Genomic DNA, 72,089 nt, shown 5'->3' with positions numbered 1-72,089 from the left:
AATTCTGGATCATGTCAACTGCTCCACTGAGCATCTGCGCTGAATGTCAACTGCTACACTGGCTACCTGCATTGAATGTCAACTCCAACACTAGCTACCTGCGTTGAGCAATTTTGGACATCTGGCAGAGTCATTCCTCAAGGTGTCAATGCCCAGGAAGCTTCCAAAATGACACTTGCATCAAGGAATTCGACTGGTTATGAGTAAGAGGTTCCAAATCTCCAAGTGGAAGCAATAACCTCCAAGTGGACTCAAGAACTGAGAGAGGGAGAGGACACTAGTCAGATCTCAAGCTGACTCATCCTCTCTCCAAACATCTATATATGGATCTCTCCTCCATGGGATCTAAAGGCTGGAATTTGGTAATTGCAAAGAATTGTTGTTGGTTTGTGGCTGGAAACATTGGGTGTGTAATGCTTTGAAGGGAGCTGAAGAAGGAATTCTATTCTGCTGGGAAGGAGATGCTGGATTGGAGCCCTATGGGTTGTATCTCTTCCTGAACCCTGTTACTTATCAATAAAGCTATCTTGATTCTTTCCTATATGCTGGTGTATTTTGTATGATTGCATTAGTATATTTGATTTACTTCTAATCCTGAATCATTTATGAATATGTATATTTGCCTTTGTATTGTGTTCTTCTCTTTTCGCAAGTAGCTGTTCTCTTGTCACAGGTAGCTGTTCTCTTGTGATCTCGTGGGATTCAAGTAGCTGTTCTCTTGATCAAGCGAGGAGACAAGTAGCTGTGGAAACACAAAGAGAAGAGGATCTAGATCGAGGGACAACCGGAAGACAACGATAAGTCTGCCGATCTCCCCTCTTTCACATTTCATAAAGGAAGAAATCATAATAGCTGTATTCGTTTGTTGCTAAGGCGCTGTCACACCTTAGGTGGATAGGATCGTCCTGCATAGGCATTTTTCCCCACAACAAATTGGCGACTCCACTGGGGAAGAACTTGTTTATTCATTTCATTTGTGTTTCCATCATTTGCTTACTTCATAGACTTGAAAACAACTATTGAACTGCATCTTTCCCGGATGCAAAGTAGAAAGTTGCTGCTTTGATCCAGTTGTTGGACTTGTCTATGATCTAAACTAGATCCACAAATGATTTGATGATCCTTGTGATAGTCTTTAGTACCCTATCAAAGCATCCCTCTGTTTATACCTTGCTTGTGTTTCTGATTTGGCCTGAAATAGTTGATTTTTTAGCATTTTGTGACCCAGAAACCAAGAGAAACGAGAGTTTCTCTTTCAGCGCAGGCACTGTGAAGGCAGTCTGCATTTCAATGCAGGTCCCGAAGGGGCTACCTGCACTGAATGTCAAACTGACAGTGTTAGACCTGCGCTGAACCAGTGTGGCCTTGTGCAGCTGGGGTTCTTTGTCCTCTGTTGCCCTGTTTTAATCTCTGTTTTTGCAGCCTTTAACCAGCATAGGTGCCAGTCAGATAAACCCTTTTCTTTGCTTGAATTCCGCCTCATTTTTGTAAAAAAAGATTGTGAATGTTTTTATGTGTTTGTGGCGTCATTTACGGTCTTCCTTTGCATGAGTAAAGTAGTCATCCTGTAGCCTTTGATTCAGATCTGATTGATAGTGATCTTAGAAGAAAGTTCATTGGCTGTTTTTCAGATTGATTATAGTTTTACTTTTGCTTATTGGTTTGAATTTGTGTCTTTTAAGTGTCAAAACAAGTCTTTATTTCGAAAGTAGCAAAGTGATTGTAATCTCTTCTACCCTTGTTGATTTCGAAGAAAGTGAACTTGTTTGTATTGATCATTTTAAAAGCAAATTCAAAGTTGTGCAAAAAGCTTTCTTTGTAGGCATTTATACTAAGAAAGTGGAAAACAAACACCTGCATTGTGCATTTTGCATTTGATAGTTGCATGTTGGATTTAGGGAAAGTGCATTAGAGTGTGCCGATTGCTCTTTGAGAAAAGATAGTGTTATTCTTTTCCCTTAGTAGCTAGGATTTTCAAAGTTGAAAGATTGTAAAGCTTGCTTATCATCTTAGACTGCATTTAGGAAGTTGTATCATACATCTCGTGGTGAACCTTGAAAGGAAAACTTTAAAAAGATCAACCTAAAATAAACTGAATGAACCTAAAAACGCTTTGTAACATAACGCACAACATAGAGGTCTAGGTTAGAGACGTGTTCCGGCATCGTTAAGCCTAGTGACTGTCGATCTCGAAGAAGGTGGGTGATTCCTCCTGAGAGACGGTAGCGCTAGTACAGATTTGTGCTCCCACGTACCGTCATGTATATATTGGGAGACCCCTATAGGAATATATCTTTTATCCTTAGGAAGCCGTGTCAGTCGCCCTACTGATCGCAATGCAGTGAACACAGCATTCACGAAGATCGACCACCTGTACCGTAAAAAGTATTCTGTGGTTTTGCGAAAAGTTTGGCACACCCTCTGCCTAGATCTCCAGAGAAGTTTCTTTTGGCCTTTTTCAGACTCTATAATAGAAAAAGTCCATCTGAGCATTTGTCACTTCGGGCTCGTTAAAACATCGAAGGAGACTAGAGTCATCTTTAGCTTTTTCTCGACTCTTTAAAACTGAAAAAGCAAGTTGTGTCTAAAGCGTCATTAACAATTTATTTTAAACGGAACAATCACCCTTTAATCCTGCGTTGATCTTTAGGTTGAAAAGATGGAGCACACCAACCAAGGAGTTCCCTTGGGTGGAAATCCTAGTCCCTTCCCCTCTTGGGGAGATGTTGGTGCGCCCCACATGGCCACATTGTCGCTTCCAGGACTGACAATTGGCCTACCAGTTTGGCTCTTTTCAACCAATGTCGTTCAGAATACCACCATTCCTGAACAGTCGAGTCAACAGTTAGATCAGACAAGAGTTGCCTCCCAGCCTTTAACTTCATCTTCCTCCCCTCCTTCCTCTTCGCTTGACAGAACTGGTCGAATTAAAAACCAGGTTCCTAAGGAGAAGAAGGAGAAGAACAAGAAAGAGAAGAAGAAGAAGGAGCCTAAGGCGACTGGAGGCAAACAAGTGTCATCTAACAAAAATCCACACACCGCACTCGTAAGGCCTAAATCGCCATGCGTCATATGCAGGGGAGACCACTTCCATAGAGATTGTCCCTGTATCCCGCGGATACTAAGAGACTGGTCCCCTCGTTTGCACAATTCGGTAGCGTCGACCTCTGATAGCCATGTCGACTACTCACCGTCAACTAGTGGGAGTGAAGCTCCAGGATAGAGCGGGAGAGCTAAATTTCCCTGTAGACTGTGTGAAGGTGATCGCGCCATCCACCGTTTTCCCTTCTTAGACAAGGCAAAAAGAGTTTTGGAAGATCGCCCGATTTTACGAGCGCATCTCCCTCCTAGATATCAAAGACTCCTGCCAAGTCCCTCACTAGTTGAGAATCCGGCTGAGCCACCCAGGTGGTCAGCCGAGGCACCTGTCATTGAAGAAGAACCATCTGGATCCATGCCTGACGAAAGTCAAAAGGTTGATACGGCAGTTGACCCGGTTTTGCCTTCAGAGGCTCCATCTTCGAATTACACCATCACAAAGGAGAATAAAGACGACACCGTCCAGATTCTCTTCATCAGCACTGACTCTGATGATCAAGGGGGCAATGCCACCATTCCTTTGTCGCAGGAAGGAAGTTCATCAGAGCGCTATCCGGCCGTATATTCGGTCCCACCACCAAGCAACCTGGTTGTGTCCTTTGATTGGAACCAACTAGGCAGACCCCGGTTGCCAGCCAGTATACCATTCAGAATTATTTGTCAAATATACAGAATGGTAATGGGTAGCACTATCATTGATGAGGGGTCTTCTGTGAGTATCCTTTCCTCTATTTCTTGGAAAGCGCTTGGTTTTCCAGCGCTTTTACCTGAGATGAGAAATCTATCAGGTTTTGATAAAGGAACCAGTCGACCTTTAGGGATCCTCCCCAATGTGCCTATAACATTGAAAGGGAAGATTATTCAAATGAACGTGACGGTCGTTCAAGGACCCTTGGATTATAACCTACTCCTTGTACGAGACTATATATATTGCATGGGAGCTGTAGTCTCCTCACTCTTTAGAGTAATGTGTTTTCCGCATGAAGGAAGAATGGTCAAGCTCGTAGACCAACTTTCGTTTCCCGGATCACGCATCGCAAATAGTCATGTGCCATCCCTAAATGGTCTATTCATGCAAGAAGTGTCTCAACCCACGGTCCGTCCTCCTGATGAGTGCGAGTAATCCGGGAGGATATGACCGGAACCCAGGGGGCATGCATCCTGGCCTGCTTCGGCAGGGAAACTCTGGGTATAGGGTAGGTTTCCGCGGGAGAATATGACTAGTCCGTACCCCGTCCGTGGATGGAAGAGGGGTTGTTCTAGAATAAGATTCTTTTGTCAAAGTTACGTGTTTGGCACCAGTCATTCACCCTTGTCTATTTCGGTAGACATTGCCGAGGAAGTGTTTTGTTTGAAAGAGTAACGAGACAATCTTTGGGTAACCTGAAAGAGGTAAGCCTCTCTCGATTAAAACAAATGTTTTGGCGGAGGGTAAGTAGAGGTAACCTTGAAACTCTGTTTTATACCTGGGGGCATGCAAACCTTTTGGAGTGCAAGCAAGGGGCGACTATTTATTTTTTAAATTTTTAGGTCCTCCCTTTAAACCTGTAGGTCTAACCCTTTAAACTCGTAGGATTAGTCGTTTCCTAACTTGCATAAAGAAAGGAGAGGGAGCATAGCTTTGGTAAGGCACAAGCTCTATAAAAAATGGGATCTTTCATGAGACACTCTTATCTTATGACTGGGTAATCGAGCAGTTTTAGCATAAAGTTCATGCTCGTTAAAAAATAAACGCAAGATCCGAGCAGTTTTAACGCGGTCTTCATGCTCGTTAAAAAATAAATATAAGCAATGAGCAGAGTTTCCTCCAGTGTTTAAGCTCATTTTTAACTAAAAAATGAACCTATCCCGGTAAATAACCACTGTGAATGTAATTTATCAGTCGTTAAAGCCTTGGTCGTGTTTGCACCTGCCACCTCCACTTTTCATTTGGCCGATCGTTCACCTCCATATGATTGTTTACCCATTTTGAGGAACAGCTGTGAAGAGTGATTTCACCTAGCCATCCTTGTGACACTACCGTGATTGGAAAATTCCAACCTGTACCTGGAATCAGTTGCTATCCCTGTTTATCACTCGTTCCTCAAAAGAAGAGTCTTCTTTAAGCTCTTTTCAATTGACTCGTAAAATATGAAAAGATTGCCGAGTTTTGGCCTTCCAGCTCGTTAAAGGATAGGAAGAGCTATCCCTCCTCTAGATTTTAATCTTTTTGGACCTGAGGGATTATTGCACAAAAAGGTCGAGCGCTTGTTTTATTCGGCTCGTTAAAATTATTGAAAACTCATCCCTTCTGTATTGTTTTATACTTTTTCGGACTCAAGGGATTAGATGACGAAAAAGGAATTTTGGAGTTAACTTTATGTACCTTTTCAGACTCTCTAAAAATGAAAAGGACCGAGTTATCCTTGTCGTTAGACTCGTTAAAATTATTAAATAGTGACAAACTTGTCTTTAGACGAGAACGAGTTTCACTATCGCTAAGCTCGTTAAAACATAGCGATGGGCTTGCCCGAAGGGCAGGTTATAGAACAAGCATATGTTATCCTCCTCAAGCTTGACAAAAATAAAGAGGTACTGGTCAGCAATGACTGGGGAAAAATTGGGAAAAATCAAGAAAACTTTGATGGTAGCAGGTCGCTCTTGAACATGACACTTTTCTTCTGTATCACAATTGGGTTGGGTTGTTTCATTCACCGGTCACATCACCATGGTCTTGCCATACCATCCATATTTGGGGTAATGCTACCGATCCATCGCATCAGTGTCGCCATATGTTCAAGAGAAGTCGTTCAAAAAGAGTTAACCGGGTCCCATCCACTGCCATACATTATCCTTCATCCATTCATGGCCGCCACCCTGAATCATGTGTCACAGATCGTTTTCACCTCCATTAAAATCATTAGCTCCGTTCCGTGTCACTGATGTGGGATTCATCAAGGCCCTCCTTTGATGGATCGCTTCTTGTCGACATCAGCTCATTATCCAAGGAGTTGATCTAGGAACAAACCCCTTCAGTACTTTGAAGCTTGCATGCCTCAATGGCAAGTTTCTCACTTCCGGTGACAGGTATACATCAATGACCTTCGACCAGAAGATTTTGCGTGGTGTTCGACGCCAAGTACTTTATTCACACCACGTGAATTGTACTGCAGTACCTTGAGGGTCATCATCATTATCGGTGATTCCTCTCGTGCTTGTTAACGGTTTACATCATTGACCGGTAATCAAGCGATGTCTTTCCATGTTCGACTTCAGCGCAATTCTCACATGGATCGACTTGTACTTAGAGTGAAGATCGAACGAGTTTGAAGACCCCAGATCTAGTTTCATCCATCCGGGCTGCGATATATATTCAGGAAAGATAAAGACATTTGACATGTACATCATTGCAGCAGATGATCATCCTACTCAAAGGATGATAATTTCGCCAAAATTATCAGTCTACCATCAGACGATCGTTTGTTCTATGTACAAAAATGAATTTATAAAGCTGAGCATGGGAATGCCCGCCTCAGCTAGATCATGAAAGCAGTATGAATCATAATGTATTGTATTGTATTTTATTACAGGTCTCCTCCCAGCAGATGGATGAACTTTGGACCCTCCTGGATAAAGCATTTCACCCGATAAACGGCCTCATACTTTAGGGGGAAACTGCTATAGACATTTCTGTGCCTTACAGCCTCGAGCATGAAATGTCCATAATCTAAGGGATCCAAAGTCCCTAAACATGTTGTTCCTACCCCTAGAGGAACAAGGCAAACCAACCACAACAATTCACAGAAGTTCTCCACCTGAAAACACTCAAAAACAAGCCAACTTTGGATCATGTCAACTGCTCCACTGAGCATCTGCGCTGAATGTCAACTGCTACACTGGCTACCTGCGTTGAATGTCAACTCCAACACTAGCTACCTGCGCAGAGCGAGTTTGGACATGTGGCAGAGTCATTCCTCAAGGTGTCAATGCCCAGGAAGCTTCCAAAATGACACTTGCATCAAGGAATTCGACTGGTGATGAGTAAGAGGTTCCAAATCTCCAAGTGGAAGCAAGAACCTCCAATTGGACTCAAGAACTGAGAGAGGGAGAGGACACTAGTTAGATCTCAAGCTGACTCATCCTCTCTCCAAACATCTATATATGGATCTCTCCTCCATGGGATCTAAAGGCTGGAATTTGGTAATTGCAAAGAATTGTTGTTGGTTTGTGGCTGGAAACATTGGGTGTGTAATGCTTTGAAGGGAGCTGAAGAAGGAATTCTATTCTGCTGGGAAGGAGATACTGGATTGGAGCCCTATGGGTTGTATCTCTTCCTGAACCCTGTTACTTATCAATAAAGCTATCTTGATTCTTTCCTATATGCTGGTGTATTTTGTATGATTGCATTAGTATATTTGATTTACTTCTAATCCTGAATCATTTATGAATATGTATATTTTCCTTTGTATTGTGTTCTTCTCTTGTCGCAAGTAGCTGTTCTCTTGTCACAGGTAGCTGTTCTCTTATGATATCGTGGGATTCAAGTAGCTGTTCTCTTGATCAAGCGAGGAGACAAGTAGCTGTGGACACACAAATAGAAGAGGATCTAGATCGAGGGACAACCGGAAGACAACGGTAAGTCTGCCGATCTCCCCTCTTTCACATTTCATAAAGGAAGAAATCATAAGAGTTGTATTCGTTTGTTGCTAAGGCATTGTCACACCTTAGGTGGATAGGATCATCCTGCATAGGCATTTTTCCCCACAACACATATCCTTTATGATCAAAGGCCACAAGATTGGAATCCATTCGGTCAATCCCACCTATTGCTGATAATAAATCTTGCTCTTGGGAGAAGCAATTTTGCAGTACCTCAAGTGTCGACATAGCGGATGGCGATTGGGTTAGGTCCTCTATCTGTGCTATTTTCGCACAAGGATTAAATGTCGATTTGTGAAACTGCTCTCTTTTGCAACTTTATCATTGGCTCAGGAACGATGGGTGGCACAACTTCGGTCAAAGTTGTTGTTGAACTACTAGGTTGTTCATTAGCCTTGTTGTTCGACAGCTTTGGATTCCTGTAATCTTTATTCCTCGTCAAAGCATCATTTTGTTGCTTTGATACAGACAACATAAGCACTTGGGATCGGGAAGCATTTTGATTAGCAACCAGTTCGGTTCCCGGGCTTGGAAACGGAGCAGTCAACACAGCTGAGGTTTTCGAACTCTTAAAGAATCTTTTAAGCTCAGCTTTGTATGGACAATCTGCTGTCCAATGATCCTCATCGCATATATGACACCCCGTAGGGGGTTTCCTTTTTCTCCCTTTCTTTTTCTTCTTGCCCCCTAGTTGCTTCAGTTGTTTGCACTTGTCGTCCGACATGACACTTACTTCCGAGGCAAGAAGTTCCTCATTTGCATTTTGACCGGAAATCTTACGGGCCTTTTTAGATATAGCCTTTGTCGATTTCATGTCTGTTGCGCCAATCACGCCATTGTCGGCATGAGAGTCATTTTTTGATTTAGGAGGAGGAGGAATTGAGAATTCCGGTCTAGGGGCGTCAGGTATTTTGTCGTAGAGCGTGCCAGACTGAGTATAAACTAAGTCTAGATATTGTGCATGAGCAATAACTTGCTCCTCTGTTACGACTCCCCCCTTTGCCACATCTTCTGTTATAGCAGGAAGTAACGACTTTATAAACCATTCAGCTAACAGCTGATCGGGAACATATGTTTTCACCATCCTACGACGACGACGCCACTCATGTATATGATAAGATATGTGAGTGGCCGTTGTCTGTTTGAAGTTGGTTAGCAGTTCCGTTCCCATTTCATACCTTATGGGTAATTGAAAATGGGTTAAGAAAGTCGTGGCTAGGGTACTGAAGTTGTCGAATGAAGCTCTAGGCAATTCGATATACCATTTTGCTGCTGGACACGTTAACGTCCTCCGAAAAAGGTGAAGTCTTATCGAATCATCATTCAGGGTGTTTGATGAACACCACAGATGAAATGTCATCACATGATTCGACGGATCTTCACCCGGATTTCCATTAAATTTAGGAATATCTGACAGAAGTTTATGCGGAATCGCTGGCCACCAAGGGGCATAATCAATTGGATCATTCGTCAGCCGGTTTAGATCTGGTAATTCTAGAGTTGCTACAAAGGGAAACTGTTGATTCAGGTTAGGCGAAGCATACCCAGGATAAGATGGAATCGCCTGAGCAGTGGGTCTTTGCATACCAGCATAAGGTATTTGATGCTGGCAACTTTGACAAGGTTGATGGGCATAACCATTATAATATGGTTGTTGGTGACCGCTTTGTAAATGCGATTGCCCATTACTTACAAAGACTTGTTGCTCAAGTCCTCGATATGATTGCTGGAATGGGGGTTGTTGAGTTTGAACCAACTCTGGTTGTTGGACCATTTGTTGTTGTCCAATACTGGATGATTGACCAAGATGAGGAGTCATAGTACTTGTTTGAGCCCGAGTCGCTCCAGATAAGGAGGCACTAACCGGAGGTTGTGATTGGGTTGTCGAGACAAGAGGCTGTTGTATGGAAACCTGAGAAACTTGGGGTTGACATGCAACAGGTAGCGCTTGTATTTGCGACGCAATCACCATACCAGGTATAGTGGCAATATTCGACACAGGGTGGACTGGTTGCATTGAATATGCAACCCTTGGTTGCTGAGGCAATATCGATACCCATCCACTGGATGTAATTCCAGTTTGACCTGAACTTTGTTGTAAACTCACATATGGTTGTTCTCCGGGGGGAACAATGAAAAGGCATACTGCCCTCCATATGGTGGCAATCCAGTACTTAAAGGGTAGATTGGCCTTTGAAGACACATTGGATCAATTTGTTGTGTTTCAACATAAGAAATACCAGATGATAATCCGGATGAAGAAATAGGAACTAACCATGTCGTCGAAACAGTCTCTGATTGGACCCCAGCTTGTTGTTGACAATTTGCCGGGACAGATGGTATACCAGCGAACATCGTTGGAGTAGCGGCAAGAGGCTCTGCCGCTGCTGTGTCGGATGACACAGTCCTAGATGTCGACGGTTGTTCAGACATATTTAGTCTATCCAAAAGATTTTCTAGTGATTCTACAAGAACTTTGTGATGAAGGTAGACTAACTTCGAAGATCAACGAGGGAAAGGTGATGATTATTCCGTTTAAAATAAATTTTAACGACGCTTGGACACAACTTGCTTTTTCAATTTTAAAGAGTCGAGAAAAAGCTAAAGATGACTCTAGTCTCCTTCGATGTTTTAACGAGCCCGAAGTGACAAATGCTCGGATGGACTTTTTCTGTTATAGAGTCTGAAAAAGGCCAAAAGGAACTGCTCTAGATTTCTAGGCAGAGGGTGTGCCAAACTTTTCGCAAAACCCCAGAATACTTTTTAGGGTACGGGTGGTCGATCTTCCTGAATGCTGTGTTGAGTGCATTGTGATCAGTAGGGCGGCCGACACGGCTTCCTAAGGATAAAGGTTTTATGCCTATAGGGGTCTCCCAATATATATGTGACGGTACGTGGGAGCGCAATCCGTACTGGTGCTATCGTCCCTCAAGAGGAATCACCCACCATCCACGAGATCGACAGTCACCAGGCTTAACGACGCCGAAACACGTCTCTAGCCTAGACCTCTATGTTGTGCGTTATGTTACAAAGCGTTGTTAAGTTCATTCAATTTATTTTAGGTTGATCTTTTTAAAGGTTGCCTTTCAAGGTTCACCACGAGATGTATGATACAAATTCCTAAATGCAGTCTAAAGATGATAAGCAAGCTTTATATCTTTTCAACTTTGAAAATCCTAGCTACTAAGGGAAAAGAAAGACACCATCTTTTCTCAAAGAGCAATCAACACACTCTAATGCACTTTTCCTAAATCCAACATACAAACTATCAAATGCAAAATGCACAATGCAGGTGTTTGTTTTCCGCTTTCTTAGTATTGATGCCTACAAAGAAAGCTTTTTGTACAACTTTGAATTTGCTTTTAAATGATCAATACAAACAAGTTTACTTTTTCGAAATCAGAGAGGGTAGAAGAGATTACAACACTTAACGATTTTCGAAATAAAGACTTGTTTCGAAACTTAAAAGAGACAAATTCAAACCAATAAGCAAAAGTAAATGTATAATCAATCTGCAAACGACCAATGAACTCTCTTCTAAGATCACACTCAACAGATCTGAATCAAGGGCTACAGGATGACTATTTCACTCATGCAAAGGAAAACTGTAAATGACGCCACAAACACATAAAAACACTCACAGTCTTTTTGTACAAAAGGAGGTGGAATTTAAGCAGAGAAAAGGAGTTATCAGACTGGTACCTATGCTGGTTACAGGCTGCAAAAAACAGAGATCAAAACAGGGCAACAGAGAGCAGAGAACCCCAGCTGCACAAGGCCACACTGGTTCAGCGCAACCTCAACACTGTGGTTTTGACATTCAGCGCAGGTAGCCTTCACGGGACCTGCGTTGAAATGCAGAATGCCTTCACAGTGGTCGCGTTGAAGGAGAAACTCTCGTTTCTCACTGGGTTCTGGGTCACAGATTGCTCAATAATCAACGTTTTCAGGCCAAATCAGAAACACAAGAAAGGTACAATCAAAGGGATGCTTTGAGGGGCTACTAAGATCTATCACAAGGATCATCAAATCATTTGTGAATCCATTGTTAAGATCATAGACAATTCCAGCAATTGGATCAAAGCAGCAACTGTCTACTTTGCATCCGGGAAAGATGCAGTTCGATTGTTGCTGTCAAGTCTGTGAAATAAACAATGATAGAAACACAAATAAAATGACTAAACAAATCTCCCCAGCGGAGTCGCCAATTTGTTGTGGGGAAAAATGCCTATGCAGGACGATCCTATCCACCTAAGGTGTGACAGTGCCTTAGCAACAAACGAGTACAGCTATACTGGTTTCTTCCTTTATGAAATGTGAAAGAATAGAGATCAATAGACTTACCGGTGTCTTCCGTTTGTCCCTCGATCCAATCTCCCTTCTCTTTGGGTGTTCACAGCTACTTGCCTTCTTGCTTATCCAGCTACAACTTCCTGCAAGATCACAAGAGAACAACTACTTGCGACAAGAGAAAAGCTACTTGAGACAAGAGAAGAACACTACACAAAGATAGATATTCACATTCATAACTGATTTAGGATTAGAAATAAACCAAATACACTAATACATTCATATATCAAAATACATCAGCATATAGGAGAAACCAAGATAGCTTTATTGATGAATAACAAGGTTCAGGAAGAGATACAACCTAGAGGGCTCCAATCCAGCATCTCCTTCCCAGCAAATGGAATTCCTATCTTCAGCCCCTTCAAAGCATTAAGCACCCAATGATTCCAATCTCAAACCAACAGCAATTCTTTGCAATAACAAAATTCCAGCCTCTAGATCTCATGGAGGAGAGATCCATATATAGATGTTTGGAGAGAGGATGAGTCAGCTTGAGATCTGACTAGTGTCCTCTCCCTCTGTCAGTTCTTGAGTCCACTTGGAGGTTCTTGCTTCCACTTGGAGATTTGGAACCTCTTACTCATCACCAGTCGAATTCCCTGAGGCAAGTGTCATTTTGGAAGCTTCCTGGGTTTTGACACCTTGAGAAATGAGCCTGCCACTTGTCCACTCTCGTTCAGCGTAGGTAGCCTTTGTTCCAGTTGACATTCAATGCAGGTAGCCAGTGTTGGCTTTGACATTCAGCGCAGACAGCTAGTGTAGCCACTGAAATGATCCTGAATTGACTTGTTTCTGAGCAGTTTCAGGTGGAGAACTTTTGTGAATTGTTGTGGTTTGTTAGCCTTGTTTCTCTAGGGGTAGGAACAACATGTTTAGGGACTTTGGATCCCTTAGATTATGGACATTTCATGCTCAATGCTGTAAGGCACAAAAATGTCTATAACAAAAAGGGCAGGCCTGCAACTCGGCAAATGAAGTAGGTTCCTCTCTTATATGTTTACCACCCTTGTGAGGTCTCCTTGGTGCATGAATTTCGGTAGGAGAGTCACTGTGTGTCTCTTCATCTCAGTCATAAGAAGGATCAGACTCCATGTTTGAAAAATGCCTGTGTTGTCTTAGATGAGTATGAAGAGATTTTAAGTGTCTTTGATCTTTTGCTGCCAAGTGTATGAAAATGTATGAGGGACTATGAAGGGAGAGGGTAAGAGTGATTTTGGGAATGTTGCTAACTAGAATTTGGGGAATTGAAGGGTTTTAGGGACAATTTTTAGGCTTTTGGGATAGCAATTAGGGTTTGGGAATTTTGTAGCGAGGGTTTGGGATAATGGGAATTGGGGATAGGGGTGAATGAATTTAAGGATATGGGGGATATTAAAATGGGTTAATGAAACTAGAAAAGAAGTGAGGGAATAAAAAGGTGATGGAGTGATGGCAACAAAAATAAATTTACAAAACCTAAGCAATCATGTTTTAAGAAAAAATCGCATGGAAGTAGGGTTTGAAATTTTTTTTTACTAAATAATCATAAACATGTTAAGACAGGAAACCAAGAAAATTGAGAATTTGGACGAATTTGTGGTGAAAACGGCTTGCAGCTCTATGTGTCACACCACAAACCCAACGCGCCGCGCCTCCTGTATCCATCGTTCCAGTATAGTTTTTATACTATGGAAGGTGGCCCAATGCACCGCGCCAGCCCTATGGGCCGCGCCAGTGACCCAATGCGCCGTGCCCATGAAATTGTAACTGTTTGCTGCGATTTTCCTACCACGAGCTTGCTCTAAATCTCTCTTGCTCTTTTGGATGCAAATGAGTCTTTTAAACACAAGAAATAACTTATATACAAAAGACTTTAATTTTTCACTTCGTAAAACCCACTTTTGTAATGTTTACATTTGACACTTTCTTTTCAAACTCTGTTTTAGGCAGTTTTGCTTTATTTTGCCTCTGATTAACTGAATGACTTGATTTTTTGTTTGCCTTGTAGTGGATGGAGCTGCTAAAGCTTGGCAAGGTGACCAGGGTTTCCACTGAAACTGTTACATATAAAAAATTGGGATTACACCAAATTATATACATGAAAAGATAAAATACTATGTTTTTCCTTAAAACATAGTTTTGAGGAAAAATTCATTTCTGGGCATATGATGATGGAATTTATTTGATACTAGAACTTTATTCAACCTCCTAATGCACCTGCTAACCGTTATTAAACCCTTTGAAGACCTTTTTGACGAAACCCTAGACCTAATGGGACAAAAAACCCTAAAAATGAATTTTGCAGATTTAAAAACAAAAAATGATTGCGGATGATCTAGATGAATGGAAATAGACCAACAAGTTAAGGACATGAGGGAAAATTTACAATGAGCCACTATCGTCAGATTATCCATGATCATAATGGAATGCAGCTGACTGAGCGAGACACCTAACATGCAACGCAACAAGAGAATTTGATCACTGACGGAGGGATGAAGATACCGACACTAACACACCGAGTTTGGGCTAGGTCCACCCCGAACAGCCAGCCCTTCCTTTTTATTATCCAGCAAAATGAAGAGACACAACCTACAATATATATGTTGTAATATCCTATGTTTTCTCTCACAGTCTCACCTACCTGTTTCTCGCTCTGAGAATACACATCTATATCATAGCCTTAATACAATACCCTCATACAAAGAGAGGGGTTGCCTTCTAGGGAAAAAAACCCTAAACTAAACAGAAATTCTACCGTCAGATCATCTGCCTAATGAACGACCCAGATTGACTAGAAATTACTATACTTTTACAAGGCAATTTTACATCTGTTTTTAGCTTTGGTGGCACTTCCAAGTCCCCCCCGCACCCCCCATGTTGAGGGGTGTACACCTTCCTGGGGTATACATCTGGCTGAAACAAAGACCTCTAAATTAGGATGATAATCATGCTCCACACCCAACATCTTTTGCAACACCTTGTAACGACCGGAGTACTTAGGTGATAATGTATTATCCTTCTTAGCTTTCTTGAGAGAAATTTGTCTGTATGGTTGTAGCCATAAAAATACCCAGTCACCTACATCAAAAATTCTTTCACAGCGATGTTGATATGCCTGTTGTTTCATTTGATTTTGTGCCATAGTGAGGTTATCCTTTAAGAGTTGGAGAACTTATTTTTTTATGCTTAATGTGATCTTCAACTACTTGAACCTTGGAATTTTCTCTTAAAGATGATGTGATGGATGGTGGATGATATCCATAAAGGGCCATAAATGGGATCAATTTTTTTTTAGGATGGAAGGAAGTGTTATACTACCATTCAGCTAGAGGTAACCACTTGACCCATTATGTTTGTTTATCAGATATAAGGCAATGAAGATATCCTTCCAAACATTTGTTCACTATCTCATTTTACCCATCAAATTCTGGATGGTAATATGAGTTATGAGTTAATTGATTAGCAAGACAAGAAAATAAATTCATCCAAAAATTTCCAGTGAAAATGGGATCTTTGTCACTTACTATAACTTTTGGGTTTCCACAAGCTTTTGAATTGTTTCCATAAATCTAGTAGCAGTTACACTGGTTTTAAAAGGATGATATAATGCACAAAAGTGTGCATACTTGGTAAGTCTATCAACAACCACCATGATGACAGTCTTTCCTCTAGTCTTGGGTAAACTTGTGATAAAATGCATTCAGACCTCCTCGCAACGCTAACTTAGAATGGCTAAAGGTTGTAACAGACCCAAGATCTTAACTGTCTCAACTTTATTTTGTTGGAAAACCAAACATTCTTCCACAAACTTCTGAATATCATATTTAAGGCCATCCAAAAGAAATTCCTTCATCACCCTATGGTAAGTTTTTAAAAACACTAAGTGCCCTCCTAAGGGAGATGTGTGCAATTCGAAAAGAATCTTTTGTTTGAGTTAGGAATTCTTACAAATATATAAGCGATATTTGTACCATAATGAATCATTTTTCTAGGTAAACGTATCAGATGTACTGGGACCATGTTGCAACTTTTGAATAAGTGACCACACCTCTTCCCCATTCTTCCGTTCATCCCTTGCTTCGATTATCCACTCATGTTGGATAATATAAATGAAAAAAAGAAATGCTTCCACATCCTCATCCTTTCTTGAGAGTGCATTTGTGACAACATTTTTCTTCCCTTTTTTTAGATGATTTCAAAGTCATAACCCAACATCTTTGTCACCCATTTTTTCTTCTCTTCTGAAGATAATATTTGTTCCAAAAAGTATTTATTACTATCGTGATCTCCTTTTACCTTTAAGTGTATTCCCATAGGTAATGTCGCCATTGCTTTAGTGCACGTAATATTACCAACATTTCCTTCTCATAAATAGGTTTTTTTAAGTACTTTTCTTTGATTGCACGAATTTCAAAAGAAACGGGTCTTCCTTCTTGCATTAAAACAACACCAATTCCATTTCATGATGCATCACATTCCATAATAAAAGTTTTAATGAAGTCTGGCGTAGCTAAGACCGATGCCTAGCACATTTCCTCTTTCATATGTTCAAAGGACTTTGTTGCTTTTGGAGTCCAAGGAAATGCATATTTCTTTAGTAGTGATGTTATAGGTTCCACTATTCTCTAAAAAACTTGTGATAAGACCCTGTCAACCTGAGAAATCATCGAATATTCTTTATGGTTATGGGGATTTTCCATTCCTCAATGGATTTGATTTTGTTAGGGTCTACCTTAACACCCTCATCAAATATAATATGACCCAAATATTCCACCTCTTGTACTCCAAAGAAACATTTGGAGGTTTTTCATATAATTTTGTTCCCTTCCAATAGTTTGAACACCCTATCAACATGTTGAACGTGATCCTTCCAAGACTTGTTGCAGATTAGTATATCATAAAAAAATACTAACACGAATTTTCTAAGGAATGGTTTCAAAATGGAATTCATCAAACCTTGAAATGTGTAAGGTGCATTAGTAAGGCCAAAAGGCATGAACAAAAATTTAGAATGACCCTCATGAGTTTTGAATGTTTTTTTCGGAATATCTTCAATCTTCATTGTAATTTGATGATATCCTGAATGAAGATCTAGTTTGGTGAAGTAAATTGCTCCATGTAATTCATCAGTGATAGGAATGAGAAATTTATCTTTAATAGTAAGCTTGTTGATCTCCCAATAATCGGGACACATATACCATGATCCATCCTTCTTGTGCACCAATACTATTGGATCAGAGAAAGAAATTTGACTAGGTTGAATTTTATCAATCTCTAACATTTCTGCAACTATATGTTCAATTTCACTTTTTTGAGCATAAGGATATCTGTAAGGCCTAATTTTTGGAGGAACACTTATTTTAATTAAATTAATAGCATGATCATGATCATGAATAGGTGGGAGGCCTTTGGGGGTCTCAAATACCTTGGAATGATTGTCCAAGGCTTTTTGGAGATTCGGAGAAATAGATGATTTCAATGTTTGAACCTCTAGTGAGCATAATTGTGAAATTACACCTTGCTGTTATTTATTCATAATAGTTTCCATGCCATTAGAGTTTATTATCTTTCCTGCTTTCCTTGCGATAACCCTTAATTCAACTTCCTTTCCTTCCCAAAAAAAAATCAAGAAAATTTCTTGAAAATTGAAAGTTATCATCCCCAAAGATTGTAACCACTTGACTCCTGGTACAACATCAGCACTACCCATTGGAATGGAAAGAATTGGATTATTCAATACATATTACCCCATGGTCATATTGATATTATGGCACTTTATAGAGAAATTTATAGTTCCCCCATTTGAAACCATCTCTTGACACTATGGTGTTGGATATAGGAAGCAATTCAAGTCTTTGGATATCTTACAATGAATAAAATTATGGGTACTACCCAAATCAATCAACAATATTACCTTTTTCTTCTTCATTTATCCTTTTATCTTGAGAGTTTGAGGAGTGGTAATTCTTTATAATGCATTACAATATATGGTCATATTCATTTCTTCTTTCTCTGGGTTGGTTCCTAGTGCATATCCTCCTCTTTTGATGTTTCTTGTTCCTTTTCTTCCTCCTCTTCACAATCTATGTAGAATAATTTATTCTCAGCACACTTATAACATTTAGGGTATTTTCTATCACAACTGTAACAAATCCCTTTTGCTATTTTTTCCTCTAATTTTTGTGGTGTCAACCTTGTAGGTTGTGAATACCAGGAGTAGAAACACTTCCGTCTTTATATTCCTGAGTGGTAGACTTCCCTGTTGTTGCTTTCAATTTTTCTTGCCACCCTAAATTCCTTATCCAATGAATCAAGTTCCCAAAGGTGAACCTCATGATGGATGTTATATTTTAAAGTCCCTATGAAGACATCAATCCTATGCTCCTCTAGAATATCGATTACCCTAAGATTAAATTTTTGGAAGTATTCAATGTGCTCCACCATTGATCCCTTTTGTTTGATATTTATCAATTCGCTAAAGAAGTTGTTTCTCTTTGTATCTTCATAATGTGCTATCATTTCCTCCATAAAAATTGACCAGGTGACAAGTGGTTTACAAGAAAAAGGACATATATACCATACAAACTGATTGCGTTCTAAATATAGAGATGCAATACATATCTTTTGTGAGGGTTGCACATCCTGTAGATCAAAATATCGCTCCATCTAAGTGGATTCTAGGGTTTCATTGTCATAAATAGGTCATTGTGGAATTTTCACTATACCTTTTTTTTCTACAAAGATTCAGAAGATGAAATTGTGACCATGTGGATCCAAAATCTTGATGAACTTTGTGCAAGAATTTCAAATCATTTTTTTTCCCACTGGAAAAATCGTAATCTTTCATTATCTTTGAAAAATTACATATTGTAGATGCATTTTGCATATGCTATAAGTTCTTCTGCCACATATGGGTATATCTATATATCTAATCTGTTCAAAAAGCAAAAATCATCACGCAGGATGTTCAGTGTTGTTCTGTTATATATATACATATTGCCACGCAGGGCTGCAAGTAGTTTGTATTATCAGCTATGTACAATAAGTTCCAAAAAGTATCATTTTCAGATCTGCATCTCATGGGCTGGCTGCCCTGTGATAGTGTGTATCTATATACGGACGATGATAGTATTGGTATGCATTTGATCCACGCTGCTCCTGGATCATCCACTCTCCTCTGGGTAGTGTCGTGGCCTCCTTGGATAGTTGGTCGGCACTGCTGTTGTATTCCCTGTAGATATGTTGACAAGAGATATCAGTGAATTGTGCCTTTAGAATGTTGATATCATCCAATATGTAGCTGAGAGTGTGTGTGTGGCATACAGTAGTATTGTTGAACCAATCAATGACTATCTTCGAATCTCCAAATATATGTATATGCATGCAGTTGTGTCCTAATGCAAAATGCAGAAGGTGTCGGAGAGTGATCAATTCAGCGAAGTTATTTGTGCCAGATCCCAAACCCAGTTTCGCTTTGTAAAAGTGCTGTTCATTGATGTATAATAGAAAGCCGCCCCCACAGCCCTGTTGTTGGGCTGCGCCATCGAAATAAGCCCATGGAGTGTTGTGATCAATTCTCGGGGGGTCGTGCGGAATTCTAGCTCTAGGCTGAGGCGGCTCAGGCAGCTCGTTATAGGCCGAAGTGATGAGGGCAGTAAGATGCGGCCAGTTTACCGGTTTATCATCGAAAATCGATCGATTTCGGGCAAGCCATAGATACCAGCAAATGACTACAGGCAGACTTTGTAGTTTGGAGTTTTTGTGGTTGTAGTACTAAGATTCCCAAGTTCGAATTATGTCTTCTCCCTCCCATTTTCCAGAGTGTTGTATAGAGGATGATAGTGTTTGCCATAATGTCTTTAATGAAGAGCAGTTTATAAACAGGTGAGCACTCGTTTCTGAGGTGAGTTTGCATAGGGTGCACCAGGTCGGTCCGTGGACTGCACGATGCATGAGATATTCCCCAGTGGGGACAACTCCTTTTAATATGCACCAGAAGAAAAGTTTTTGCCTGGGGGAGCTGTGAGTTTCCAAACAGATTTCCACCAAAATGAGATAGTGTCTGGAACCTTGTGTGATATCAAAGTGAGGTAGCCAGACTTTGGAGTGTAGATGTCGTTTTCCGAGTGATACCATATGAGTTCATCCTGCCCTTGTTTGATCCTGATATGCGAATCTGTTAATGCGCTGATATATGAAGACCAGTCCTAGTGCCAGAGGGGTGGGATATTAATCTGGACTCCTAATTTCCAGCACTGGTCGAATATGGAAGAGTTTTGTGGATCTGCAATGTCATCCAATACTTTAATGTTATGTGAGTGAAGATGACGGATGAGAGCTTCGGGTAGAATATGCCTACCGCCACTACCATTCCATGGATCCAAACCAATACGAGCCAGAGTTCCGTCATTGATTTTCCATACCAAATTATCCCTGATAATTGGCATAGAGTTGAGTAGAGCTTTCCATACTGATGATATGCCAGATTTTGGCCAGGTTGGGAGGCGAATCCAATCCAAGATATGGAGAGGCCATATATATTTATGATATGTAATGACAGTCCATAGATTGTTACCAGTGAGCAAGGTCCATCCCATTTTTGCTGCGAGTGCTTGAGCGAATGTAGGAAGATCTTTTAGGCCCCATCCTCCCCATTTTTTTGGTGTTGTGATCTTTTTCCATCCGACCCAAGCATATATGCGCTTATCCTGATTTCTGTTCCACAGATATCTATTTCAATTTTGCTGTAACCTGTTCAATATGCTTCGCGGAATCCAGGCAAGAGCCATCTAGAAGACCGGGGTCGCTTCCAAGACAACTTTTACCAGTACAAGTCTGCCCGCTCGAGAGAGATATCGATGGCTCCAGATATTGAGGCGCTTCTCCAATTTTGCAACAAGCCATACCCAGTCCATGATCTTTGAGCTGACAGGCTTGATCCTGAACCCCAGATATTTGAGTCCATTGTCTAAGGGATGGATGCTATAAGGAAATAGATGATGGGCCAGTTGTGATTCCTGGATAGAAGTTCTGGAAATAATAATGGAGGATTTTGAGTGGTTGGAGCATCCCTGTGGCAGATGAGAAAAGGGGGATAATGTTAGAGAAGGAGCGAGAATCTCGAATACTGCCATAAAGGAAGATCAGGACATCGTCTACAAAAAGAAGGTGTGTGAGGAAGCAGTCATCTGTAATTTTAAGGCCACAAAGATCCCCATTTCTCTTAGCTGATTCAATAAGGCAACTCAAGCCATCCATGACGATCAGGAAGAGGGGAGACAGAGGACGGCCCTGTCTAAGACCACATTCAGAGTGGAAGAAATGGGATGCAGATCCATTTATCAGAACACTGAAGGTGGGAGTGGTGATACAGGCCATGATCCAAGTGATGAAATTATTAGGGAACCCCAGATGAATGAGAAGCATCTTGAGATAGAGCCAACTGACCCGGTCAAAAGCCTTGGCTAGATCAATATTTAAGGTAATGGCCTTGTGATGCTTGGTCCAGATAGTATGGAGGGCTTCTTGAGCCACTCCAATGGCTTCATGGATCTGTCGATGTTCGAGGAAGGAAAATTGTTGAGGAGCGATATGACGAGACAAGATGGGACGGATGCGATTTGCTATGATTTTGGAAATGATCTTGTAGAGCACGTTGCAGAGGGAGATGGGACAGTAATCATCAAAAGAGGAAGGGGAATCAGATTTGGGGATTAGAGCTATGAAAGTTGAATTGATAGCATTGTATAGCGATCCCGATACTCTACATTCCTCAACCACCCTCAGTAAGTCCTTGCTAATTAGCTCATAGAAGGCGATGTAAACTTCGATGGTCCATCCATCCGGCCCCGGGCTTCAATCCTTCTTGAACCAATTAATGGTGCTTTCAAGTTCTTCAGGTGTCACTGGATCAAAGAGGATGTCCGCTTCTTCATCATTTACAAATCTGGGGAAGTGACCAGCAATGTTGATGATATCTGCAATAGTTGCACCCGGTGGCTGTTTGTAGAGGTTCCTAAAGTGGGATGATCCCAGCTGTGAGAGCTTGGGGAAAGTGTCTGCTACACCACCGTCTGGCATAGGGAGGCTCCAAATGGTGTTCTTTACCTTTCTGCCTTTTGCATAATTATGAAAAAAGCGAGTATTGTCATCTCCGGCTTTTAGCCAAGTAGCTCTACTACGAAGTCTGACAGATTCTTCTCGCTCCCTCAAGATTTTTAGCTTCTGGTTTTCTAGATCCACCAGGTGGGCTTTGTCTTCAGTTGTGGTAAAACCCAATCCTCTGTAATCTGTGAGGGTGGATAGTTCTGATTCTATGAGCTTAAGTGCAGAATTCTCCTTATGGTTTTTTTCTCTGGCCCAATCGATAGTAAGATGTTTGAGCTGCGATAGATTCATACAGAATCCCTTTGCCAGCGAGTCTGATCTGTCGATCGGATGTAGTATCCAGAAGTCCTTGACCAACTTAATGTAGGATGGGTCCTGTAACCAGCTATGGTTGAATTTGAAGGGGGCTTTTGGTTTTTGGTTAGGACCCGCAATCTCCAGGTAGATAGGATGGTGATCAGATATTCCTCTAGAACCGACCCATTGTTTGTAATGATGAAGCTGCTGAAACAGAGTACCTTTCATCATAAATCTATCTAGTCTTCGTGCCAGGGCAGCTTCTCCAATTCTTCTGTTCCTCCAGGTGGGGAGAGGTTTATTCATGGGAACATCAAGCAGGTCATGGTGATCCAGGAGGTCGGTCATATATTCGGTTATCGAGTCTATCTGTGCCATAGACCCCCAGGATTCACTATAGCCCAGTGAAAAGTTTAAGTCACCCCCCAGGATGATATTCTCAGCAGTGAAGATCGATAAACTCAGGAGGTGATTCCAGAAGGATTCTCTTTGATGGCAGGGTCCATAAATGTTAATAACCCGGAGGCTTTTACCCAGATCAGCCGAGAAGAGGTCGAGTCCCATGAATCCAGGTCCCCCCCAAGTACCATGAGCCCTAATAGTAGCAGGATTGAAACCAATCGCAAGACCCCCCGAACGACCCGTGGAGTCCATCGTCGAGTATTGCCATCCCGGGGTGATGGAGGAGAGAGAAGCAGATATGGAGTCGGCAGGGCCCAGGGTTTCCTGGAGAAGGATTATATCTACAGGAGAAGATCCAAACAGTCATTTCAGGGCTAGCTTCTTGGAGGCGCTAGCTAGGCCTCTGCAATTGAAGGAAAGGCACTTCATGGAGGAAGGTTCCCAGGGGTATTCATCACTCTAAGAACCCCAACGATAGTGGATTGTCACCCAGTGGCAACTTCGGCTTCCGCTCTCCTGATAGCTTTAGTAATATGAGATTTTCTCCCCTGAGCAGATAAAGGGTTCGACCCCGGTGATGAGATGCCCAATCCAGCAATTTTCAGATGTGAGCCTAGGATGTGGGAACGAGGGCGAAGATTATAGTTATGCTTAGAACCCCGGGAGGATGATGGAGAGGATGATGGCGAGGGAAGCATATGAGATGAGGGCGCCGAAGGTGCAATGGCCGGTGAGGTGGGAAATGTACAAAATGCAACAGACAATGCAGGAGAGTGCAAAGAGGGAACATTGGAGTATAAAGACAGAGAAGAGAGATGAGAAGTACCCGGAGCAGTAGTGGCTGCTGAGGCTACCCGAGATCTGGTGACCGGCGCTGATACAGTATATTGAGCTGCACCATGTGCCTGTTGAGCTGTGCTGGTGGGGGTGCTCGCAGCCAGAGAGCGTTGTGCGGCCGGAGAGATGGTCCTCGAGGGAATGGTAGATGTCAAAGGAGCATCTTCTTGTTTTTTGTTGAGAGGGAAGTCCTTGAAAATATGTCCCACTCTGTGACATCGACGACATCTGAATGGCACCCCTTCATAATCCAGAATCTGAACCCGCGTGAATCTGCCCCAGTGAAGAGTAATCTTTTCCTCCAAGCCTTCGCGGGTGTCTAGGTGAACGAGGATGCGAGCAAGCGTTCTGTTCCTGGACTCCACAAAAGTGCAGTCATGGTCGAGGTAGGATCCCAGTGCGTTCCCGATGCGAATGAAGACTTCTTCGCTCCAGTACTGTAGGGGGAGCCCAGGCAGGCAAACCCATAATGGCCCAGCCCCTATCTGTTCTCGTTCAGGGTCGAAGAGGGGGCTCCATCTCTTTAACAACACCGGCGCCATCTCGATGTGCCAGTACCTGGATAGTACCATATCAGTGTAGTTTTCCTTGGCGAAATGCAGGGCGAACCAGCCTCGGGGCAGAACTTGCACCTCAGGGAGTTCCTTAAGAACCCCTCCCCAGATCTCCTTCACCCAGAGGGTGAGCCGGGCAGCCGAATATGCACGCCCTCGAACATGCCCGACTAGGATGGTGTTCGCCATTTTGGCAGCCTCCCCAATAACCGAAGTCTCTCCAAACCGAATTGAAATGTCCCTGGAAATAGCTTTGACGCACCTAGTTCTTTTCTTTCCTGAACGCGGAGCTGAAGGGTGGTCCGCCAATGGGTCCGAGGAGCTTTACAGAGGGGTTGCCTTCGATGAGCTGACCCTAACGGCGGGGGTTTCAAAACAACCCGAGGGTGAGAGGATGGGGGCAGAGGGCCCGGTCGTTGACGAGGGGGGGAGTCCTGAAGAAGATGCGGCCAGGAATGAGGTGGATGGAGGGTGCGGATCAAAAGAAGGCAACAGTGGAATGACAGTCGACAGGAAGCGGAGGGTCCCTGGAGACAGAGGGGGGAGTTCCAGGGGGGCGCGTGAGGAGAAGAACCTTCAGGCAAGTGTGGAGGGTGGGGATCCGGGAGAGTGACCACAGGAGAGAGATGCGACGATGTGTGCGGCGAACGGTTAGGGCCTGCAGAAGACGAGCTGAAATGTGGTCGACCAAAAATAACCTGTGAGGGGAGCGGATCCTCAGAATAATCAACCTCCTCCTCCGTTTCCATAACGTCACCGACAGTGTTCGAGGTCATATTGAAAACGACAGATGGTGCCAGAAAATCCGGGCCAGGTAACAGGCGGTTCAGGTGCGCGGGTAGCTTCAGGCGGTTGTGCGAGGGTTTACAGTAACCCTAACCGAAACCCTCACGGGCAGCTGCAGAGTGCGCCATCCTCCTTTCGGGTCTATTCCTTTCATATCAGGATAATCCCATGAAAAAGCCCCTTTATATTTCTATAGGACCTGTATGAGTTTTTTTGCTAATCGCTATCCAGACCATCATTAATATTCAGAATTTTACTGGGTTTGATCTCTACCGGTTCGGTATTCCAAGAATTTCAAATCATGTTTCGCTATATTTTCTGATATATTGTTCGAAGAAGTTAGGGATTTTCCAGGCTCCAAAATTCAGTCTCAAACATGTGACCTAGGGAAAATCATCATAACTTTTGTTTCAAGGATCAGATTTGAGTTCTATAAAAATCAAATGAAATTGGAGATACTTTGGTATTTCATGTAAAAAAATTAGGGTTGAAAGTTGAAACAGTGACACGTGGCATCCCATACAACTTTTTTCTACTGAACGAGTCTATAATTAGGTCATCATGGGAGATTTGTCATAACTCTATATTGAAGAACCCAATATTGGTCTGAATTGTGGAATTGGAAATAATATTCATAAGGCTACCATAGGGCAGAATGTCAGACCTTGGAAATCGGAAATTACAGAGATACAACAATTTTAATTTGGAAATCAAAATTTCATAACTTTTGTTTGAAGAAACAGTTGGAAGTGATTCAAAGGGCATACTTAAGCATATATATCAGTATTTAGTTCTAAAATTCCTCCAAAATAAAATAATTCTACACCCATTAAGCCCTCATTAAGTTCTACTATGACAAGTGAAGAGGAAGAATTGCAGCATGATATATCAAAGTTACAAGACCAAGTGCAACAAATTTCGCTCTCACAAAGAGAAACCAAAGATGACATCAATGGCTTAAAAGAGGACATGGATGGATTAAAAGGTGACATGCATGCTTTAAAAATAGAAATAAAAGGTGACGTGAATGGTTTAAAAGAAACTAACATGGAAACAATGATGAATGTCAAGATGGAAGGATTGATAAAATTGTTGCAAGAAAGGCTTTTAGATGGTGACAAGGTAATCCATGAAAATCATGATAAGGACAAAAGGAATACGAATTTTGATTTTAGAGACTCCAATGTGGGGTTTAAGAACCACCACATGCGAAAGATAGATAATAAGGAAGTTTGATGGAAAGGATCTTGTAACATAGATACTATATATATATATATATATATATATATATATACTCGTTTATTTTTCGCTATAGGTACTTCCTAGTTCCCTGACTTATGGGACTCCTCATTAGTCCACTCATTATTAGTTTGTATTATAATTTGTTTTAACCCTTAGTTTCTCTTCTAACCTCATAGGTTAATGGGCATATACACTACTTTTTTTTTATATTGTAAAGAAGAAAGATATAGAATACCAAAACATATTATCAAATAAAGATTATTTTTATTACAAAATAGTTAATTATCTAAAAGATATTATGATATGCTTTTCCCAGGAAGAAGAGTAATCAATCACTCTTTTCATGAGAATAAGAGTGACCAATCATGGTTTCTCAACACAAAACACATGACCATCCATTAAATCTTTGGGAGCACAAGGAAAACCAAGAATAACTACTTTATGAAAGCCATAGAGTTCACATGAAGGAAATGCATGGATCATATCTTTAGATATGTGCATGGTACACAACATATTATTAGCTCCTTAAGAATCTATAAGTATGAGAACTAAACTTAAGTAAATAGACCCATACAGAAGCATCCTTAGGCTAATAAATTGTAGCAAGAACCATTTTACTTGAGTGGTCTACCATTGTTGAATGTTGGGTATCATCACTAGTGTAATTTGATCATAGGTGAGGAGTCTTAGCCATTCACTTGGTTGTCATACCATGATACAATTTTTTATCATGCTTGTTTGATGGAAATGAATTTAGAATTAAGGAGAACTTTGGGTCTTAGATATAGGAGCATGGTAGTGAATGTCAAGGTAGTCCTCTCTCTCTCTCTCTCTCTCTCTCTCTCTCTCTCTCTCTCTATATATATATATATATATATATATATATATATATATATATATATATATATATATATATATATATATATATATATATATATATATATATATATATAGAGAGTAACAACAATGATGATTACTCCCCATATATATTGGTGTTACTCTCTCTCTCTCTCTCTCGTATATATATAATCTTCTCCTTCCATCTCCTACTCCACCCCGACACCGCCCTGTCGCCCCATGCCAAAACCAAAAAAAAAATTATGTTTATGGATCTATTTCACATGTTTGATGAAATTTTTTGGATCTAAGATAGCTTGATATTATTAGATTATGAATTTAGTGATACAAGTTTTTATTTATCATTTTATGAGAAATGAGAAAGGTATTTGTCATTAGATGATTATGTAAGCGGTGAACCAATGAAACCATAGTGATGTGACCAATAAGTCATTGGATGCATTAGATATACATTTTAAATTGAGTATGTACCTTCTTCCTTCTTGTATTTAATTTTGAAAATGCATGTTAACCTTATCAGAAAGTAAGGTGTTATTTATCCCTTTTTTTTGTCATTGAAGTATGCCCATTCAGTTAGGATTTTGGTTACTTACCCATAAGTATAGTATCCCATAAAAACAAGACATAAAAATAGGTAGCACATGGTATGACTTCACATGAAATTTATTATAATTTGATATGAGATAGTATCATTTACTTAATTCCCAAAGTTCTCTTTAGTTAATTTTGGAGGGGAAAACACTAACACTTAGATGAATGCTTATTATACTGAAAGGAATTCTCTAAAATAAATATGAGGTAGATAAGTCACATCTATTTGAAACATTGATGTCATGTATACTAATGTAGATCTATCTTAGCTTTCGATTTTTCTAGGTTTATCATAAACTTACACTGATCAAGTTCTTTGAAGTGAATATTTTTTTTTAGATTAAAAAAACTTATTTTATGTTAAGTCCCTCAAGGTCATAAACCTTTACTCCTATTTTTTTATATAGAATAATTTCTCACTTCAATGGACTTCATCTCTCTCACTACATGATAGATGTGAAGCTGAGATGGATCTATGTTGGTTTTTAAGATATGTCAACTCGATCATGAAAAAAATTACACATCTCCTTCATACTTAGCAACATAGAATTGAAATATTTTGACCAAGATCCATCTTAAATTTGAATCTATCATGCTCTAAAAGCTATCAAATTCCTCGAGGTTGCAAGCCTTTTTTAAAGTAATCTAACAAAAATTTCCATTTCAAAGGACTTGATTTGTAGTAGTTCTTAATATGTGAGTATCATTGATATTGAAATATTTTAATTAAAGTGAACAATGCATTTTATTTATGGTCACATGTCAAGTACATAGGAAACATTAAAGGAATAACACATCCTCCTCTAAGAAAAATTTATGAACATTATACGAATTTTTATTTTTATTTTTTAATTTCAATTTTTTTTTTTACATAACTAAAGTTGTTTTAAAATTATTTTACTTAATGTAAATATTAAAATATAAAATTATTTTACTTAATGTAAATACTAAAATATTTTACTTGTGATTGACATTATTTTTTTTATTAAAAATATTTTAGTTGTGATTGACATTATTTTTTTATTAATATTTTTCAAAAGGCCATTTATCAATTTCATATTGACATAAAAAATATATATATATATATACTAAATGAAAAAAAATAAACTTTTAAGATAATAAATTGAAACAATTAAGTTATTATTATGAACAAATTTAAATTTATATTATTTTAAGATATATTAATACTTAGACATGCATGGTTTAATAATTAAACATCAAATATTTTGAAATTTATATTATTTTTCAGATATATTGATACTTAGACATACATGGTTTAATAATTAGAAATCAAATATTTTAAAGGATGGATGTAATCTTTTACCATTAAAAATATATATTTTTTTAATATTTATTAAATCAATTATTAAATATAAATTTAAGCTTATTAATTTAAAAAAAATATATATTTTTATAAATATTTAAATATAAAATTCATTCATACAATTTTTAAATGCCTTGTAATCATCAAATTTCAAATTTCAATAATAAATATCAGATATTTTAAAAATAATTTGTGATTTATAAATCTTATAAAAGAATAAAACTTTACATCATCACATGTAACACAAAGGACAGGGAAAACCAATGTTTCCTAATTATAATGGTTTCCTAATTATAGTTTTAATATTATTGATAACTTTTTATTATGTATAACTTTGAAGTAACATCATTTATAATGTTAAACTTTAGAAGGCATGCAGTACAGATAATCAGAATTGCATGTTTATAACAAAGGGAAAGAAGTTGAGAATGCTAAAGAGGCAATGACCAAAGTATAATGAATTTGTTTATTCTGTCCAAGTATGTTAACCACGTAGGTTTCTAAAATTTTAAAATGGTTAAACAGCCAACCAAGGAGGACTTTGTTTGCTCTCTAATAGAAATAATTAATGTATCGTTGTCTTGATTTGTGCACATTATTCAAAGCCGATAATTTTTTCCCTCGAAGAGAAATTTGAATCAAAAAATTAATTCCTTATAATAATAAATTATCGATTCTTTCAATCTGTAATGATAATATTTTTTATCAATTAAAAAACAATATAATTTGTTATAATATTTTTATTATATTAAAAAATAACAAATTTATTATTTAGATGGAAAAATATATTAATGTTTTCTAAAAATATAAAAGTATTATAAAATTAATTATATATCTTATAAATTAAAACGTTTTAATATTATTTTAATAAATAAAATCACATTAAGACTAACACAGTTTTGACGTGTTATGAAGAAAGATATTTTTGGATTTGTATAGTCAATAGTTTCACCATCATACTCATATTTTAATAAATTTTATGCTATTTTTCATAATTTATAATATTAAGGAAATTTTAATGGATGAAATAAATAAAATTAATAAAAATTTCCTCTCATTTTAGCCTTTTTATATTGATAAATATATTTTAATGGGTTATAAGAACGTAAAATATTGTAGTTATACAAAATATTTTTGAACATTTTAAATTTGCATTTTGATATTTTTCTAGATTCGGGAATGTGATGAGATATCACTAAGAATTTGAATATTAATATTTTGGGACTAAAATTTTATTTTTTTTATTAATAAAATCTAATTTAAATTTTTAGTATTTTAAAATTAAATTGTAAATATTTTTTTGTTAGGGTTTAATTTCCACCTATAATATGTTGAGTTGATAATAATTAAAATCGTATTTTTGTAATGGAATTTTGTTGTGCGAAAGTCTAATAAATCAACATACTATTCCTGAAAAACATTTTAATCCAATGTGATTTTGATATCATTCACGTCATTTTTAATCCAATGTGATTTTGATATCATTCACGTCATTAATTTTTAGTGTATTTTTATATTATAAGAGTATCACTATTTAAATTTTTTCGATTAATATCAAAACAATAATCTAAATTTATAAAATTGTTTGAAACTTTTATTTGTAAAGTTTAATTTAAAAATGTGTTATAATATTGATGATGGTGATGGTTAATGTCCGCTGAGACCAAACATTGGTCTATAAAAAATATATATTTCTTATTTCTTATTTTTTAATTAAATATTATAGATATTAAAGTTTTAATATTTTATTCTTATTATTATAAATTAAATTAGAAATTCCATTGGAGAAATATAAGATTTTAATTAGATATATTTTAATATATTTTGAAATTGATGCTTTATTAAAAATTAGAATTTATTATATTAAAATAATAATTTTAATATATTATAATGTAAGTAATATATAGAAATTTTAATATACATGAGCAAAGTTGAATTGATATTTAATTGTTTAAAATAAAATTTAAAATACATCATTGTGAAGATATGTTGTATTCTAATTTTATTTATTTAGTGGGAAAAAGCCATTTGCATGTTTAGGTTTTTTTGTTTTTTGTTCTCAATCTTTTTTTAGGGCTTCTTCAGTGAAGCACCTTGGACAAAGAAGTCTATAATGAAGATTATGTCCCTAAATGGGAGGGGATTGGAGCGGTCCTTTAAGAAAAATCCCCTTAAATATCTATTTTCGTTGCTACAAAATCCTCCAAAATTTTGGCCTACATTTAAATTTCGGAACCTACTTTGGCCTTGCATCTTATCATTTCAAGTATTAAGAGTCATTCCATATGTTTTCTCTAAGTTATCTAGTCGTCACTATTGTCGCAAAGTGTACCTTTAGTGTCGCACTTGAAGGAAGTTGTTTTATTGTCGTCACATTGAGGGGATCATGTTGTTATTGTCAACTAAGCGATCAATGTTGTGTCATCGACTGTTCTAAGTATGTGATCATGTTCAGGCTTTGTCCTTGTTCAGTTTGACCTCACTGATCTCACACTTAACCAAACCCTAAAAAGTTCTCACGTGTGCAACTTGACTTCACTTAGCCCTCTGGAATTGCGCACTATGCAGTCTCAACCCTCAAGCTCAAACCTTGCCTCTTGGAACTACACAATGTACAGTTCTTGCCTCCTAGAATTGTGCACTACGTAGTCTCACTGCTCAACCCTAGCCCTTTAAGCTCCATAACTGTGCAGTTCAACCTCCCAGTCAGATCCTTCTACATATTACATAGTTTCAAGCCTCAAGCTCTCAACTTTCCTCCTTGAGCTATGAAATTGCGTAATACCTAGGCCTCTCCCCTTTCAGAACTGCACACTAGGCAACTTCAAGCCTCAAGACAACCTCCTTGAGCTTCTCAACTACACAGTCACCCCATCTTCGACTTCCTGAACTGCACATTGTGCAGTCTCAAGCTTCAATCCTAACTCTTGACATATGGGACTACACATTATGTAATCCTTAATCCAATCTCTCAGCCCAACACCCAATTCTAACTCTGTTAGTAATTTTCATGAAGCATGTTAGACCAAGAGTTTTTTGGACTAGTTTCGTCTCGTCATGAGTTGTTTCCAATTGCAGGCATTATATCTTGTCATTGGAGCATGATGATGAAGGAGAAGAAGGAGGGGAGCATGCTAGAAGACGCATATGCAACTGCAAAGAAAATTTGATCATTGAACGAGAAGATGAAGGGACACTGAATTGCGACATGAGTTGAACATCAAGATCATAGTGAAGACTCCTTACCTTCAAGCCTTATGGAGGAGGAAGAAGAAGAACATGCACCATCTTTCAAGAAGACACAAAAATAGCAGCAGAAAGAGTGGCTTGACATTTGCATATTGTCATGTAGTCGATGTCATTAATGTCATGTCATGACTTGTCAAGCTGTCATGACAAGTGTTATATGAGTCATCATTTGCCACATAATTTGTGGATATGATTATTTAATTTTCATATATGAGAGTGTAATGTAAAGTGGAAGTCCAAGAGTCATCTAAAGAATGTGGAAAGTCATGAAGGAGTCAAAAAATCATATGGAAGTCAAAGAGTCACAAGGGCAAGCCAAGAGTCATAAGGGAGGTGAGGAGTCACCTTGTTTGTTATAAATACACCCTCATAACTCAAGAAAAGTACTTTTCACCTTGGCTCCTCCTACTAAGAATTACAAGAGGAAGGTAGTTCTTTTGGAGGAGCAAGTGGTTTCTCTAATGCTCCACTATTAGAGCTATTAGTGTTCATTGTACCGATGTATCTTGGAACTTTTTCTTAATACTTGAAGCTTGTTGAGCCAACACACTTTCATGCGTATGTCATAAATGTTGTAAACCATTCTTTGAATGTTTGCGATATATGTTGTTTTCATATTTACTAAAGAAATGAAACTATTTTGATGGATTTGGTGCTTATCTTATTAAAGGTATGTTGTATTTTTTTTAACAATCGTTGCTTCTATGTGAACCATTTCACTAGTTGATCAATGATTCATTCATATGTATATGTACGTGTGTATTTACTATATCGGTACTATTACTTTTCTTTTAATGGCTCACTTTTATATCCCCTTACGATGAAAGAACCTTGAAACATTCTGCAGCTAAACATTCCACTATGTATACCCACTTTTTCATTCAAAATTACATGTACATTACTCTCTCGTGTTGAACATTTTAGCTAAGGAAAATCTCTAAGAAACATGGCAGTTGGGCCTTATTTCTAGAAGGGCTCCCACACCAAACAGTGTGAAGTCTAATTGGGACTTTTCATCAGGGAAACCCCCCTGCATGTTGGTGTGATCCATCACCATCAACATTCTAGCACTAGAAGGAGGGTTGCCACATTTTTATAGCTGAAAACACAACACATCCTAATAAATAGACTTCCATAAAAGGTAGTAACATTCCCATTTTCAGTCCAACTCAGACTCTTTAAAGAGAAGAAACTCCTTAGTCTATTCTACGAAACTAATTTGAGTTTACTTATGATCAACTCAAGACTATGTGACCCATCACTTGTTAGTTTCCAAGAGCTCTTGGTTTACTCCATGTTGTTGTTATTCTACCTCATAAGCCTGTAAAGAAAGAAACAACTCCTAGTGGCCTATTGATTTATTTGGTGGAAGATTTAGTTATTGCAGCCCTTGAGGAGTTGATTTAACCTATAGAAAATCAATGAGAACTTCCACCCATTGAGGAGAATCCATATAGTGAAGGGAAATATTTTTAGTTTTTTTATGAGGAACACCCTAATTACAATGCATATTTCAACAATGAAGGAGAAGATTCTTCAGATTCGTAAGAATAGGAGGAGGAAAGAGATGAAGACATGGCTAATGCGAACTTGGATTGGATGGCCCAAGGGCCACTCACTCTTCCGGACAATCTTCACAAGATGCCAAAACATATGGAAAAGTTGTTGTCAAAGTTTGATACCAATAATAAGACCAAATTGGAAGACCATCTAGATGACTTCTACATGCATTTACGGATGTTATAAGTACGTTTTGACGATGTTTCTTATAGACTATTTATATACACTTTAGAAGGTAGAGTGTTTGTATGGTATCACAGTCTTCCAACCAATTCCATAGTTGGAGGGAGTTTAATAAGTTATGTTTGGAAACAACTGTTGATGATAAGACTCCCGCCATGTTATTAAAAGAACTTGGGAACCTGAAAATCAGGGACAAAGAAAGAGTTAAATATTACTAGAGATTCACTTGTTTGTTAAACAAGTTCCCTGTTGATTTACAACCACATGATGACATCTCTAAGGATTACTACATAGCTTACTTGCCAACTAACATTTATGTGTTCATCAAAAGAGCCACAAAGAATTATTTTGCCTTAAACATTGCAGAAGCTTTTATTGTTGAAAAATATTTTCATTCTGTTGGAGTCATTGAAGACACTGATGATCCTAAAGACTCCAAGGAAGTTGTTAATAAAACCAAGCCTCTTCCAGTAAAGCTAAATACAAGAACTCTTTCGATATGGAAATCTTGAACAAGTCTTTGAAGCTACTCACAAATGAAGTATTAGAGTTAAAGAGAAGGTCAAGTGGGGCATCCACTACCAAAACCAAGTTCTCTAGGATGCCTTTCTTTAAAAATAACAATAACTCTCAACCAGCCAAATCTGCTCAAAGTTCTAGCATAGTATTCAATGTCAAAAGTTTGGGGATCAATAATTTTTCACTTTTCATCAAGAAAAACATTTAGAAAATACATGCCCATAGTGGAACCATAATATGAACACTACGATGGATAACTTGGTTGATACTCTATGAGCGAAAGAACAATTTGAGAAGGGTGAAGAAGTAAATGAACCTGTAGTGACCGAAGAAAGTCCAGGTCTTGGACATTCAGTAACATGTTTAATTTTATATACAATGTTGATAAATAGACTGCTGATCAACTGTTAGTGAGTGAAGATACTCCCAAGTAGTCAATTGATCGTTATAACTTGAGAAGCAAGGGACCTGTTTTTGAGTAGGAACTTAAGAATCAATTGTTACATAGAATTTTACCACCTTTCAATCTAGCTTAGAATTCACAAAACAAGTTTGGAAGTGTTCCTTCTTTCAAGAAAGCTTCGACCAACAACATGAACAAGTTCACCACTCCTGAAGCTTCACATAAAGCCAAACCATCGAATCTGTCAGCACAACCTGTTAAAATGGAAAGTATCAATTACAACATTGTGGAAGATATGAAAAGTGCTCAAGCCAACATTTCAATCTTCAATCTCACAAAGATAAATGGCCAGCGAGAACTAATTATCTAGACACTCTCATCACACTCTTAGGCAGGTAAATAAGTTTTTCCTTCTCAGATAATGGTTGGTAACTCTCATGAGATCATTGAATCTATAGTTAATGTTGTAAATTTTAGTTCTAACACTCTCTACACATCATTTATGTTAACTTTCAAAAATTTAACTATAATGTCCATAATTGTTTGGTTGATTTTGGTGCATTTGCAAATGCTATGCCATTTTTTGTTTCTAAGAAAATAAATACTAAATGGGATAAAATTGATGCACAGATCATAGAGCTAGATAGATATTTTGTCCAAGCCATTTGGGAACATAGCAATGTTATCATTCACTTGTCATCTGACCATATATTTCGCCAGTGTATAAATATTGTGATTGTGGACATTCCTAAAGCTTTCGTTTTGTTTCTTACCAGAGATTGTTCTAGAAAATTACAAGGATACTTTTCAACTAACTAGACACATTTATGGCTTCCATACAAGGGCATAAATAACCATATTGGATTTGAAAGCAAGCCTTACGTGAAACATACCACGACATAACTTGAGGAAATGAACCAATGGCCTTTATAGATGTTAATTTTATAAATTGTTTTCTGGAAGTAGATCATGGATGCTATTTGGCACAACCTTCACCTATCCCTCCTGATACACAGTTGGAACTCCTTCCTCGAAATCCAACTGGTGCAAATAACCTTTGTATAGTAGATCTAAATACTATTATTATAGGACACAACCCTAGTATTTCTAATATTTGGATTTTGTACTCATCAGGTGCTCAAAATTATTCCAAAAAATCAAAGTGTCAGAATTTTGCTAAACTTAGCTTCATATCGAAGAGCTCGTCATTCTGAATCTAACGGTGTGAATGACACACAAATCCGATCTCATATGCAGAAGTTATAGCAAGTCAAATTTCAGGTTTGACTTGGACACGTGGCATGATTGGATGACATGGCAAAGGTCCTTGCGAATGGGGAAGCACCAAGTGGAAGGTTGCCATTGGGTCCCACATATCGCATATCAGGGAAAAAACAGTGATTGCAGCTTAAGAATTAGCCCCTAGTAGTGTCGATTTGCAATTTTCGATATCGCATATCGCATATCGCATATCAGAGGAGTTAAGGAAATCGACCTCTGGAGTAGTCAAGGTTGTTATGTGATATATCAAAATTGCAGAGTTGGGTTGCAATTTGCGATAATCTCAATCGCATAACGCACTAGTACCCTGCTGATATATATGCTACCGAGGGACTCTGTCGATACGATTTGTGGATGTGATATCATTTCAGAGTTGTAGTTTATAACTCGTTGGGTCCTCCAGATCGCCAGATCGCATATAGCAATGCGTTAAGTCCCGAATATAAGAATCACCCCCGTAAAGCCAATTGCGATTTATAATAGAGCTTCTTAACCATCGCCTTTTCCATTGGACCAACCACTTTGTATGTGACCACTCAGCCTTAACTGCAAGATAGGTGGGGAAGATGGCGGGACCACCGATTTTGGCAGAATTGCCAGAATTAACTCTAGATAATGAATATAACTAGTAGTAAGCTAGATTTGGAGGAGAAAATTGTGGAAAGACTTACTGAAGTCATAACTTCTTCAGTTTTTCCCAAATTGGTTTCAAAAAGAGGCTAGATAGCCATTTTTTAGTATTCCGAACTCATTGAGATAGGTTTCAGAGGAAATTGAGCAAAATAGAGAGGCCCAAGCATTGGAAGCTAGACCAAGGAGACATAGCCCAGGAAGGGTGAACTCCTCATCAAATCTCTATGTTATGTTTTGTATTTTGATGTTCTTTGTTGTTATTTTGTTGTTGTTCATCATATTTTTTATGTTAAATTGTTTATAACATTTACATAAGACCCTCTCATGGGAATCAGTTAATTAAGAAAAAATGGTGAATCCTTAAGCACTTTATAAGAAAATGATAAACATCTTGGGTTTTATTCTGAATGGGGAATTAGCATAGCATCACTAATATGCTACATTTCAGATCAAGTTGGTATCAAAACACTGGTTTTTGCTTATTAGATTTGCTTTGTGAAAGGATTTTATTGTTCTCTAGTTTTGTGTCATTCTAACAAGGTTAAAACTCAAAAGAGGTGAAGGAAAGCTGGTTGGAAGCCCTGAAGTTGGGTCAAGGGGAAGAAGAGCAAGGTTTCCACAATCTCCAATACCAGTTTAGCCTCAAGTTGTAGTTGAGACTCCAAATATTATGTCTCATGATGGAGAACCTACAAACATGACAGAAGATGAGAATACCTTCAGAAAGGATTTCTTTGATATGACAGAGATGGTGAAGGTCCTCTATGAAGATAGGAATAGCAAGTTACAAGGAGAAGGCTCCAAACCTCCCAAAGGAGAAGGCTCCTCAGAAAGAGGTAATGGAAAAGGAGGTAATGTGAATGGAGACAAACCTCCGCCCTCTCCACCATATTCTTCATCTTCTTCTTCACAAGCATCTGCACATTCATCCACTAACACAACCCTTACTCATACTCATCATCATTCTTCAAAAGGAATTGGTAAATCACCTTTTCTAAAACTTGATGTTAAATTCGAGTTACCCATGTATAATGGTGAAGTTAATGCAGAGAAGCTTGATAATTGGATTCGTCAGTTGGACGTGTATTCTAGAGTTTATAACCTTCAAGAGGATGATATCAAAATTCAGTTGGCTTCATTGAGAATGGAGGGTGCAACACTCATTTGGTGGGAAGAAAGGAATCGAGATGAGATCATAAAACATGGTAAGACATCTATTACTTGGTATGATTTCATTGTTGTTATAAGACGACAATTCTACCCTTTAGCTCATATGAAAAAAGCTATCATGAATTGGCAAATTTTCAAACAATTAAAAGGTCAAAATATGCAAGAGTATATTCAGGAGTTTAGAATAAGATCTCTTATGCTATGAGTAGACTTGCAGTCACAAGATAATTTGTTGAAATACATAGAGGTTTTCATAGCTATCTTCGACACACCATTCTCATGTTTAATCCCATGAATCTTGATGAGGCTTGTGTTCAAGCTACACACCTTGAATCAAGAGGGAAAAATGTACAAGAAGAAGGTAAGAATAAGCCATTCCAGAGTGGTGAAAAAGGAAAGAAATCTAAAGGAAAGTAGAAGAAAAATGCTTTTGTTAAGAAAGAAGGGGAGAAACCCATGTGCAAGAATTGTTCCAAAGAGGTACATGATGAAGCGCATAGCTGGAAGGTTCATCCTGAATTATGATTGAAGAAATTTAACAATAAAGGGAAACAGAAGACAAATGTTGTTGTACAACAATACTTGGGTTCTGACTTAGGTGATGAAACAAAGATTGCAACCATAGTCACTAAAGGAAAATTCGTGGTAAAAAAAAGTAAAGATGAAGTCATGGAAAGCATCATCGTAGCAAATAACTCCAACAATGCTTCAAATGAAGAAAAAAAAATTAAGTTGTTTCATATCAGAGTTATTTCGAAAAACACCAAGATTGATATGTTGTTTGACAGTGGATCCCAGGAAAATTTAATTTCTACAAACTTGGTCAAGAAGTTGAATTTGGAAACCATGCCTCATCACAAACTGTATTCGTTGGGTTGGATAACCAAGGATGCAAATCCTCAGGTCACAAGGAAATGTGTTTTCAGGTTTTCTATTACTGCCAATTTCGTAGATGAAGTCGAATTAGATATCATGTTGCTAGATATTTCTGGAATTGTGTTGGGAAGCCCATATATGTATGACCAAAAAGATGTTTTCCATAGATTTGAGAACAAATATCATTTTTTCAAAGATGGAGTGGAGTATATTGTGAGAGACCATCGTAGAAAGATTAATCTATCTTTAGCAAGTGCAGGGAAAATGAAGCAACTAGTCAATTCCAACAAGAATCTCGTGCTCCTTATGATCAAGTAGAAGAATGACATGGAGCATGAATCCTTTGTAGGCTATGACATGAAGCTGAAAGCCAAATTGGTTGATGTGCTCAATCAATATGGAAATTTGTTTTAAGAACCAAAGGGATTTCCACCAAAAAGGGGAATTCAGCACAAAATTCAGCTACAGTTAGACTGTCCACTCCCAAATATCGGTATGTATCGAATGTCAATTCTAGAAAGTTTAGAAATTAAGAAACAAATAGAGGAATTTTTAGATAAAGGTGTAATTTGTCCCTCTACTTCGCCATGTGGTTTGCCAATTGTTTTGGTACCCAAGAAAGATGGACCCTGCCGCATGTGTGTAGATTATCGAGCTTTGAATAAAATTACAATAAAGAATCAATACCCACTGCCCAAAATAGATGATTTGCTAGGTCAGTTGAAGAATGAAAAATATTTCACTAAATTAGACTTGAGAAGTGGATATCATGAAGTTAGAATAGCTGAGGAGGACATTTGGAAGATTGCTTTTAAAACCAAACATGGATTATTTGAGTGGTTGGTTATGCCTTTCGATTTTTGCAATGCTTCAACTACATTCATAAGACTTATGAAAGATAATTTAAGATCCTTTATTGATGAGTTTGTAATTGTCTATTTAGATGATATTTTGATATTCAACAAATCATGAGAAGAGCATGTCAAGCATGTGAGGAAAGTGTTGAATGTCTTGAAAAAAGAGCAGTTCCGAGGATGTCTAAATGTGAATTCCGGAAAACTTCCTTAGTGTATTTGGGCCACATAGTTGGAGGAGGTGAGCTGAAGATTGACCCCTCTAAATTTTCGGTCATCATGAATTGGCCAATACCCAAATTAGTCACAAAAGTAAGGAGTTTTTTGGGAGCAGCACAGTACTTGAGGAAGTTCATTGCCAATTTCTCTTCCATAGTAGCTCCAGTACATCCTTTGACCAGCGTGAAGGTTGTCTTCCAGTGGGGAGGAAAACAAAAAAAAAATGATGCTTTAAAACAAAAGATTATTTTAGCCCTTGTTTTAGCATTTCCAGATTTGAAACGACCATTTGAAATACAAACAGATGCAAGTGACTATGCCATGGGTGCAGTTCTTTTACAGCATGGTAATCCCATTTCATTTTTTTCTGATATTTTTAATGGTGTTTTTATTAACTATCCTACCTATGATAAAGAGATTTGCACATTGGTGCAAAGTGTGAAGAGATGGAAGCATTACTTAATGGGAAAAGAAACCATTATTCACAATGATCATCAACCTTTGCAATATCTGCAATCTCAAACAAAATTGCAGCAATCAAGGCACTTTATTTGGATGGGATTCTTGCAGCAATTCCACTTAGTAATTAGGTACAAGAAAGGTATTTATAATAGAGTTTCTGAAATGCTTTCTAGACTGGTTTTTAATGTAGCCATTTTACTCAAGAATCATTATGTTTTTCCTGAAAATTATGTTGAACAATAAGCACATGATACTGACTTTCAAGGGGTATATTAAAACTTGTGTCAAGGCTACCAAGTTGAGGAATTAGAATACCATGTACATGATAATCTGTTGCATCTTTTGGCAAAACTTTATGTTCCATAGGGGGCTGGGGCGGGGAGAGTAAATGTCACAAGGGAAGTGCATACCTCTCTTATTGTTGGACATTTCAGTGTAAGTAAACCAGTGGAAAACCTTCATAGGTATTTTTACTAGCCTCGTATGCTTGAAAGTGTTTCACATTTTATCAGAGTTTGTTCATTGTGTGCAGTCAGTAAGCCTAGTAATAGGAAACTAGGATTTCATACACCACTTCTAGTGCCTTCACGTCCATGGGTGAGTGCTTCTATGGATTTTGTAGGAGGTCTTCCTTTATCAAGAAAAGTTCATGATTATTTTCACGTGGTTATGGTTAGGTTCAACAACATGTGCATATTAATTCCTTATAAAAAACAAATTACAGCTGAAAAAATAGCTCAACTTTTCTTTCAAAATGTATGGGTTCATTTTGGATTACCTACTTCTATTGTAAGTGGTCGTGATTCCCGATTTGTTGGGAATTTTTGGTCAAATTTATGGAACTTGATGGACACCAAGTTGAAGAAAAGTACAATCTTCCATCCACAAAGAGATGGTTAGACTGAAGTGGTTAATAAGATAGTTATTCATTTGCTAAGAGGATATTGCAGCAAACATCCTAAGTTGTGGGATGAACAGTTGCATTATATTAAGCATGCTTACAACCGAGCAAAACACTCTTCTACTCTAACTTTGCCTTTTGGGACATGCCTTGGTTATTTTCCTAAATTTATTTTGGATTTCATCTTTGAGAAAGATGTAGTTGTAGATGGACATAGAAAAATAGACAGAGAAAAGAAATTCATTGAGAAAATTCAGTTGATTCACCAAGTAATTCAAGAACAACTAGAAAAGAGTCAAGGCAAGTATAATTCAACGCATGATAAGCATCGTGTGGATCATTAATTTCAAGTAGGTGATGAATTTTTTCTTTACAATAGCAAGGAAAGGCTTCAAGGTGAAGGTAAAAATATGAAGCCAATATGTTATGGTCCATTTAAAATTCTCGAAAAGATTGGTAATAATGCTTTCAAGCTTGATTTGCCTTCATATATGCAAATTTATTCCGTTGTTAATGTTGAAAAATTGAGAATGTATGAGCCTCCTTTGATTGAAGATCAAGGAGAAATTGTACATATTCCATCAATTGAATATTTTTCTCCAGAATTTCTTGATGAGCTTTAGCAAGACACCATACTTGACAAAAGAATGAGGTCATCAAAGAGGGGAAATTTCGATTATCTTCGAGTGGGTCTCAAAGGTACAAATTCATAAAAAGCAAAATAGATTGAAGAGGGGAAGGTGAGGGAACAATACCCTCATCTATTCAATAACTTAATATAATATTTTCAGGTCCAAAATCTTCGAGTGGGAAGGAGTGATCAAGTGCTCAAAATTATGCTGAAAAATCAAAGTGTCTGAATTTTGTTAAACTTAGCTTCAAATCGAAGAGCTTGTTATTCTCAATATAATAGTGTGAACGACACTCAAATCTAAGCTCATATGCACAAGTTATAGCAAGTCAAATTTCAGGTTTGACTTGGACATGTGGCAGGATTGGATGACGTGGCAAAGGTCCCAGTGAATGGGGAAGTGCCAAGTGGCAGGTTTCCATTGGGTCCTGAATATCACATATCAGCGAAACAAATAGTGGTTGCTACTTAAGAATCGTCCCCCAATAGTTTCGATTTGTGATTTCCAATATCGCATATTGCACATCGAAAGAGTTAAGGAAATTGGCCCCTGGAGTAGTCAGGGTTGCGATGCGATACATCGCAATTGTAGAGTCAGGTTGCAATTTGTGATAATTGCACATCGCACCAGTACCCCACTAATATATATGCTACTGAGGGACTCCACCGATGTGATTTGCGGAAGCGATATCATTTCAGAGTTGTAGTTTATAACTCGTTGGGTCTGATGGATTGCCGGATCGCATATCGCAATGCGTTAAGTCCTAAATATAAGAATCACCCCTGGTAAAGTCGATTGTGATTTGTGATAGAGCTGCTTAACCATTGCCTTTTCCATTAGACTGACCAATTTGCATGTGACCACCTGGCCTTAACCGCGAGATAGGCGGAGAAGATGGCGAGACCATCGATTTCGGAGGAACTGCCAAAATTAACTCCAAATAATGAATTTAATTGGAAGTAAGCTAGATTTGGAGGAGAAAATTGTGGAAAGACTAACAGAAGTCATAACTTCTTTAGTTTTTTACCAAATTGGTTGCAAAAAGAGGCTATATAGCCATTTTTAAGTATTCTAAACTCATTGAGACAGGGTGTAGAAGCATTTGATCATTTTAAAGACACTTTTGTTGTAATTTTGAGCATAATAGAGTGGCCTACCCATTGGAAGTTGGACTAAGGAAACGTAACCCATGAGGGGTGAACTCCTCATCAAATATTTTTGTTGTGTGTTGTATTTTGATGTTCTTTTTTGTTATTTTTTTATTGTTTAGCATATGTTTTATGTTAAATTGTTTATAAAATTTACATAAGAAACTCTCATGGGAATCAGTTAATTATGCAAAAATGGTGAATCCTTAAGAACTTGACAAGAAAATGATAAGCATCTTGGGTTTTATTCTGAATGGGGAATTAGCATAGCATTACTAATCTGCTCCATTTCAAATCATGTACTTTGATGGTTCGAAAACACATGAGGGCTCTAGAGCTAGTTGCATTTTAATATACCCATAATAGGGAAAAGATTGATCTCTTTCCACTTGGAATTTGAGTGCACCAACAACGTTGTTGAATATGAAGCACTCATTTTGGGTTTAAAGAAAGCCATCGACTTGAAAGTTGAGGTGCTTAAAGCAATAGGTGACTCTCAAATCACCACACTTCAGGTACGAAATATGATACTCTGTGTGCCACCTAATCTCAAAAGTTATCAACAAGAGGTATGGAAATTGATTTCACAATTCCAAGATTTTAATGTTAATTTTCTTCCTAGAATCTACAATGTTATTGTTGATATGTTAGAAAATGTTGCTGCTAGGTTGTCACCATTGAAGGATGGATTTTCCGTTGAAATTATTTATATTCCATTTTTTCCTAATCACAATTTTTTGTGATTTCAATGACGACTAACAAATACTGGACTTCATGGTGAACATTGATGTATTCAAAGACACAGTTATTGATGAAGACGGGCACAAGAAATCTTTGCAGGACGCAGCTCAAGTAACCAAAGGAAACCATATGCCCAAAGGAGCAGTGTCATTGAAAAAGTTGTATGATCTGCAAAATTTCCTTAGGGGACTAGTCAACACAAAGACTCTTAGCTCCACTCTATCACACAAATAGATAAATCTTGGTACATAAGAAGATCCAAAGTTTGTCAATCTTGGTACTTTTTGTAAGCCACAAGAGAGGTAATACTTTATCCACCTCTTTAAGAAGTACTGAGATTTTTTTCATGTGGAAATACAATGATCTTAATATTTATGACATGTGAATAATCCAACATTTAATTCCAATCAAGGAAGGGGCTAAGCCTTTTTAGCATAAACTACAGAAATTTCATCCTACTCTTAAGCCCCTCATTCAGAAAGAGTTAAGAAAATTGTTAGATTCTCAAATCATTTTTAAAGTTCATCATTCAACATGGGTCTCTAATTTAGTTCCAATACGAAAGAAGTCTATGGAAATATGCTTGTGTGTTGATTTTTTATAATTTGAACCATGCCTTGGATAAAGAAAATTATTTAGTTGCATCAATTGAACAAATTTTACAAATAGTGCTGGGGCCTAAAATGTTTTCATTGTTGGATGGTTTCTTGAGATACAACCAAGTTCTGGTAGTAGAACCTGACAAACAAAAGAGTACATTTAGAACTAAGTGGAGTACATTTTCTTTTCAAAGAATTTCGTTTGGAATTATTAACATAGGAGATACCTTTCAACACACTATGGACATTTCATTTCACGATTTAATGAGTCAAAGCATTGTGGTTTACTTAAATTATGTGGCAGTGTTTTCAAAAAGGAGATCTGATCACATGTGTCATATAAAGAAAATTTTTGAGTGATGTCGTAAATATGGGATATCTCTCAATCCCAAGAAGAGTATATTTGCAGTGTTCGAGGGAAATATCTTGGTCCATATTATTGCAAAGAGTGGGATTGAAGTGAACCCTGAATGGTCCAAAACTATCATTCGGATTCCCTTCCCAGTGAATAAGAAAATTATAGAGACCTTCTTAGGGAAAATTGATTTCCTTCACAAATTCATCCTAGACTACGCACAAATAGTCAAACTGCTACAAGATATGATAAAGAATGATGTGATATATAAATGGGATGAAAGGGGAAAAGGATGCATTTTACCATATCAAGCAAGAAATCACAAAAGCTCCTGCACTATACAGTCCAAACTTTGGCAAGGATTTCCTGTTGTACACTTTCACTTTTGATACTTCTCTTGTCATCATTCTTACACAAAAGGATGATTAAGGCAATGAATGGCCTATATCATTCATGAGTTCTAGCTTGTAGGGAACTAAACTGAATTACCCATGAAACAAATCTTACATAGTGTAGAAGGAAGTAAAACACTTTAGGCATTATCTTCTGAAAAATCGTGTCATTATCTTTGTGCCTCACCTAGCTGTTACATCGTTATTTTTTCAAGAAGAACTAGTTGAAAGAAGGGTGAATTGGATGACAATTTTGCAAGAATACAATCTTGAGTTCAAACTAGTTCACACGATCAAAGGCCATTGTCTATGCTAGCTAGCAGCAGAAGCGAAAATTTCACCAGAAGATGATTCTTCTAGATGGGAGTAAGAAATAGAAATGTATAATATTGAACAAGCTACCCCCACAAACACCTCCACCTCTTGGTACGCACATGTGTGATAGTATATTGAACACGATACCATGCCCTCTCATTTATCAACCAAATAGAAGAGGGCCACTAGATTGAGAGCTCTATCATATTAGTCGGTAAATAGAGTGATTTTTAGGAAACACCATAATGAGGTCCTACTCAGATTCTTGGAAGCACCTAATTCAGAAAGGGTATTGTGTGACCTTCATGATGGACTATCTACAGGGCTTGTCGTACGTGACCTACTATGCATGAGATTATGCGGGCTAGCTTCTATTGGTGTTATGAAGGATGATCATGATTATGCCCACAAATGTACAGTTTTTCAAAAATACACTGGACAAGACAAGAAGTTAGCTACCCTATTGCAGCTCATCATTGTAAAAGAACCATTCCAAAAATGGGGATTAGATGTTATTGGTGATATCTTTCCTCACTCATCGAAGCAACACCATTATATTCTCACTGCCACATACTACTTCACATGGTGGATAGAAGAGGTTCCTCTCAAATAAGTGAATAATAAGGAATTCAATAATTTCCTCAAACAAAACATTATCATCAATTTGAGTGTTTTGACTTCACTTCTTTTCAATAATGAAACTTATTTCTCATCACTTAATATCTATGATTTTCAATTACAGAATGGCTTTGTATTGAACCATTTAACTAATTATTATCCATAGGGGAACGATATTTCTTAGTCAAACAATAAAAACCTTATTTTTATCATTAAAAATATCCTCTCCTTTGATCAAAGGAACTAGCACAATGCTTTGGTGAACACTTTATGGGATGACCATGTCATGCCTAAACCTTCTCTGAACACCTCTCCTTACTTTCTGGCGTATGGAAAAAATCCATCCTACCTATGAACATTTACCTACCTGCCCTTCAACTATCTCAAGAATCTCAGGGTAACCCTTGTCTTCTGGTTCAAAGTAGGAATGACACTCTTGTGTCGGTTTTAACCCCGTACAGAAATTACCTGCATACGAATTCTAAGAATAGAAAATAAACAATGGTGATAACATAACACATAAAATAAATATACACAGAGATTTTCCCCTGGATCCCAAAACCGAGACTACCAGATTGATTTTTCATTATTTTCCTTTCAATGTTACAATACATATATATACATGCTAAAGCATCCATAAACCCCAATCCATTAACCCTAGATTAAAACATAACCGTATTTCCCTTGACCGGATCTATAAAATACCATGGACCGAAAACCATCGCACCCAAAACCATTTGCAAAATCCATGCACAAAACCATAGGTAGGTCTACTCACCTAATAAACGGTCCAAAAAAGAAATTCCTGAGGCACTGCCCTAGAGCTCGTAGAGGAGGGCTACCGCCCCCCTCAAACCCCCATGTGACCCCCCCGCTACACCCAACACAATGAAGGGGTTGCTCTGCCCCCCCTATAACCCTTCGTCTTAACTACTGGGGCTAGTCATGGAAATAATATAACACAACCCAACATCTTGAAGTTACAGGAAGAAAGGAGGAAAGAAAAATAAAAAATTTCTCTTCATCAGAATCATATCAAGAGATGGTTTGATAAGAAGTCTTCAGGAAATAAGAAATTTAGTGTTGAAACCTGGTATGAAGTGGGACAAAGTCCATGCAAAGAAGGGGAAACACACTAAGCTCCAATCCCTATGGATCAAACCATTTGTTGTTCGTGAGAATCTTGGCCACCACACTTATCATCTCCAATATTTGGATGTTAAGATTGACTCTTTTTCTATGAATGGCCAGGATTTTTAGTAATAGTTTCAATAGTTGTCTAGGATCATGCCCTACCCTATGTATATAGTCTGTTTTCGTGTTTTTTTATCTATCATGTTCATTCCTTCCATTTATCTTTTCATTTTTTGTATAATCCTCGTGTATAAGTGTGTTTTGGTTCCAATGTATGTAGAAAAATAGAAAAGGTCCTTGTGACACTACAACATTTGTCTGATCTTTAGTCCTTCTTCTTCATCTTGGTTCATACATTTTGGTCGATGATGTTTTGATGGAAAATTTGATCCTTGCATAAGGAAAGATTTCTATGAAACCTTGACACCCATATTTGTTATAAGAACCTCATTCCTAAGCTTTGTTCTTTGTGTTTCAGTGTTTTTCATGGTAATCCAATAAAGTAGAGAAGGATGAGGGAAAAATATAAATGAGAAAAATCATATCATAGGTTTTATATATGCTTCTCTACAGGAAGAACCTCTTCTACTCTCAATAAGTAGGGATCACTCTTCCACCCCATGATATAAATAAGTGTCAAAGAAGAATCCTATAAAAATAAATAAATACAGTGAAAGAAGAGAAAGGCATCTTGTGTAGGGAGGTGAAGCAAGTAACTTTGTCGGGGTACAATTGAGGCTCAATGGAAATGAATCAATGCGTGTTTTCCTGAAGTGACGCCATTGGGGTACTATTCAAGCCTACTAGCAGCGGAGCAACACCAAATATGAAAACTCATACTTTGAATATCTTAAGTTCACAAGTTACATTACCCTTCTCTTGAATCAAGACATTGTGATGTGGTTGTCCTTATGAATGTGTTCAACTAAGAAAGAGATGAAGGTGACTATATCTATAATCGGGTTAAGTGGGGAAGCCAAATTAATCTACATAATGAATCAATACTTCCTAAAGAACTAGACATTGTGCGAAAGATTAGACCAAGGCACAAATGCTGGAGTTTAACCAGTGTTTCACCAAGTGGTGTCATTGCTACAAAATCCTCCAAAATTTTGGCCTAAATCTAAATTTCAGAGCCTACTTTGACCTTCCATGCTGTCGTTTCAAGTATTAGGAGTCATTCCATGTGTTTTCTCTGAGGTTTTCAGTCCCCTTTGGAAAGAAACCAAAGTGTCATATTTTGGCATGGGAATTGTCGCATATCACATAAGTGGAGTTATGGTTTGTTTCAATGGGTAAATTTGATGTTAATGAGTCCCTTTTATCATATATGCATGTACTAAACTCATTCCCTAATTTTTCTACACTGTTGTACAAGAGTTGTCACTGTCATCGCAAAGTTTACCTTTAGTGTCGCACTTGGAGGAGTTGTTGTATTGTCGTCACATTGAGGGGATCATGTTGTTCTTTTCTTATAAGTGATCAATATTATGTCGTTGACTGTTCTGAGTGATCATGTTTAGGTTTTTTCCTTGTTCACTTTGACCTCACTGATCCCACACTTAGCCAAATCCTGAAAAGTTCTAGCCCAAGAAAATTCACTTCACTCAGCCCTCTGGAACTGCACAATATGCAGTCTTAGCCCTCAAGCTCAAATCTTTCCTCTTGGAATTGTGAAATGTGTAGTTGTTACCTCCCATAACTACACAGTGCATAGTATCAATGCTCAACCTTGGTCCCTTCAGCTCCGGAGCTACGTAATTCAGCCTCCAAGTGTGCTCCTTTTGCACACTACATAGTTTCAAGCCTCAAGCTCTTAGCCTGCATCATTTAACTTCACAACTGCACAATCCCTAGGCCTCTCCCCTTCGAGAAATACACACTTGGAAACTTCAAGCCTCAATATTGCCTCCTTGAGATCCTCAACTGTGCATTCACTCTTCCCTAGCCTTCAGTCCTCACTCCTGACCTCTAAAATGACACACTGAACAATCCCTGATCCAGTCTCTCATTCGAGCACCTAGTTCTAGCTCTGCCAATGATTTTCATGAATTATGTTATACTAGGAGTTTTTTATACTGATATTGTCTCATCATGATATGTTTCTAGTTGTAGGCATTATATATTTTCATGATACGATGATGATGAAGGAGAAGAGGAAGGAGACCATTCTAGAAGACACCTATGCAGTTGCAAAGACAAGTTGAACATTGAACAAGAAGATGAAGGGACACTAGATTGTGACAACAATTGAAGATCAAGATCATAGTGAATACCCCTTACCTTTAAGCCTTATGGAGGAGGAAGAATAAGAAAATGCACCATATTTGAATAAGACACAAAATATAGTAGCATAAAGAGTGACTTAACATTGCCATATCATCATTTAATCCATGCCATCAATGTGTCCTTTCAAGTGTTATATGTGTCATCATTTGCCACATCATTTGTAGATATGATTATGTAATTTTCATATATGAGAATTTAATTTAAAGTGGAATTCCAAGGGTCATTTATAGAATGTGAAAAGTCGTGGAGTCAAAATTTCATATCGAAGTTGAAGGGTCATGAAGGTAATTCAAGAGTCATAAGGTAGGTGAAGGGTCATGAAATTTATTATAAATATACCCTCACAACTCAAGAAAAGAACTTTTCACCTTGGATCCTCCTACCACGGATTAGAGAGGAAGATATTTGTTTGCAGGAGTAAATGGTTTCTTTAATGCTCCACTAGTGGAGTTAGTGGTGTTCATTGTACTGATGTATCTTGGAACTTTTTCTTAATACTAGATGTTTGTTGAGCCAAAAACATTCATGCATATGTCGTAAATGTTGTAAGACTATTCTTTGATTTTTTTCAATATATGTTGCTTTCATCTGTATTAAAGAAATTGAACTATTTCGATGGATTTGGTGTTTATCTTATTAAAGGCGTGTTGTATTTGTTTTAACAATCATTACTTCTATGTGAACTATTTCACTAGTTGATCAATGATTCATTCATATGTATATGTGCATGTGTCTTTACTAGATTGGTACTATTACTATTTTTTAAAGGCTCACTTTTATTTCCCCTTTTGGTGAAAGAACCTTGATGCATTCTGAAACTAAACATTCCACAAGGCATACCCACTTCTTCATTCAAAAATACATGCACATTACTCTCTCATGCTGAACATTGTAGCCAAGGAAAATCTCTAAGAAACATAACAGTTGGGCCTTATTTTTGGAAGGGCTCCCATACCAAATGGTGCGAACTCTAATTGGGACTTTTCATCGGGTAGACCCCCTTACATGTTGGCGAGATCCAACACTGTCAACGAATTCTTTTATTTCTCCATAATTTGGATCATTTGCTTCTACAAGAAACAATATGTTTGATCTCAAAGGAGATTCATTTGTTTTCTAGTTTACTCTCGGGGTGGAAGTTTAAAGTTGTAGGTGCTTGTGGATTGTTAGGAGGATTACTCTCGTGTTGGTCACCTAGAGTGGGATATTTTAAAATTTTAGTATGTTCAGGTGGGATTCTAACGCATGAGGGATTCACTCAATGAACCTATGACATAGCACGTGTGTTCATGGAATTCTATACAATACCCTTAATTTGGCTACCTATTGGAAAACACCTCTAAAAATCATTTTATTTAACCCCCTACCAATATGAATATAATACACCTTCCCAATTTAAAAAATCCCTAATTTCACTAGATATTGTACATATTGTAGGAATATACAGGGTAAGTTCCTCAGACAGAACACCAAAGGACACCGCTCACAAACAGATCGCAAATCAATACACTAGTACTTTTGACATGGTTAAAACCCTCAAAGAGGGAAACAGTCCACGCCCTGAGCCAACATGGCCACTTTAGGCAATTTATTAATAAAAGAATGAAAATTTACATATGCTTCTCTCATGAATGGTTAACCGACAAATGACCCTCCATGCTCTTTAAATAGAGATCATGGACCAATCAGGTGTTAAGCCACAGATCAAGTGTCGGTAATACCGAGGAGAGAATGAACCGTCGGATCACTACATATCGTGACCGTCAGATTGTAAGTTACAAAATGTACATAGTAATGAAATACACTTTACCTAACTCTATACCTAACTCTATACTAGACCAAGTTGTACTTAACTATTTCCTATGTGTCGGAATATCCTAACATCCCCCCTTAAGAACAACTTGGGATAGGATTGAAGGATTTACAAATATGACACAATAGAGAAGGAAGGAGGCACTAGAGCCTATCCCCCCTTAGTGACAACTTCCTGAACTTCAACCATAAATCGAAGTTTAGTGAACTTCGCCTCTGTGAGAGCCTTTGTAAAGATGTCTGCAACTTGATCATTTGTTGAACAATATTGCACTTCAAGAACATGGTCATGAATGAGCTTTCTGATGAAGTGCATGTGCAGTTCAATGTGTTTGCTGCGCTGATGTTGGACTGGATCTTTGCATAGTTGAATGGCACTTTGATTATCACACCAAAGTGTAGTAGGATGTTGCTGCTGAAAGCCAAACTCTGACAGGATCTGACGAAGCCACAAGGCTTCCTTACTAGCTTCTACGGCACCACGATACTTTGCTTCTACTGAAGAAAGAGAAATGGCACCTTGTTTCTTGCAAGCCCATGTAATAGGTCCTGAACCAAGAGTGAACACATAACCTACAGTAGACTTCCGATCATCAGGGTCACCAGCCCAATCGGAATCAGTGAAACCAACCAATAGAGGAGATGCTTCGGCACTGTAATGAATCCCAAACTGAACTATACCTTGAACATAACAAAGTATTCTTTTAGCTGCTTTCCAATGACTTTCACGTGGGTTTTGCATAAACCGAGCAACAAGGCCAACAACAAAGGAAAGGTCAGGACGAGTATGGGTTAGATACAAAAGTTTTCCTACAAGTTGACGGTATAAGGTAGCATCAACTTCAGGAGAAGTACAAGTGACTGAAAGTGTGACTCCAGACTGAAAGGGAGAAGGGGCTGGCTTACAGTCTTCCATGTGAAAATGGCGTAGAATATCACAGGCATACTTGGACTGGGAAAGGGAAATACCTTCCTTGGATTGCAAGACTTGAAGACCAAGAAAATAATATAAGTGTCCTAAGTTTGTCATTTCAAACTTCCTTTTAAGGCTAGACTTCACATGGTTTATAAGGTTGGGATCACTACCAGTCAGGATAAGATCATCAACATAAAGAACAAGAATGATAAGTGACTTGCCCACTTTCTTGGTGTAGACAATATTGTCAGAATGACACCTGGAAAAGCCATTTTCTAAAACAAAGTTATCCATTTTGGTATACCAAGCTCGAGGAGCTTGCTTGAGACCATAAAGGGATTTCTTAAGCCGACATACAAGGCTGGAGTCTATTTGTATAAAGCCAATAAGTTGTTCCATATAGATTTCTTCATGCAAGTCCCCATGCAAGAAGGTGGATTTAACATCCATCTAATGGACTTCCCATTTGAAAGAGGCAGCAAGGGAAAGAACAAGGCGGATAGAGTTCATTTTGGCAACAGGGGAGAAGGTTTCAGTATAGTCAATGCCTTCAACTTGTGAAAAACCCTTAGCAACAAGACGAGCTTTATGTTTATCAAATTTCCCATCTGGTCCATACTTGGTTCTGTAAACCCATTTGCATCTAACAAGTTTTCGTCCCTTTGGTAGAGGAACAAGATCCCATGTATCATTTGCCAATAATGAATGATATTCTTCATTCATAGCTGCTTCCCATTCTGGATGGCCTGAAGCTTCTGCAAAGGTGTCAGGATCATAATTCACTGAAGCTTGAGCCAATAAAGAAGAGGCTCTCTCGAACTGAGAACGTGTACGTCGTTGATCTGTAGGATCACCGACAAGATTACCTGCTGCATCCCGAGTAGCACGGACCCATTTTGGAAGTTGAGGAGCTGAAGGAGGATCCTAAGAAGGTGGGGGAGGATTTTCATCCTCGCTTTCATCATCTAAAGAAGAAATATTTTCAAAAGTAGAAGAGATAGGGAGAGGTGGCACATCCGCCGAACTAGGCTCGTAGGCCGATATATTTTCAGCAAACTTTACATCTCTTCTAATGATAACATTTTTGGACTTAAGTGGAATAAGCCTATATCCTTTCACATCTTCAGAATATCCAACAAAAATACATTTTTCACTCTTAGGTTCTAAAGCTTTATGTTTCTCATCTGGAATATGGGCCCATGCTTCACTTCCAAAAACACGAAAGTGACTTACATCTGGTTTGATTGAGCTCCATGCTTCTTCTGGAGTGATATTCTTTAAAACCTTAGTAGGAGTGTGATTTATTATGTAATTTGCATAGTTAATTGCTTATGCCCAATAATTAAGACTAATTCCTTTAGATTGAAGCATACAATTAGCCATTTCCTTTAAGGTGTGATTCTTCCTTTCAGCTACACCATTTTGTTGTGGAGTATATGGAACAATATGTTGCATTTGAATTCCATTCTCAGTGCAAAAGTTGATGAATGTGTTTTTAACATATTCTCCACCATTATCAGATCTTAGCTCAAGAATTTGATGTCCAGATTGTTTTTCAACAAAGGCCTTAAAGGCCAAGAACATGTTAAATACTTCACTCTTGAGTTTTAAGAAGTATACCCAAGTGCGTCTGGAGAAATCATCAATGAAAGTTAAGAAATACTTGCAGCCATAGAATGAAGCAACTGGAAGTGGACCACATAAATCACTATGCACAAGCTGTAAAGGGGCTGAGGCATGCTAAGAGGAACGTTTTCCAAAACTATCCCAATGATGTTTTCTGAGTACACATCTGGAACAAATACCATCTATGCAAGATACCATTAGAAGACCTGTCACCATATTTTCTTTACATAGATTCTAAAGAGAGTGATAGTTTAAGTGACCAAATCGCTCATGCCAAAGTTTTCTCACTTCATCATTATGAGCAACAAATACTGAGGGAAGATTTGATGACCCAAAGTTGTGAAACTTATACAACCTTGTAGAATCATCAGCAATGCTAATAGCTAAAATCTGTCTAGGATCTCTTAGGTCCTTAATTACAACATCGTGAGGTGAAAATTCAACGATTTTACCTTCACCTGAATGGGTTATCTGATATACAAATAGAAGGTTGCAGGATAAGGTTGGAACACATAATACATCATTAAACTGACCATTGTCTAGATGAACAGTTCCAATCCCTACAACACTAAGAGATATATCATCACCAACATATATATTTTTGGTGTTACAATCATTTAAATAAGAAAACATGGCTTTGTTTTTGGCCATGTGATAAGAAGCTCCAGAATCAATGAGCCACTCATGAGAATGAGAAGAAGAAGATACATTTAGTGCATAGCCAGACCGAGATGCTTGACACCCACATGCAGAAAGTGTCATTCTTGAAGATGAAGTTGAAGTTGAAGATTGCTCCAAACGGATGTTATGCTTCTTCATTGCTGCTTCCAAGGCTTCCATCTTCTTAAAGCATTTGGATTCTAAGTGGCCATCTCGATTACAAAAGTTGCAATGTCTATCAGTCTTCTTCCATTTGTTTTTATTTGTCTTATCATTTTGTTGAAATGATTTTTCATTTTGAGGCGGAAATTGCTTAGGACCCTTGTTTGGTTTAGGACCATTCCTTTTAGGATACGACTTCTTAGGATTCTTTGAATTTGGTTGCTGCTGGGCTGCTAACGCTTTCTTAGAAGAGTTTCCAAGATGAAGAAGACCAAGGTGTAAGAGTTTTTCTTGTTCTCTTATTAAAGAATCACAAAAGGAATCAAAGGAAGGGGACTTGTAGGCTTGTCCTTGAGAAATGAAGGCTTCTCTTGTAGAATGGAAGGTGGAAACAAACACATGTTAGGTTGGTCCCAACTTAGTAATAATGGAGTAGATAAGGCTACTATCTTCTTTCTTAACCTTAACACCTTCCAAGAGAAGTCTAAGGGTCTTGAACTTGGACAAAAAATCTTCAATGTAAGAAAAATTATTGGGGTCCAATGTAAGCAATTCATTTTCAAGTTGATGGGCTTTAAGTTCATTTTTAATTCCAAAGACTTTAGTAATCTGTTTCATTGCTTCATCAGGAGTATCAAGTTCTGCAATATGGAATCTAAGATCTGGAGAAATAGACATCCCTATCAACCCACATGCTTGGTCTTGCCTATTTTCCCATTTAGCTGCCTTGTCTTCATCTTTCGGTTTGGTCACTTGGCCTGTGGCTATTCCGTAAAGACCTTTACTTCTAAGTAAATCCACAATGTAGGACCACCATTGGAAGTAGTTGGTGCTGTCAAGAATAACTTGGCATGGACTTTCCATTTTAAAAAAACTGAAGCTATAGATGCTGAAACTAAGTGTTTCAATGGAAAGATCTCCAAAAATTAGGCTATTTAAAAAAAACGGTTCTGAAAATGGCTTCTGGATAAATCCGCCCCCACAAATTGGAGACTTGAACCCAAGACCTCTACTCTCATAAATTAGCTTTACACTAAGTGATCTATACAAAAAGTTTGAGAGAGAGAGAGAGGGGGGGGGGGGGTTGATGCTTTGCGTTGCGTGCTTGCTTTGAGAAAGTTCTTTTTCCCTACAAAACAAAAAACACAAAACCCAACACGGACATACAAAAAAAAACGAACCTTGCGGCTCGAAGTTAGCTTTAGCTGGAAACAAAATATTTTCAAAAACGAACCTTGCGGCTCAAAGTTAGATTTAGCCGGAAACTAAATATTTTCCTCAATGTTTCTGATTTTCTAAGATCACACTAAGGCGCAGCGAAAAAGAGCATACGCATGAGAAAAATCCTTCCTTTCTGTTTCTGATTTGCCCAGATCGCATAGAGTCGCAGGGCAAAGAGAATACACAGAAATGAAAGGTATAGATCCAGTAATAAAAAAAGCTAAATAAACCAAAAACCGAAATAAACAAAGAGAAAATAATTGTAAACTGCAAATAAACACTGTATACCTCTAGATCTTAAAAATGACGCAGCTAGGGCTACCGGAAACCTTTTCGTGTGAAATGAAAGGGGTTCCGAAAAGATGCTCCCAACACAACAGAGCAGTCCTCTCGGCCCGAAAGCAGTCAGAAACAGTAGATCTAGGAAACAGCAGTCGGATGCAGTTCTACCGGCTTCAGATTTGGATCACCAACGGACGCGGCCCTCAAATAGCTCTGATACCATGTAGGAATATACAGGGTAAGTTCCTCTGGCAGAAGATCAAAGGACACCGCTCACAAACAGATCGGAGATCAATACACCAGTACGTTTTACGTGGTTAAAACCCTCAAAGAGGGAAACAGTCCACGGCCTGGGCCAACGCAGCCACTTCAGGCAATTTATTAATAAAAGAATGAAAATTTACATAAGCTTCTCTCATGAACGGTTAACCTAGAAATGACCCTCCATGCTCTTTAAATAGAGATCATGGACCAATCGGGTGTTAAGCCATGGATCAAGTGTCGGTAATACCGAGGAGAGAATGAACCATCGGATCACTACATATCGTGACCGTCGGATTGTAAGTTACAAAATGTACATAGTAAAGAAACACACTTTACCTAACTCTATACTAGACCAAGTTGTACTTAACTATTTCCTATGTGTCGGAATATCCTAACACATATTTGTCTTTTCATTAACATTTTTATACCCTTTCATATTTATATTCGTAGTGTTATCACCAAAAATTTGATCATCTAGCCTAATTTACTAGATGGATAGAAGTACACCATGTAAAGCCAATTTTACCATAGTAAAATTGTTTTCACTCTGAGAAATTACTTAATAAACCACCTTTGTTAAGTAATTTATAGTTGAACCCATGAAGAATAGTTAAATAAATCATTATTTATTTGATTTTCTTATAGAAATAATTAATTAAAACATTGTTCAATTATTATTCCTTGTCATATTTGACCCAATCATGAAAATAAATAAATCATTAATTATCTTATTTTTCTCTAAGAATAATTAATTAATCACTAATTAATTATTATTCTTTGTCAAATTTGACTAAATCCCTTAGGAATAATTAAATAAATCCTTATTTGTTTATTATTCCTTAACTAATTCCTTGAGATGTTAAATAAATAATTTATATATTTATTATTTCTAAATAAAAGTTTAAATACTTTTTCGCTCCTAACCAAATATAATAAAATATTCCAAGTGGTTATTCCAAGAATGGGATCAATAATATTTTATAATTGCTCATTATTTGAGGATAACTCAATATTTTGTTATAAATAGAATGGTTTTCCATTCATTATTCACTTTTGATTATTTTCAATATTGCACTCATTGTTGTAACTCTTATTATTTTGATTGTTGCACACCATATTTTGTTGGGTTTACACATTATAGAAGAGAGAGACTCTACACAAGATGAAGACGTTGGAGGATAGCCAAGAACCCATCCCATAGAGGGGGACTGGTAACATCTATTTGTTCCCTTCACAGGTCTTATAATAAGATTATTCTTTGTATATCTGGTTTCCATTGGATGATTGGAGTTATTACTCTTTCTTTTTCTTGTTTAACTATGATTGTGGCATACATCCGGACTTTGGCAGGTTTTGTTTTATCAGTTTCTATAGATATACAATGATTAGCAACCATTTATATTCTTGAGATTATTTGTCATCTGCAATCTTAAGTGGGTTCTTTACATGGTGTACTTCAATCCATCTAGTAAATTAGGCTAGATGATCAATGTTTTGATGATAACAGCTAGTATAGTGACATGATGCCTCTCTTATGACCCCACATGCATTCTATAATGAACCTTTCTTCTATTGATATACATTGTAGAAGATGAAGGATTCAAAGATTGAACAAGAAGATGAAGGAGATGTATAAGTTAAATTGACATAAGGGCGCTTAGATAAACCTGGTTTTCAAATGAAATTGGGAAACCCAATATGAATTACTTCTTCTTCTATTTCTACTAATATTTCAACGTTTTCAATTGAAGGGACTCTTTCCCAAGTAGATACATTGCAAAAGGATTACCAACAGATTGAAGAGAGAAATTACGAGGTCAAAAGTAACATGGAAACTTAGCCAACAATGCAAACAACTCCAGCCTATCAAACGAGGTTTATGTTATAACTCCAAATCTCACTCTTATGGTTTGTGATGTTGTACTCATGGCCTAGGGCAACCCCTCCTTCCAGACCTGGTCCTAAAATTTAAAAAACAGTGTTTTATCCCTTATACGCGACATTGCCCTGAGTTAAACGCGTGTATACGCGGGTCTGTGTATATCCAACCCGCGTGTATGTATTAAAACACTTAAAAATATATAAAATTCCTTCTTTTCAGGCGGAGATCGCGGGTTTTACCTGCTGATCACCTGTTAGTGCCCGTGGCCCAACTGTTCCCAACCAACTCCTAACTAAAAAACTACTTTGGAGATGGTATAAAAAGACCTCAAAGGGAAGGCCTAGGAGGAGAGAATGGAGAGAAAGGTTATTATGCTGAGATTTTCCCCTTGACCAGGTCTGAAGTCCCTTGTGCCTTCTACAGTTCCCCCATTTTGTACAGGAAACCTTTGTTTCCTTGTGTGTTGATGTTCATCCACCATTTATGACATCATGGAGAGAGTCATGGAAGGAGTTTTGTTAGAGGCTTGAGGCTGGAACGGATCCGGAAAGAAGCTTTGCTTGGAGCCTGCTGAAGGTGACTCAGGTGAACATATTCCTTTTTATGTACTTTATTTGTCTATAATAAAAGAAACACATCTCTTGGTTCTCGAAATGAATCTTCTTTATGTTAATGATATTCATGTTTTGAATTCATGTGTAAATGGTTGTTTGGATTTCATAACTAACTACCTTTCTTTGTAACATAAAGATGGTTTCTTTATAAGTTTTTGTCCATGTACTACTGTGTTCTTTGAATTGTTTGTTTTCTAGGACAAAAGAGAAGAAGGGAACTCCAAGAAGGGTTTGGACCCTAAAGGCCTTCTCAAACGTAAGACCGAAGGTACGTACCCTTATCATAGAATTTGCTTATAATAGCATAATGGCTGTATGAATGCATGTTTCTTTGAATAGACAACTTTCAGTCTGCTAGGGTTTCACCCAAAAAGCCCTAGGGGAGTAATTCCCTCTACCAGAATTGGCGACTCCACTGGGGACAACACTCTTGTTGTTCCTATTTTGGGTGTTTTTCAAGCCAATCAGGGCTCAGCTGCCTTGTTTGCTTGTTGTTACTGCCTGGTTTGTTCTTGAACTTTAAGCTTTGCCAGTTTCTTCAGTTTGTCTTTTTTATTTTTCTTGAAGCTTTTCATATACACTGTTTTTCTTAGATACAGAGGCGTATATACGCTTGTTTCTTTGAGTGAACCCGCGTATACACAGGTTTCCTCAAACACTGTCGCATATACATGCAATCTGTACTACAGTACAGTCGCGTATATATTCTAATTTTCAAGATTTGTAAATCTTTTTGGCCTCTGAAGGTTAGTCTGGTGGTTTGAGTCAGTCTGAAACAGTAATTTTCCAGTATCAGTTATTTGTTTTACAGCGAGCATCTCATTTTGAATTCTCTCTGATTATAAGGAGTGTTGGTCTTGTTTGTTGTTGATTGTAAGCGTCATTGTTTTTGGCTAAAGCACGCAAGATTTCTTGCCAGGAATCTTAGCTGCTCTGTTTCATCAGGGTAGGAAGATTGTATTCAATCTTTGTGTTAATATTGCTTTTGGTGACTTTTTGTTTGCTTGACAAAATCGCTTTTTGTGACCATCTGCTTCTTTGTTTCATGAAAGTTGTTGTTTGACACTTTCTTGGAATTTGTCTTTTTGATCTTTTTGGTTTTCATTGCCAAGGCTTTCATTGCTGCTTTTGATTGTTAAGAGCGATTTCAAACACATTTATTTTTGTTGGGTCTTCATCCATTAAGTGGTGTTGATTCGCAAAAGTGTTTAATTGCCTATTCTTCAATCACAAGTTTCAGTGTTGTTGAGAGCATTTTTTGAAAAGACTTTTTGTTTGTTGCTTTGAAGAAAATCTTTTGAAAATCTTAGTTTTGCTTTCTTGAACTTGCTTTTCATTTGGTTTCCTTTTAAAGAAGTGAAATTGCTTTATGTTTGTCTTAGAACTTGTTTTTAGTGTTTAGACGAAGTGAATGGAAACATCTCATATTCCATCTAGGCATCTTAAGTGGCAAGATAAAGTTTGATAAGCAAGCAACTTTCATTTTTGTTTTTAGAGTAGTTTTGAATCCTGCATCCACATATAGTTGTTGCATTAGGATAGATTTGCATCCCCTTTTAGGCATACATAGCTTTGTTAGCTTTTGTGAGTGTGAAGTGTGCATTAACGAAAAGAAAAGAAAATTTTGTTTTATTAGAAGTACCTCTGAACCCTATAGAAATTGCTCTTCATCCAAAAACGAAAAAGTGCACATTCATGTAGTTAACTTTTTATTAATTTCTTTTGCGTCAAAAACACCACTAGTTTCACTTCCGTTACCTTGTGACTTAAAGAACAGCCTAATAAAATCAAGCGCTAACTAAAATTCACTAGAACTTTTTGTTTTAGTCAGTTACACCAACAAGATTAGGATTTTAGGGCCTTGGATTAGGCGAGTGGAGAGTTAACTCTCCAAGGCCATATAAACGTCAAACATAGGAGTCTGAATAACGAGAGAAAATCCAATAGCGTTAGGAAGACCAGGAAAGCTCCGGATCTGGGAGTTAAGCACAAGGGTCTGTGAAGACAGGGAAGAGAGATACCCCCTCTCCTACTTGTCCGAACTTACCTCACGACTGTTCCGCCTGACTTCTGCGACGAGTTGGTATCCATAGTTGCTTCTCCTAGGGAACTACACAGGTGGCTGCGGAGGGGAATCCCGTGGAACCTGAGGTTGACGTTGCATCACTCTCGACAGTACTACTGGAGGGCACCCTTGCGAAGCTTGGGGGCTTGCACCGGCGCAGGCTATTGTTAGGAGGTCAGCGTAACTTCCTCTGATACCTTCGCTGATAGGACTGGGCCCTCATCATCCCAGACTATCTTCGGAAGGCCCCTTATTTCACTTTCTCGTATTTTGGTGTCCGGTCTTAATCACCTGGAGCGGAAATACTTGGAAGTTGTTTGACTGGCTGTATATTTAGGGACTTTATAGTGTGTGCTCCGTGCTCCTAGTTGGCCTAGCTTTCAATTTTTTGAGTCTTTAACAAAAAATTCAAAGTGGTTGCCCGATCTCCAAGATGGTCTCGAAGACTTCGTGGTCTCTCGCCACCAAGTTTAGAGCCTTCTCCTAGAAGGCGCAGAGGCAATACTACCGGTGGGTTCCATCCCACGCCGGTTGACGCATCGGGGATTGATCCTCCTCTCGAGGGCATTAGCAGCCAAGCAAGGCCTGGCACTTCTGAGCAAGAGAGGGACACTCCAGTCCTTTCTCGAGTTCTCTTTGAAGCGGAGAATAACATAGAGGTAGAAGAACTTTCAGAGTCATTAGTGGCTCCAAATTCTCCACTACCATCTAGTCATCCAGACGTATTACAATACATTGGGACTCCGACGCATAGACCGTCAAGTCCATGTTACGCTACGTGCTTACCATCGATGACCACTACTGGAAGCATGGCTTCTACGAGTGCTACGACTATGCAAACCCCAACATCAGTGCAAGGGGGAGGAACCATTTCCATCCCCTCCGCTTCCTTGTTTGGATCTTTTGCTAGCACATCTTTAGTTGGGTCTACCTCCATTCCATCCACAAGTGGAAATGCCCAAACCAATGCTTTTGGTACTGGATTCTTCCCTTTTGGCACCCAATCACAGGGTATTCCATCGGTTCCATTTAGTGCCGCTACGTCCATGATGGGCGGATCGACTTCATTCCAGGGTTTTCCTTTCGGAAGTGGTCATATACCACATTCCAACCCGATGGTAGGATCCATGCCTTCTTCTTCTGTAGGACAAAGCAGCAATCCTTTCCAAGGTTGGAATAACCCTGGGGTCATTAGCGCGGGAACTGGGAATCCGTTTATCAGCCAACAAGGTAATAGGTCGTATTCCACGGTTAGCATGTTTCAAAGTATGCCTCCCCTTGCTTCGGCTTGGAATCCGTATCAGGGGTTATCAACTCCCTACAATCCTTTAGGAGGAAACTTTGCTGGTTATGGAGGTTATACGGCCGGAGTTGGTCAAACTCTGAATTTTGCTGGACCACAAGGCTTGCCTTTTGGTTCAGCCGGTTCTACTGGTTACTTCGGGCAGCCTGGTGCCTCCCAAATTCCAGGACAATCTTTTCAGAGCTTTGGGAGTTCTGCCCAGTCTGGGTGGAATCCCCAAGGTCCTCCTAGGCTTCTGTTTCTGGCAGCGTTAAACTTGCCAGATCTCACTATGTTAACAAATGACCCAATCAAGTACAATCTGGCCTGGCCTTCGGTCCCAACCAAACTCCCTTCGGACATTCCAAAATTCGAAGGGAAGAGTGGTGAAGACCCAGGCGACCATGTAACCACATTCCATTTGTGGTGCTCATCTAACTCCCTTATCGATGACTCGATTAGGTTGAGACTCTTTCAGCGCACCTTGACTGGTAATGCGGCCAAATGGTATATAGAGTTGCCAGGGGGCAGCTTTACATCGTTCGCTGACTTAGCCAATATTTTCTTAAATCACTTCCAGTTGCCTGTCCGCTATGATGCCGGAACTGAACTTCTGGCTACCTTTCGTCAAGATAAGGCAACCCACATTTCTGACCATATTCAGGAATAGAGATGGAGAAAGAGGCTCATTAAAGCCGAAATCCCTCCGGAGTACCGTCTCAAGTGGTTTTTGAAGTCTTTACAACCCGAGATCTCCAAAGATGTCTCCATGTCTGGGGTCTATTCTAAGGAGCAAGCCATTTTTAGGGCCCAGCAATTAGAATTGATCTCCTCTCAGTCTGGGATCCTACAAAAGTACTTTCCAGATGCTCCTGGATCTAAGGTCGATGTAGCTAAGTCAAAGCCAGGTCCGCACGCGGATGGTATCGTCGGGTCAGTAGACACAACTACCGTGAACTTGTTGAATTAATTGCAGCAGTTGTCCTTGCAAACTGCTTCTAACAATCAAGTCACATCGTCTAATCCCCCCGCTTCCCAAACTTCTTCAATAAATGCCATCCAATCTAATAATCCCAAAGGAAATCAAAATTCCAATGGGAAAAAGAAAGGACAAGGTAAGAAAAAGAACCAGGATGGGAAGCCTGATGCAAATAAATCCAGCAACAATGCTGGTGTGGTGGAAATGAGTCGAGAAAGAAAGTCAAGTTTCCATGCAAGTTGTGTAGTGGAGACCATCTAACTCATCTCTGCCCTAAGATTGAAGACGCTCAGCGCTTGTTAGGACAGCAAGGAACTTCTAGTTCTCAAGCTATGTTAACCAACCTGTTTCCCCAAGGGCAGCAACTTCTTTCTGGCGCGAGTTCGAACCCTGGAACCTCCACTGGGGGCAACCAGGAACGGGAAAAGTCATTTCATGATGGGTGCTCATGCTAATGTGACCACACGGTCACGCGATTATGGTGAAGCCAAAACTTCCAAGGACAAGACTGTTCCCAGAAGTACTGACCTTCATATTGAGCGACCCCCTGTCGAGACTATACCACGGATACCGAAAGGTTCCGCTAAACGCGCGATGATTAATCCTAATGCTAGGGCCACCCAGAATTACTCCATTGTGGAGGATCTGGCTCAGAGTCCATGCGCCATGTCCGCTTTAGAGGTTCTCCAGTCGTGTCCAGCTCAGAGAAGCGCTTTACTCTCCGCGATTGGAACAGTCGATCCAACTAGCTCTTTAGTGCTCACTTTTGACATGTTAAATGTCAAAAAGCGACTCCCTCATCATATGGCTTTTCAAATAAAGTCTACATGCCGAAAAATCAATAATTTTCGAACGGTTGTAGATGAGGGAGCTTCCACGTGTGTCATGTCTATGTCATGCTGGAAGGCCATTGGATCACCGTCGGTTGTTCCTTCACCCACCCTATTGACAGCATTTGATGGTCATTCTCATAGGCCATACGGGATTATCCCGGCCTTTCCTATATGTGTTGGAGGAAAGGTCGTGAATATTGAAGTAGAGGTCATAGATGCTAACCTAGACTATAATCTCCTCTTAGGAAGGAACTGGGTATACGAGATGGATGCCGTTGTTTCGACTCTGTTTCGCGTTATTTTCTTTCCTCGTGAAGGGAAAATCATTAATGTTGATCAATTGGACTATTGCCCAGTTGATCCTCAAGCAAACTCTGACTCTACTATTCCTTTAGTGGGTAACCCCCGTCCACCTACTAAGAGTTTAGGAGTCGGGATGTACTCTTCATTGATGGGTACGTTTAATCTTCCCCCTCCTGCAGCTGGTATAGATACAATTTCATCCTCTAGGGATCCTTTACGGAGAGAGTTTATCCAAACTCCTTATTCTTCGAATCCTGGAACCTTAGCTTCATCTGTGACCACATCAGGTGACGATGAGGTGGGTGGAATAGAATCTCTTATATCTGCAGTAGATCTTAGATGTGAATCTATAGATAACTCTGTAGATAACCATTCTACTTCTTCCTCTGTGAAGGAGATAGATGGTGATGTGGCTCATTTTCGGACCCTTGATTCCACCTCTGCATCGGATTGCTCGGATATTGTTTTTCCATTGGATGAAGCGGTATTCGAAGCAATGACGGCCGTAGATCGACCTTTGGAAGATTTACATCATCGGTTACACTTTCATTCCCCTGTGCATGAAGTCGAATCTCGATCCTCCAGTTCGACTAGTGATGTTTGTACGGTCCCTTTGGCTCCAACACATTCATTTGCCGAAGAGAGTATATTGATTGGTTCGATCGTCGTACCTATAAACATCCCTAGGAGTAAGTTGGCGGAGCCCCCTGACGGGCTCTACCTCAGGAAGTGCTTTGCTTAGCTTTGGCCAGGCAATGGCTTCTTTGTATTTTATGTATATTTGTACATATATCATCGAGAGTTTTCTGGTATCAACACTTTTTGGTCTGCTTTGGCAGGTGTTGATGGATGATTTGGTTTATTTTGGGTTCGCCGATGGTGCTAGTTGGCACACTCGGAATCTTGCTTCCGCAGCTTGGGTACTCTATTATCCAACTGGTCAATTGATGGCATCAAGAGGCGTGTACATCGGTCCTGCTTCAAACAATATGGCCGAGTATACTACTGTTATTAATTTATTATCCGAGGCAATCTGTCATGGGATCGACTCGTTGGTAGTTTATCTTGATTCTCAATTGATAGTGTCTCAATTAAATAACATTTATCGGGTACGGGATCCATCTTTATATCGCCAGTATTTAAGGGTGAGGTTGTTGCAAAGATCATTTACTTATATTAATTATTTTCATATTCCAAGATCTCATAATTGGTTATCACAATAAAATCACGCATCAAAAAGTCAAAACTGTATATATATATATATATATATATATATATATATATATATATATATATATATATGGACACACATATGTACACTCGAGACGCTTTACGATATATATATATATATATATATATATATATATATATATATATATCGTAAAGCGTCTCGAGTGTACATATGTGTGTCCAAAAAATATACAAAATTGGGACTCAAATGCCCATAATCATATCCGGCATATCTAATGCCTCGGCTCAGGATGAGCGTCTAAGTATGTCACTATAGCATTGGCCACGTGCCGAAAGATGTGAACCCAGTCACGTGGCATGCCAACCACATGACGCTGCATATTTGGAGGAAGGTCCTCTATGACGGCCATTGGTACTCGACAGCTCAGTCTAGCCAAGTGTCGCTGGACGTTGTTTAGGGTCCGTTCTGTATCAGCAGCCGCTTCTTCGGCTCCTCGGCCACGCCGTCCATGCCGTGGGAATCCATCTGGTCGTACAGGCCCAATGTCTGGAACATGATCATCATATCAGTCATTTGAATCTCATCAAAAAATATTTTTCAAAATTCATCATTATATTAGAAAAATCCAAAAAAAGCATAAAATCAAAAAATCTTACCAATCTCGCCCCATGCTGCATTTGGTGGTAACGCTAAATCAGGATCTCCTCGGAAATCCGGTCCAGAATAGGGGTAGTCATCCACGACGATGATCTGCTGATCCCACCAGGTGAAGAAGTCATCGTCAAATGCAGTCCTTGGGACCTCCCCACCCCCTAGACGTTTCATCAGATCAGCCCACCGGCCCATGCGTGGATCGCGTGGGGTGCTGATGGAAACTGCTACCCTGGGGCGAAGTGCGGGAACCTTCTCGAAAAATAAAGTACACAAGATGCTTCCATAGCCAAAGTTTTTAGTCTGACCCCTCCTGATAGAAGTGAGCTAGCTCTTCATGTTGGCCAGAAGAGGAGTACACCAGTCAAACACAGTAGTAAGACATTCAACTGCCATGCTCATGTTTTGCCGTGACGCCTGATGCAGAGAGGATGATCCGTTCACCCGAGCCATGGTAAACAGGATTATCCTAAGTGACAAACTCACCACGTGTGTGATGGAAATCTGGCTCCCAACCTTCTTGGGATGTCCAGGGCAGTATATCTGTACATAGTCCTCTATCGAGAGCACACTCCGTGACCTGCCCCGGGACTGTACTACCTCTCCCCTTCGGGAAAGGCCCGTGATAAAATAGATGTCCTCCACTTCTACCCTGAGCGGCATATGATCGATCATAAAAGCTTCCTCATCGACATCCCAATAATCAATGAGCATCTCAAGCAATCACGTGTTCACTTTCATATTTGGCAATTTGAAAAATTTAAGCAAACCGCATCCCCGGAGTGCATCTAATGCTTCTGGACTGTTCATAACTTCATTGTCTACCGCTGCATGTTCTCTTTCACGCCACGTGATAGGCATCCTGAGAAAAAAAATCAAGTTTTAACTGTTAGTTTTTGTTTAAAAATTATCCGCGGCGTATACGCGGGTCGCTATGCACACAGTCGCGTGTAGGGCTCGCATATACGCCGGTTCAATATTACCAACCCGCGTATACGCCGCGAGCAAATTTTTGACAAAAATTTAACGGTGAAACATCAATCATAAATCTTAAAACCTGTCACAATCAATTGCAAGCTAAGTATAAGGGTTACCTGGAGGTATTTGACGAATTTGAACGGTTGAATCTGGCTGTGGGAAGTTTGCTCCTTTTGCTCCAAATATTTTGCTCTCAAACTCAAATGGTAAAAATGGTGAGTCCAAAATGCTTTTTATAAGTTTTGAAAATGCAAAATTTTTTCAAAATTTTATTTTGTTTGGCCTCATGTGACTTTTAACTTGGGAGCTTGGAATGTCGAGATTGGTTTGTTTTTCAGGACATTTTGGACGTTTTTCGACAGTTCAAGACGGTTCCATGACTGTTGACCCGTCATGGCAGGTATCGTGTTCTCACTGGCATATAGGTTAGGGACACCATTTTTCCGTTGCATTATGCGTACTAGCCTCCATTTGACTGATACATCTGCCATAGGGTCGATCCCATCGTGTTATGGTTCGCAAGCCATCTTCACTCGCCGATTTTTTAAATCATGACACGATGGTAGAGCCATCCTTTACATGGGCATCCTAGTTAGCACCTCACTAACATTTGTTGCCCATGCTGCTCTGATTTGAGTAGGCTCGGGAGTCCTCTATAGTCCCGCCATGAATTATGCGTTGAAGACTCATTCCTCTTAGCTTCTCCGCTTTGTTCTGGCCTTTTTACCCTAGAGGCTCCTTTGTGTGGAGTTGTACTACTGCATTGCATGTTGACCATTTGCACCTTTTGGCCTGGAGCCGGCTTCACTTGGACTCGTGTTTAAGCCAACTTTTGACCATGACGTCTATAAAATCAACCTTGCATACCTTTGACTTCTACAGCTTGACACACCTTGACCCGTGGAAGGAGCATACCTTTGAGTGTCACTGACCAGTTTTCACCTCCCTGCATTGAGCATAGGAACGTTCCTGTCCCGGGAACTAGATCATCTGTTTCACCGACACTCGCTCTTTCCACTGTACCATAGAATTATTTTATTCTTTTTCTGGCTTAACAGAAAAGGACAAAAAAATTAAATATTCCAAAAAGAGCGGGAACGGGACATTATTTCCATTTATTGTTGGCAGCTAGAGTCAGTCGTATCGCCCTTGAACAAAGCACTCAAAACAAAGTCTCCTCCGCATGGGTGGGATTTAGTTTGACTTAGGTACACCATAACCTTGTTATTGAGTTAGTTCTCCCCCGATTGGTTATCTCTTCCAATCATATGGAGGGTTCGTTCATGCCTCCTGCATGGAGAACTTATACAGAGTCATCATATGCTGCCACACAGTCACATTGAGTCGTGCTTTTGTTCAAGGGAAGTTAGCCTGAGTCGGCCTCTCTGCGGTGTCTCTTGACTCATTTTTCAGTCGGCCATCCCTGGTTGTCAGTGTCATGTCTATCATCACATCAGTTATATTGGTCCTTTACTCGTGCCGGTTTGAGAAGGTCCCCATTGACTTCTTGCTGGCAGGTCTTGTCCTTATCGATGACGACACCTTGCTCTGAGGACAGGCCTAGAGCCGCACCCTGGCCCTATTTTCATTATTGATAGGTCACCTTGTGCTCAACATCAATCAGTATCATGGGTCTTTGACTGAGTGGTTTCCCTTCTGTTCGACATCAGCTTACATTATCACACATTGGGATTCGTGCAGTACCTTGGTTTCCATTTGACCCTATTGGTGGATACCTCACCTCTGTTTCAGCTTTCATTATTGGTTGGTTCAGAGGGTTTCTGCCGTGCGCTAGCCACATCTTGTGTACGCCGGAAACGTACTTCGGTTGGGTTACTACATCTTTTTTCGTCCGATTCCTTCCACATTATTGGCCTACGGGTTACACTCGTGCTAGATTGATGGAGGATGCCTTAATGCCTCCTTCTAGCGGATCTTTCCCTATCGACTCCGACTCATTGCTCTGGGGCAAAGATCTAGAGTCCATTTGGCAGTACCTTGGGGTTTGCAGTCATTAGTGGCAGATCCTTCGCTATCGACAGTGGGAAACCATCATTGTCTCCTGATCGATATATTCTTATAGGTGTTTGACTCCAGCTCATCTATTCACACTTGTTAGATTGTACTAGGTACCTTGACACTCATTATCATTATCGGTGAGTAGTCTCGTGTTTGTTAACGGTATACATCAATGACCGGTAATCAAACGATCTCTCACATGGTCGACTTCAGATCATTTATTCCCATGGTGTAGAAATGTACCACGGCGGTCGGTGAAGACCTCAGGTTGTATCAGCATTCATTGGTTCACTTGACAGTTGCTCCTGTTGCTGCTAGTTGATACCACTCCACTTTATATGTTGCAGTCAGTCATGGCGACATTCTATATGCTGGCACCTGAGTTTGCAGTGTAGTACCACCCTATTCCATCATGTTCAGTTGGTACCTTTTGGGGATCAGTCTTTGATATCAGTGATCCGTTGCATCTTTCAGCATCATTGACAGTCTTATATGTGATATTCAGACATGTACTTGTTCATTATGATCAGATGATCCATTATGTATCTTTCAGTCATTTATACTTGTATACTTAGTGGATCCACTTGTACTTGATATGCAGACATGCTTTACTTTTTCTGAGCATGGGTATGCCCGCCTCAGACAAAGTTTCTTTCTGATCTCCTTAGGTGGCTTGGCAGGCTAAATTCTGGTGAAGTCCTCGTCGGTTTTTGACAGACTTCCTTTCCATGTACTCGCATAATATATTTCGGCCATCATGTACCCCTTCTGACCTCATATATTAGGGGGCATCTGTTATAGCTCCAAATCTCACTCTTATGGTTTGTGATGCTGTACTCATGGCCTAGGGCAACCCCTCCTTCCAGACCTGGTCCTAAAATTTAAAAAACAGTGTTTTATCCCTTATACGCGACATTGCCCTGAGTTAAACGTGTGTATACGCGGGTCTGTGTATATCCAACCCACGTGTATGTATTAAAACACTTAAAAAAATATAAAATTCCTTCTTTTCGGGCGGAGATCGCGGGTTTTACCTGCTGATCACCTGTTAGTGCCCGTGGCCCAACTGTTCCCAACCAACTCCTAACTAAAAAACTACTTTGGATATGGTATAAAAAGACCTCAAAGGGAAGGCCTAGGAGGAGAGAATGGAGAGAAAGGTTATTATGCTGAGATTTTCCCCTTGACCAGGTCTGAAGTCCCTTGTGCCTTCTGCAGTTCCCCCATTTTGTACAGGAAACCTTTGTTTCCTTGTGTGTTGATGTTCATCCACCATTTATGACATCATGGAGAGAGTCATGGAAGGAGTTTTGTTAGAGGCTTGAGGCTGGAACGGATCCGGAAGGAAGCTTTGCTTGGAGCCTGCTGAAGGTGACTCAGGTGAACATATTCCTTTTTATGTACTTTATTTGTCTATAATAAAAGAAACACATGTCTTGGTTCCCGAAATGAATCTTCTTTATGTTAATGATATTCATGTTTTGAATTCATGTGTAAATGGTTGTTTGGATTTCATAACTAACTACCTTTCTTTGTAACATAAAGATGGTTTCTTTATAAGTTTTTGTCCATGTACTGTTGTGTTCTTTGAATTGTTTGTTTTGCAGGACAAAAGAGAAGAAGGGAACTCCAAGAAGGGTTTGGACCCTAAAGGCCTTCTCAAACGTAGGATCGAAGGTACGTACCCTTATCATAGAATTTGCTTATAATAGCATAATGGTTGTATGAATGCATGTTTCTTTGAATAGACAACTTTCAGTCTGCTAGGGTTTCACCCAAAAATCCCTAGGGGAGTAATTCCCTCTACCAGTTTATTTTGTTATTCAAAAAGATCACAAAATAGAAGAAAATATAGATCAATGACTTGAGAATTATCCTCTTCAAGGGGACAACCTCCATTACATCACATAAATGAACAATTGCTAGATGATACAAATGAAAGGCCTCCTTGGTATATATAGGAGTCTAAGGGGTCACAATATAATCAGAGCCTACATAAAAATAATATTGTAAGGGCACAACAATAACAATAGTTGAATTCTATGGGGCACAACAATAACAATATGGGGGCTACATGGGCACAACAATAAAAATAGGGGGCTATAGTAATAATAACAATAAGGGGAATACACTAATAATAAAAATAGGGGGGATACACTAGTATTATAGGGACCTAACATGCCTCTCTCCCTCAAGAAAGTGGTATCTGCATTGCTTGAGTAGTTCTAGATGCTTCTATATAAAATTATCATCCTCCCATGTTGAACCTTCAGCAGGTAAGTTATTCAAATTAATGATATATTGAAATTGATCGATTTTGTAGCTATCAAGTTCTTGTTTCCGTGACTGCTTCATGCTCCAATATGATTTTTCCTTCTTTGTCAAGTTCTGGAAATATTGTTTAACTAAGAGCTTTTCATTGATAACCTTATTTAAGCATGAAACATGGAAAGTTAGGTGTACTCGAGAAGATGCAAGTAGCTCCAATTTGTATTCCATAGTACCAATCTTTTGCAACATTTTGTAAGGACCATAATACTTGGGTGATAATTTATTGTCCTTCTTAGTTTTCTTGAGGGACATTTTTTTGTATGGTTGTAGGCTTAAAAATACCCAATCACCTACATCAAAAAGAATTTCACTGTGATGTTGATCTTCTTGTTGTTTCATTGAATTCTGTGCCAAAGTGAGATTGTCCTTTAAGAGTTGGAGAACTTGTTGTTTATGTTTTATGTGATCTTCCATTGCTTG

The 72,089-nt window shown here is 38.8% G+C and overlaps 1 protein-coding gene across 1 annotated transcript; it reads right to left on the bottom strand.

Moving 5' to 3' along the window:
- Nucleotides 1-21,921: 21,921 nt before the first annotated feature.
- On the bottom strand, nucleotides 21,922-23,124 carry LOC149222220 (uncharacterized). Its single transcript, XM_089387541.1, has one exon. The coding sequence runs from the start codon at nucleotides 23,122-23,124 to the stop codon at nucleotides 21,922-21,924; it is 1,203 nt and encodes a 400-aa protein (XP_089243667.1).
- Between the last annotated feature and the right edge of the window lie 48,965 nt (nucleotides 23,125-72,089).

The sequence above is a fragment of the Pinus tabuliformis genome, chromosome Q (genome assembly GCF_031772625.1).
Source record: "Pinus tabuliformis cultivar Carrire ecotype Pingquan chromosome Q, CPIR1, whole genome shotgun sequence".
Classification (NCBI taxonomy): Eukaryota; Viridiplantae; Streptophyta; class Pinopsida; order Pinales; family Pinaceae; genus Pinus; species Pinus tabuliformis.
Note: the sequence above shows the minus strand (reverse complement) of the source record. Positions and strands in the feature narration are given on the sequence as shown.

Bases quoted from the DNA above. Each gene is read 5' to 3' on its own strand.
- LOC149222220 (XM_089387541.1), bottom strand. From the start codon at position 23,124: ATGGACTCCACGGGTCGTTCGGGGGGTCTTGCGATTGGTTTCAATCCT.